Source organism: Dipteris shenzhenensis, chromosome 4 (assembly GCF_047967505.1).
Source record: "Dipteris shenzhenensis isolate YYH24624 ecotype China chromosome 4, Dip_SZ_1.0, whole genome shotgun sequence".
NCBI classification, from domain to species: domain Eukaryota; kingdom Viridiplantae; phylum Streptophyta; class Polypodiopsida; order Gleicheniales; family Dipteridaceae; genus Dipteris; species Dipteris shenzhenensis.
In genome coordinates this window covers 25,256,087-25,328,175 of record NC_141599.1, presented here as the reverse complement: position 1 = coordinate 25,328,175, position 72,089 = coordinate 25,256,087, and the positions used below count along the sequence as shown (strand labels likewise).

Here is a 72,089-nt window from a genome sequence, read left to right as displayed (position 1 = left end):
AAAGAATAGCAACTTAGTGAGGCATGCCATCACTACTACAGCAGAACATATGCAAGGCTTTGTTGGCCATTGTCGTGCTTGCTCAAACCTTGAGCACTTGAGATGAAGGATGACGCTTTCCCCAAACCATTGATTGTTTTATGACATGGTACTAGGCCCTAGATAGTGGTTCCTTTTGGTGCTCCACTCAGATTAGATACAATAATTTTAAGCCAAACATTTTGTCAAATCATATAAGAAATAATCCCAATTCCATTCGTGGTAATTTGCTCATGATGGTTACCTTATTTAAAATCCTTGAATAGCTTGTAGAATGGACATGTTGGTTTCATGTTATCTTGCTATGACACATAACTTAGCTATGATCACACAAAAGACATGTTTAGGGCCTTAATCCCACCCCTCATTCGGAAACATTATCAGGAAGGAAAGTTCTATCAAGAGATGCTTTGTAACTTTATAGATCTATGTTGAGCATTATGATGTATTTACATCACTCTCCTTTATAGTGTGCAATATCATGTCTTGCAAGGGAGAAGTGTTTGGGTAGGCTAACTAAGAAAGACACTCTCTAGCTCCATGTTTATTATTTATGTTGAAAAAACCTATGTAATGTATCCATTATGTTCTAGTTATTGGAAAAAAAATGAGAAGTACAAGTATGAACCAAAGAAATAAAGCATGAATCCAGAAGATTAGAACCACAAGAAACCTATTTGAGAGAAAAATGTTGAGAGTTGTGGTGCCATGAGCACATAATTAGAGGCAAAGGTATGTGCTAAGGAATGTATTAAAGTAACCACCATAGGATGTGGACTACAAGATGTGGAGATGTGGATCAAGGACATCCACAAAGAGAGATGTGGATCAAAGGATCCCACATGTGTTGACTATTCAAAGGGCACTCTATATAAGAGGCCTATCATGTATTGTTGAGAACACACATTGCAAGAGATATAGATTTGCTATCTCCCTCTTATGTCTTATTTAGTGTGCTTTGAGCCTCCTTAGTTCTTCTGCTGATCTTGTGTGCACTAGGCTTAATGGCGATCATATATTGGATCTTTCTCACGGTATCAGAGAATAGGTTCCCCACAAAGTCTAGGTAGATGAGTGTTGTATAACTTATTAAAGAGAGATTTTTGGATTGTTGTGAGAGAGTCCCATCTTTCTTATCTCTATGTGAGAGAGTTCTTATCTTTGTGTGAGAGAGTTTAGGAGAGTATAAGGAGTGATCTCTACTCCTTTGAAAGAGCCAATGCCCCAACCGTCCTAGCTCTTAGTCCAACTACAGCACCTGCTACAACTATCTGCAGTGCGACCAAGCACCTCTACAACAAAACCAGTGCCATGCTTAGCTGCCTCTATTGGAGTTCAAGCTCGGCCTCCATAGTACTTACTCCTGCAACAAACAATAGCCTTCAATGATCTCCATGGCTTCCCGAGAAGCAAAGAAGCAATGCTCCATAGCGCGAATGACCATGCAACTCCAACATCTTCAACGGCACAAGCACGAGTGACTTGATTAGCGCCTCTAATAAGCTCCTCCGCCCACTTCAGCGGCTACCATTAACTCACAAGGGCTCCAAGAATCTCTAGTAAGCTTCACGCTCGGCTCTCAACCTCTCTAGCACCAACTCGTGCCCCACGATCGACTAACTGCAAGACCACATGGGCTACAACAAATGAGCTCTCTACAACAAATGACGCTGCATATCTCAATAGCTACAGACGACTGCCGTCTCTTTGATAGTGCACTACCGACCAGCCATCCTCAACGCTCTCTAGCCAATTTGGTCAAGGATGACAACAGGCCTGCCAATCGCTTTGGCACTCCTCTAGTTGTTCGGGCTGCCGTCTCCCTGAAAAGCACCCAAGGATCTCTCATTGTCCTGCCGCTGCTTCTTTGATGCAGCAACCAAAATACGTGCGATAGGTTCCCTCTTCTTGTAACAATCCTCCCACTATTAGATGCATTGGTGACCTCGTTCGCACTTCCCAGTAGAGCGGAATTATCTACAGATAAATTGGATGTCAAAGAATTTTGGCGTCCCTCCATGTTTGCCAAGCCTCCAAAGGTGATGAAAGCAGGCAAACAATGGCAAGAGCTATGGAATGTAGATGTTCACCTCCGATTTCGAGCAAATGCATTCCTGAATCGGAGCTACGGGGCAAGAAACAAGCTTGTGAGAGAGAGCTTGCCTCTCCAATGACAGCTTGGCTACCAAAGACTCAAAAAGCTCACAGAGGTCCAACTAGCCGCTCCATCTCTACACAAGACAAAGGCGACACTTTTGGATCTCACATATGCTCCTGGCTCACAACTCCGGATCTGGAGACACGTTCAACAACTGCAGCTTCACCCACCTCAGCAACAATGACGACGATGTGCCATGAGCAAAAACTCCAAAGGTTCAAGCCAAGGTTCTCACTACCTCACATGTGGCAGATTAGATTTAGATAGGGTTAGTCAAGTAAATCCCCCTAGGTAAGGTTAGGTATGGGCTTTGTCAAATTTTTGCCATGTCGTAGATCAAAAGAAACCATGGTTAAGTGAACCAAGTCTGGTCAACTCAACCCACACTAAACCATGGTTAGATTTAACTTCAGGGTTAGTTAAGTGCCTCCTAAGCACACAGTCTACCAAGCACAATTTGTATACTGCATATGAACCCTTGTGCCACATCATTAAAGGCCTCTTCTTCACATAAATTTTGACAAGCCGTAACTCGCAATCCAAGAAGAATTTGGACATGCTCCAAAAAGGAAAAGTGATTGCCTTTTTGAGCTCTACGCGCTTGTCAAATCAAAATCATTGTTAGCAATTAGACACTGACAATATTGAAAGAAATCAATTGATAAGAACTTTGCGACAAATGTTAAAGCAAAGCATGAATGCAAACATTGCTATCATAAGCATGCCAAAAGCATAAGTGCATGAGATGACCATAGCAAAAAGCATGGCATCCACACAGAAAGCATTAAGGCACATAGAAGAACAAAGCATCATGCGTCAAGCTACATCAAGCAAAGAAGACAACGCCATCGACATCAAGCATTGAGAAGCAACAACCTTGCCACCTTCAACCCATATGTTTGTAAATCAAACTTGACCACCTGAGAATAGCCATGTAAGCATCTAGGGGAGGATTTGATCTTGTAACTCACATCTGACTACCTTGCAGTAGCCAAAGGATTATGGCACCAAGGGGAGGTGTTGAGAGTTGTGGTGCCATGAGCACATAATTAGAGGCAAATATATGTGCTAAGGAATGTATTAAAGTAGCCACCATAGGATGTGGACTACAAGATGTGGAGATGTGGATCAAGGACATCCACAAAGAGAGATGTGGATCAAAGGATCCCACGTGTTAACTATTCAAAGGGCACTCTCTATAAGAGGCCTATCATGTATTGTTGAGAACACACATTGCAAGAGATATAGATTTGCTATCTCCCTCTTATGTCTTATTTAGTGTGCTTTGAGCCTTCTTAGTTCTTCTGCTGATCTTGTGTGCACTAGGCTTAGTGGCGATCATATATTGGATCTTTCTCAAAAAATTGTTTAAAAGCCCCAAATCAATTAATTAGACTCCTCTGCATCCACCATGAATAGAAAATTAAGGTTAAGTTAAAGGTGCCCTCCCTGAGTTGAAGAAATTATGCCACCTTCATGCCCATTTCTTTGGCTCTCCTTCCTACACCATGCCACTCTTACGTGCCTCCCTGCCTCCTCTCATTCCTACCTGACCTCTCTAGATGCTTGCTTCACTTTCCTTCTTGCCAACCAGCCCTTGGTATCCTTATTTGTCCTCTAGCGCACCCTCCCTAATTAGTGCTCTTCCCATGCTCATTCAAAAACCACGTCTTCTCAATCCAACCATCATTTGGCTCTCTCCAACAGAGACAAACTAATCTCCCACAAGGTTTCTCTCAATCTTACCACCACCAGTCACCTCCTTTGGATGTGTCTCTCAACCCAAATTAGATCTAGAGCACTAGCACCATCCAACAGAAGGACATGGTGAGAGCAGACCTCATAAACTCTAAGAATATGGTCTTGGATGATAGCATTGTTCATGCTTTACGATAGATCTTCGGGAGTTCCACTGATATCCTTTGCATGGCAATGTCTTAAAGGAATTGCATAGCTCTCTCGATTTTCCCCAAGCAAGGCTAAAGGATCAATGTACCAAGAATTGTTCTACTTTTGTCATTCACTGGTGCTTGCGACGAGCTGTTTTCTTTGGTCCACCTTGACTTACTGTAAATGCATATCTCATTTTTGTCTCAGTTGGTGGAAGGAGGTTATCATTTGGTTGTTGTCTCTAATCTTGTCCTTTCTGATTGCTTGTCATAAGTGGGGGAAGAACTATTGGCATGTGTCTTGTTCTGCTATTATAACGTCATAGTATGTGAAACAAAGGTGAGATTTGTCATTTTATGAATTGTTGTCTTGTACAAATGTACCGGAGTTGGGAAGTGACATCAATTTTTGCTTCGAGTTTTGAATGTGATGTGTCATAGGTTCACCCTAAAGAGTTTGGATTTATTACACAGTGCAATGAGAGAAGGCTTGTGAATGAGAATTAAACAGAGTTGTGTGAGACCAGGTCATTCAAGCATCAAACAGATTTCCATGAGAGATGTACCAAAGTTGGGAAGTGACATCAATTTTTTGCTTTGAGTCTTGAACGTGCTGTCATAGGTTCACCTCAAAGAGTTTGGATTTATTGCACAACTCAATGAGAGATGACAAGTGAAGAAGCATCAAACAAGCCAGGTCATTCAAGCATTCAACCCAAAGAAGTTTAATTTCACAGAAGTGTGCTAGGAAGAAGTCTTGTTTTGTTTTGAAGAGAGCAAAAATGGATTCCATGGCTATATGATCACAGGTTGCAGCCCAAATGTCACTGTAGCAAATGTGAGTTAATAATGATGTTCCTTTACTCCCCTTATAACATTTCATTTCAATGTTGATGTTTTGACTTTTTTGTCCAAGTCACCTGAATTTTGAAAGTATTGTGACATGAAGTTGGGAGTAATAAACTTCATGCACCTCTTCACTTCCTATTGCTTTCGAACTGAGTGACAAAGATATTTATCACTGGGAAAGAGACATTAAAAAGAAGCTTTAATGCCAAGAGACCACACCATACTTTCCTCCCTTAGATGAGAATGAAGATGGTAACATCCCAAGTGATGTTGTACTCAAGCATAGGGAGAAGGAAAGGATAAGAGGAGGCCATAATCTCAGCAAGCCGGTCTCCACCAAAGAGAAAAATTAAAATCCCAAGCCATGCAACTAACAACTCTTTACCTAGTCCTAATTGACAAGTCTTTCCAAAGAGTCTAGACAAGTTACAACCTAAATACTATTGAGATATCGAGCTCCACTCGTGATATGCCAAGGTGACTGTTGTGCATTTATGTCACCGACTTGTTAGAGCTGCAGATGCGGTTGGTACACCGCCCATGAATAATAGCTATCTTTATGTACTCTAGTTAGTGGCTCATTTAGTATGCCACCTAGGTTAGCTGAGTTTGGTTTGAGAACCACATATAGGGTTCATCTATTCCTTTTGTACTAAGAGAGAGAATTCTTTTGGCTTTCACAAGTAAGAAGAGGAAAACTGTTTTCAGCCTCCACCTTTGTGTGTATTCCCCCATTGTGTATGTGAGAAAGCTACAAGTGAGACTCCTTACTTCTCTCCCACTCTCTTCACATGGTATCAGAGCTCGATTCATGGTAAGGAGCTCAAGAAAGCAAACCAAGTTCACGGTGTCTTGGTAAGAGAATCAGTGTTGCTTTCTTTTTCGAGTTTGGGAGCAAATCTTTGCAGGTAGCACAGCCAAAAAGTGCAAGAGTGCACTGTCTCAAATTGGGATTCCCTTTGCGGTGTGGCGAGAGGGTAGTATATGCTATATTTCGGGGTCCATTTTGGTGGCGAAAGTTTTCTGCAGGCACTCAAAAAGGTGCCCTATTTTTGCTGTGCGACCACTGTTCTATAGGTCCGTGAAAAGTTGTCGCAGAAATTGTATCGTATGCCTATGCACAAAGATATTGGGAGTGACAAAATCATTCTTATTGCCTGTTGATGCAAAATCGTCACTAGGAAGTGACTATGTGTTCAAATATCACTTTCGTCAGTTTTGCAGATTTGCCCTTGTGAGACAGAAGTTGTGTTTTTTGCAGTGACAATATTTTTGCAGTGTTCTGTAATGGCATCTGATGCTCTTTCACAGATAGTCACTGAAAATCTTGACAAGAACAACTTCCCAGCATGGAAGTTTAGAATGACAAATTTCCTTAAGGGAAAAGGCTATTGGGAGTTCATTACTGGAGTTGAACAAGAACCTGTTATTCCTAATGTTCCCAATCAACAGGAGTTGCATGCATTTAAAGGCTGGCATGAGAGGGCCAGAAAAGTTATGTACTGGCTGTCTATCAGTATTTCAAATTCTATGATTGTGCATATTCAGGATGCAAGCATGCCGAAGGAGGCATGAAATACTTTGACAAAAATGTATAACACAAATACACAAGCCAGGAAAATGCAGCTCAAGCAGGAGTTGCATAATGTGCAGAGAGAAAATATGAGCATCAATGACTACCACATGAAGGTGAAGAAGATTGCAGATGCACTTGCTTCCATTGGGTTGCCAGTGGAAGATGATGATTTAGTTTCTGTGACCTTGAATGGTCTAGGAAAGGATTATGCACAGTTTCGGACATCCATTGCTATCCGTGAGAATTTTTCTAATTTTGGGGAGTTGATTGCTCTTCTAATTTCTGAAGAGCAGAGAAATGGTGGTGCATCTTCTTCAGGAGGAACATCAAAAGAAGCTGTCTTCTACTCAAATGCTAGAAGAGGTAGAGGCAGAGGTAGAGTAGGCTGATCTAGAGGTCGTGGTAAAAATGGCCTCCAGGTCTACAAGCAAGCCTACAATAATCCTTCATCGACTTTCTATCTGTAGCGCCATCCCATATGAAGAAAAGCTTCGATCTTCAACTCCAAGGACCTCCAAGTCCAACTCCAACTGCAAATAATGAGGCAGCTTTGCGGTGGTCGGTAGCTCCTCCAAATCCATAGATGAGCATTGCCTTCTACAGCCAAGCATTAAAAAAAAAAAACTACCATTGGCTCAGTAGCATTCTAGTTGGCTCTGGAGCTTCACCAAATGACACACGCAGCCCTATAGCAAGCGCATCACCAATGAGGCCGGATCTCCATTAGCCACCAAGCTACAATGACCACTACCTCCTAAACTCTAGCCGCCATTGCCAGCGACTTCCTTGAGGCATCAGCAAGCTAGCCGACAATCGTTTCACAAGCTCCACAGAGCTCCATCTGCAACCCAAGCTCTAAGGCTCCATACATAGCTTCTGCTCCAAGTGCAGCTCCACCAACGGACTCCACTATAAGCTCTCGACTGCTCTAGTGCTCATAGCTCACAGCCATCAATGGCTAAGCTCTTTCGTCCAGCAACCTTCAACGAGAAACTTTGTTCATAGCTTCTAGCCATCAGAAGACTTCGACGCCCTCTAATCTAGAGCCCACGACTGCAACACTGCTATCAGCCCTCAGCATGCTGGCTGCTTCAACACGCTCAGTGACCTTCAACGCTCAGAAGCTCCTTTAACGGGTGGCTCCTCCTCCTAAGCGCAACCACCCGAGGAGGAAATGGCCATCACGACAAGCCTCGCTGCAACAACTTCAGCAAGGCTCCAATGACATGACCCAAGCTAACATCTACGGAACCTCAGCCAGGTCTGCCAACTGACCTCCAACAACTAGCCGAAGCGTCTCCAACAACTATTGCTGCTGTCCACAGTAGCTATGGCATCCAGACCTCCAAGCTCGCATACCTGCCATAGCCAATAGCTCACCGGCCCCTGCACAGGTGACTCCTCCGGCTTTAGCATGCCTCTTCATCTCCCTCGAATGATCGGTCGACTCTCACGATCTAGCACGGGCAATGACCAACTCCCGACGGACCTCCAAGCTTCTGCAAGTAGATGGGAGAGACGACGACGAAGGACGGAATCCTGAGATTCCATCAGCATATTAAGAAGATTCTGTCAATCCTATCTCTACAAGACATGTGGCACCCATAGAAACCAAACACGTGGCACCTTATCTCCACTACCATGTCAGCAGTCTCCAGTGCATGCCACATGGCAACCTTATCTCTGAAGCTACCATGCCATCATCTTATCTCCAACTGCCATGTCAGTAGCCCAGCTCAACTGACACGTCATCATTGCCACATAAGCATGACACATCATCCAAGCCATGTCATCAGTGCCATGTCAGCATTGCCATGTCACCTTACTGACATCATCATCTATGCCACCTCAACAGTGCCACCTCAACAGTCCAGTCAGCATTGACCTCTGCAGACACACACAGTGCTTCATAGTCACTTCATGTGACCACTCCTGCCACCTCAGCAAAGAGCTTCACTGGCACACCTCTTGCTAGCTTAGTGCCACATCATCACTGCATGTGACTCACAGTGACACATCATCATTGAGCACCATTTGCACTCCTTTTGCCCCTCCACCTAGATCAAGTCGTATCTCTTGATCCAAGAAGAATTTGAGGGCACTCCAAAAAGGAAAGTCGCTCGTTTTTTTGTGCTGTATGCGCTCGTCACATCATAGACACATTTCAGTGCAAGTTACACTCACATTTGAGCCTCGCTGAGAAAACCACTTCCTTCATGCACATTCGCCTCTACATCGACGCATCTGACCCAGCACTTAAAAAGAACAAAAAAAAGGAATTATTTGTTGTTCTTTCATCGATCGACGGTTGGTTTAGATCTAGATCAGGGTAGACTAGATCGCCATAGAGGGGACGCTTTGAATTTCCCCAAGTTGCCAATCTAAGCCATGCCCAAAATTCCCGACTAGTACCTACTCGGAGTCAGTCCATACGCTCACATACGGTTTCACATCATTACATTACTTGAAACCTTATGTTCATCAGTTTAGTGAGCACACTTCAGAGTTCAGAGGCATTGCAGATTGTTTCAGTGGGCAGATAGCATTTGATTTCACACACACATGCCACCATTGTAAAGCCTATTCGGCTATCTCAGGGCATCGTGCACATCATTTCAGCCTTGTAAAGCCTCTTGGCTATTCCTGGCATCATTGCCACAAGCCTTGTAATACATATCAGATTTTATATACTGCAGTTCTATCTTCACCGACGATACAGAGATTTCATGGTTATCTAGATGAGGAAGTCTACATGCAACAACCTCCAGGTTATGTTGAACCAGGAAAGGAGAATAAGGTTTGCCATCTCAAGAAAAGTCTCTACGGTTTAAAGCAAGCACCCAGAAGTTGGTACATCAGAATTGACAAGTATTTTTCTGATCTGGGATACATGAAGTCCAATGCAGATCATACTCTCTACTACAAAGTTCAAGGGGAAGACATTACTATTGCACTTTTGTATGTAGATGATCTGATTGTGACAGGAAGCAAGGATAGCTTCATCAGAAAATTGAAACAAGACTTATCTGTAGAGTTTGACATGAAAGATCTTGGACTTATGCACTATTGTCTTGGAATTGAGTTTTGGAGAGATTCAAATAGCACATTCATGAGTCAGCTCAAGTATGTTGACAGTCTCCTGAAGAAGTTTCATATGGCAGATTGCAAGATTGCAGCCACTCCCATGGAACAGAGTTTGAAACTTACTAAAGATTTAGAAAAACCTACAGTCAATGACAAATACTACAGGCAGCTCATTGGATCTCTAATATATCTGACAATCACACGGCCAGATATTTGTTATGCAGTAAGCTCACTAGCACAGTTTATGGCAAATCCAAAACAGTCTCACTAGAATGCAGCCAAAAGAGTCTTGAGATACATAAGAGGTACAAGATAGTTTGGGATAGAATACAGAGGAAGTCATCCACGGTTGCATGGGATACCGTGACAGTGATTATGCCGGAGATCATGAGACCAGGAGATCGACACAGGGATATGCATTTTTCCTTGGTCAAGGTGCTATATCATGGTTATCAAACAAACATCTGACTGTATCTTTGTCTTCGACTGAAGAAGAATATAGAGCACTCACTATAGGTGCATGTGAGGCTATATGGCTCAAAAGACTATTGTCAGAAATAGTTTACTTTGATGAGTCAAAGCCAACAACAATATACTGTGATAATCAATCGGCTCAAGCATTGGCCAAAAATCCAATATATCACTCCGGGACAAAGCACGTTGATGTCAGAGAGCACTTCATCAGAGAAAGAGTGTTACTTGGTGACATCACATTGCAGCATTGTGATAGCAAAGAAAATGTTGCAAACATCTTTACCAAACCATTCAGTAAAGAGCTATTCGAGAAACACCGACTAGCTCTTGGTTTGATGCAAAGGAAGGACATTCCCATTAAAGGGGTGTGATAAAATGTAATGCTCAATCCTTCTTCGATTCCCTAGAATCATCATCTTGAGGGAAGGCCTACTTCATGATGTTGATCTTGAGGGAAGGTGTTAAGAGTTCACGCTCAACATCATGTGATCATGTGTGCATAGCACCATCACGTGATCATATGTGCATAGCACTAACCTTATAGAGTGCTATAAAGGAAAGGGTTAGATCCCCTAACCCTAACCCTAAAAGGTTTTGTATATATTCTATTTTTTCAACTAAATCTAGTGTACAGTTAATCATTTGTGGTGTGCTCTCTAGTTGTGCCCTCTCTCCTCATCTCCACTCTTCTCCTCTCCCCTCTTCATATTTTGTCATAAGGTGATTACGTTGCACTCTTTAGGACTGGAAATGCTAGCTCTTATGGAATCTCTTCATTCCCTTGGTCGATTCCACCCACATCTGTATGTCACAAGCTTGGATGGCATGCACACCTCTAGCATCTATATGGCTATGCTCTATGGATTCGAACTAGACGTTTACGAAGGGCTCATGATTTTCATAGCAGAGTACTCTCATCTTGTTGGGGGGGCTGTAATCTGAGTCCTAGCAATGTGCATAGTCTTCGGCCTCTCTCCAACCATCGTCTCCTCCATCATCTCAAAAAATTCAAATAATACAGCAAGATGGGCTGGTGGCAATACTGAGTTGTACAAATATTATTTTGGTATCAACAATCAGCATGTTGAGAGGTCACGCTCGACATCATGTGATCATGTGTGCATAGCACCATCATGTGATCATATGTGCATAGCACTAACCCAATAGAGTGCTATAAAGGAAAGGGTTAGATGCCCTAACCCTAACCCTAACCCTAAATAGGTTTGTATATACTCTACATTTTCAACTAAATATTGTGTACAGTTAGTCATTTGTGGTGTGCTCTCTCTCCTTATCTTCACTCTTCTCCTCTCCCCTCTTCATATTTTGTCATAGTATTAGAGCTCCCTTGTCTTCCGCTGAGACATTGCGATCCTTGAGAGTGTGAGAGAGATTGTGAGATTGAGAGTTCTCTTGAGTGATTCTGAGTTTCTTCCGTTCACTTCCGTTGAGAGAATTTCCATACACTTTGAGAGAATTTCCGATCATTGAGTGATAGAGAGATTTTCGTTAATCTCTTTAGATTTCTTGAGTGTTTTCTTCGATTTCTTTGATAGAATTCCAGTTGAGAAAGAGAGAATTCCATTCTTGAGAGAGTTTGAGATATTTCAATTTGTGGGATTTCCATCTTCCCATTCGGAGAGAGAAAGGTTCCTTTGTATGAGTTTTTTAAGCTTGAGAGGGAGAGAGAGCATCTTGAGTCTCCAAAGAGACACTTCTACTCCTCGAGAACTGGGAAGAGAGAGCTCTCATGCAAAGCAAAGCTAGAGCTGCAACAACACCTCATTCCATACCCTCGACCTTCAACAATAACTTAGCCACTTGCACCGTCTTTCCTGCAACAAAGCATCTCCAACCCCTAGACCCCAACACTAGTGAGCATCCATGCCCTTCATGCAACCTGGACTTGGCTTCTTGCAAGGGCAACATCCACCGATCGAGCAAACACGGCTCCTTGCAAGGCATCTCCAATATGCAAACGCGGCTCCTCATAGGCATTACCAATCTATCCCAAACTCAGCCTCCCAAAGCAACGTGCGACGGACTTGGATCTTACACACAGCTACGCGACTCAGTCCCGAATGACTGCCATCAGCTCCCATAGTGCAAACTCCTACACGTCAGCCATCTCCTTTAACGGACATCAATGCTAGATTATGACGTGAGCAGCTAGCTCTAAAGCTTCACTGGACGTTCATGTCCCTCGACTCTACGCCTCTCCCACCAACAGTCTCGCCATGGGCTGCTCCATACGTAACTCCTCCACACTCAACCCGACCATTTGCGGACTCTAGTGCCATCGACAAATAGCGTCGGGACTTCAGACTGACCCTACACTTGACAGACCTTGAAGCTTCTCCAATGAACAGCCTTACCATCCTCTCCATTGCTCGTGGATAGCTCACAAGCTCTTCCACCTACAACTCCATCTACGACTACAGTAGCATGCATCAAACGATGCCAACTCGGTGGCCAAAGGACCTGCAAGCTCCACCTCCTATGACACAGGACCTGCAGCGATGCTCTCCACTCCATTGCCCCACAACGAGTCTCTAGGCAAAGATGTCACCACCGACAACTCCCCAGCTAGCACCTTAGCTAGCCCAAGCTCCAACAGAATCTACAAAGATTTCGACAGATCTTTAGAAGATTTTGGCTCGGGGGGGTCACTATGTATAAACCCTCTATATCACGTGCGTTCAAGGCCTATTTATAAAATCCCTTATCTGTAATTTTTTCATTAATAAAATGTACCCCTTTTCTATACAAATCTGTAAATTTTTTTCAAAACTATTTTAAATAGTCCCTTATGTATATTTATTTCTGTAAATTTTGGAAATTAAAAAAATCCTTCTGTTGAACTCACGTAATAGGGTTACATATGATGAGTGACCCCCCCGAGGATTTTGGTATCCCAAGACTTGACACATGGCACATTGTTCACCACTCTAGGTCACCTCACCACAACTTGGTCAGGGTCTAGCCACATGGCACATTATCTACCATGTAGGGTATGTCTACCATGTCAACAGGATCCCACACAGTGCCACGTCATCTTATCTACCACATCACTACTTAGGTGGCACACATTATCCAAAGGCCACATCATCACCTATCTGCCAAATCAGTAGACCTTATCCTCTTGCCACATCACAAGGTCCACGTAGACTGCCACATCAGCAATCCAATCATAGGTGCCACATCAGCACTCTGCCATGTCATCCCTATGAGCTCAGCTCCACGTCAGCACAACCATGTCATCAAGTGACATCATCATCTGCCACATCATTTGTGCCACCTCCTCACTGCCACATGGCACTCTGATGCCCTTGCTAGGTTAGTCAAATAGACCCTAGGGTTAGTCAACCATACCATATGGGGTTAGGTCAACTTGACCCTAGGTTAGGTCAATCAGAGCCACATTAGTAGCACAGTCAACATTGACCTCTGGAAGCACAGACAGTGCTCCACAGTCACTGCATGTGACCACACCTGCCACCTCAGCACAAGGGTTCACAGGCACAGTCCCTGCTAGGCACACTCACTGCATGTGACTCACAGTGCCACATCATCACTGCACATTTCACTCTTTTTTGCCCCTCCACCTAGATCAAGCCGTATCTCTTGATCCAAGAGGAATTTGAGGGTGCTACAAAAAAGTGAAACGATCGATTTTTTGTGCTCTACATGCTCATCACATCACGCCCACATTTTGGTGCAAGTATCACTCACTTTTGAGCCTCGTAGAGACAAAACCACTTCCTACACACACATCAGCCTCTACATCAACGCATTTGAGATGTCACTTAAAAAGAACCAAAGAAAAGAAATTATTTTTTGTTCTTTCATTGATCGATGGTTGGCATAGATCTACATCACAGTAGACTAGATTGCCATAGAGGGGATGCTTTGAATCTCCCCAAGTTGCCAATCTAAGCCATGCCCAAAATTCCCTACTAGTACCTACTCGGAGTCAGTCCATACACTCACATACAGTTTCACATCATCACATTACCTAAAACATGATGTTCATCAGTTTAGTGAGCAGACTTCAAAGTGTTTAGAGGCATTACCGATTGTTCAGTTGGGCAGATAGCACATGATTTGATTTCACACACACATGCCACCATTGTAAAGCCTATTCGGCTATTTCACGGCATTGTGCACATCATTTCAGCCTTTTGGCTATTCCCGGCATCATTTGCCATAAGCCTTGTAATACAAATTGGATTTTATATATTGCATTTCTATCTTCACCAACAGTTCAGATTTCACTTGCTACAATCAATGTTTTGCAATTGATTCAGACAGTGATTTTCATGACACTTTGAGTACATTTCTTGCACCATGTCTATGACTAGCAACCTTAATCTGGAGGCCTTTGCTAAGCTAAACAACTCCAATTATGGCACATGGAAATACCAAATGTATTGTACTTCAAGACAAATGGGAGTATGTCGATGGATCTACACCTAGACCATTGGACGATCCAGCTAGCAGTAGCTCTACTCCACTTGTTGTCATAGCACCAGTAGTGGAATCTACAGCTGCACAAACAGCTTTTATTCCTGTAACAAATCGTGCCATTGCCTAAGCACAGACAGAATGGGATAAGAAAGATAAGTACGCATATCATCTGATAAAGTAGAATGTGCAAGATGTCATGCTAGGACAAGTCAACACCATCAAGACATCCACAAAAGTTTGGCTAAACTATTGACAAGTGCTATGCCTTATCTGCCACATCACAGGGCCAGCCCTATTGACACATCACCTTGATATGTGGCAAAGCTTATCCCACATCAGTAACCACAACACAATGCCACAACAGCAAGGCTAGGTGAGGTAACATGTCATCATTAACACATGGCAGTTGCCTGCCACATCATCTATTGACACAACAAAGACATGTCATTTGCCATGTTAGTAGTGACACATGTCAATAGCACATCATTAATCCCAAGCAACATTGCCACCTCAGTTGGCCAACTCAGCAAACAACTACCACGTGGCACTGACCCCCTTCCAGGAAAAGTCACCTCTTGCTAGGCTCACACATCACTTTGCATGTGCACTCATCTGCCACCTAAGCACATTGCTCCGCTAGCACACCTCTTGGTAGTCACACCCTTGCATGTGACTCTGAGTGCTACATCATCACTAGCACCCTTTTTACCCCTCCACCTTGATCAAGCAATATCTCTTGATCTAGGAAGAATTTGAGGGCACTCCAAAAAGAAAAAAAACTCAACTTTTCATTCTATACACGCTCATTATATCATGCTCACATTTTGACACAAGTATCATACACTATCTATATCGATGCATCTGACCCAACACCTAAAACGAGCAAAGAAAAGGTATTACTATTGATTGAACTGTAGAACATTGGGTTTTAGGAAAATGTGATGATGTGAAACTGCATGTGAGCAAAGGGACTGACTCCAAGTAGGAACTATTTAGGAATTTGTTTGCATGGCTTTGATTGGCTTCTTTGGAGATCTCTCCATTATGGATGATCTAATATACTCTAAACGAGATCTTGACCAACTGTTGAGCGATGAAAAAGCAACTAATAATTGTTGAATCACATGGACCGAGCTCTCCTATGGACCCTAATCTACTCTAATGACAATACTAATCTAAGGTGGATGAATCCTAAGAGTGATCATGATCTATAACTGAAGTCAATTAGGTTCCAAGATAGATTAGCTTGGACTCATAAAGAGAATCTTGAGATAGTGCAAAGTGCTTGATTGATATTACTTCAAATGAACCTCCCTTTTATAGGTGAGGGTACTTACATCCATTTCTTGCTCACATGTGGGATATCTCCTCCATGCCATGTGGCAGCTTGCCCTTTACTCATACCTTTGCTCTACATGTGCTCATGGCACCACAACTCTCAACACCTCCCCTTGGTGCCATGATCCTTTGGTTACTGCAAGGTGGTCAGATGTGAGTTACAGGATCAAATCCCCCCCTGGGTGCTTACATAGCTACTCTCAGGGTCAAGTTTGATTTACAAAATATAGGCAAGGTTGGCAAGGTTTTTGTTTCTTAATACATGTTGTTCCTGTCATTCTGCTCATGGCTTAATGATGACTCCACGTAGTTGACTTGCTGGTTCTTCAATTTGCAATCTTCTTCCTTGTGTCCCAGCTTCTTGCAGTGGTGACACTTTGGTTTGTTCTTCAGTCTGCAGTCACTTTGATAGTGACCCATCCTTCCGTAATGGTAGCACTTCATTGATGTTTTACTGAATAGTGCTTGTTCTTCATTATAGCTATTGCGTGTAGATGTTGATGTCGATGCCTTTAACTCTCTTTCTTTTTCAAGAAGAGAGGATACACATTCCTCAAACTTTGGATCTGGCAAATTCTTCAAAGTGGTTGTCAATGCACTATACTCTCCAGGCATGCTTTTAAGGAGAATTGCAAGTGCATCTTTCTCTCCTATTTTTGCATTTATGCCCTCTAGTTGGGTCATAATGGTTTTGATTTTGTTGACAAATTGTGCCATGGATTCATTGAAGCCCATGTGCATACCATAGAATTCAATCTTAAGATGGATATCTTAGTTTTTGGCTTTTGCACCAAACACTGTGTTCAACTCATCCCATGCATCCTTGGCATGATCCTTAGAGTCTATATGATGAATTATGTTTGGACCCAAGTGCAATCCAATGAGTGATAGTGCTGCTTCATCTTTTTCCTTCCAAGCATCATTTTGTGCAGTGGGTATGTCTTCTTTTATAGTCTTCCAAAGCTTTTGGTGCATCACGAGATATCTCATTTGTGTAGACCATGTGTGAAATCCTTCCTCGGTGAACTTCTCAACAGTTGGGGTGCAGATTGCCATTGCAAAGGTCTTACCAGTTGATGATACTTTCAAATCTAGCACTGTATAATTGCATACATAAAATTTAAGTTGACAGGTACGTAGAGCTCAAAAAACTGGTTATTTTTCCTTTTTGGAGCGTGTGCAAATTCCTCCTAGATTGTAAGTTACGCCTTGTCAAAGTTTCTGTGAAGAAGAGAAGGCCTTTGCTAATGTGGCATAGGGATTCACATGCAGAATTCCATACTATGCTTAGCAAGGGCCTCTATGCTTAGGTGGCACTATGGTGACCTTGTAACCCAGCTTAGTTAACCCAAGCTAGAAATTTTAACTATGGTTATCTTTTGACCTAACCATGGAGCTAACCTAAGGTCAATCTTGACCTAAGTTGAGTGGCTTATCTACCACGTGTCTTCTCCTTTGGCTACCACGTGTCACTTGTAGAAACCTTAGGAAAAATGAGAGAGAGAAACTTTGAATCTGCTATGACGCTCGATGCGGTGGAGATTCGGAGAAGGCGACGCTATTTCGTTGAGGGAGATGCAGTAGAGGCTACAACCCTTGGCTGTAGATAGTAGGAGAAGGCTGGTCTACAGAGGGAATGCCAGTGGGTTAGTTGCATGAGCTTTGGCGCAATGAAGTTGTAGGCAGTGAAGGAGATGCAGGCAACCATTAAGGCATTGAAGCTGAAGTCGCTGCTACTGGCTTTGGTGGATCTGCTAGTGCAGCTGAGGCTATAGAATTCATTTGATGGGCATGCTTCTTGTGACTTGAGAGCAGGAACAAGCATACTTTAAAGTGTTCAGAGGCATTGACCAATTGTTGTTAAGTGGGCATATAGCACAAGATTTGATTTCACACTTACATGCCATCATTGTAAATCCTATTTGGCTATTTTTCCAGCATTGGGCATTTTATTCAAGCCTTGTAAAGCCCCTTGGCTATTTCCAGTATCATTTTCCACAAGCCTTGTAATAGATTGGATTATATATTGCAGTTCTAGTTTTACCAATAGTTTAAATTTCACTTGATACAGTTAGTGTATTGCAGTTGATTTAGACATTGATTTCATAAACACTTTGAGTACATTTTCTTGCACCATGTCTATGACTAGCAACCTCAATTTGAAAGCATCTGCTAAGCTAGACAACTCCAATATTGGCACATGGAAATACTGAATGGAGGCCATTCTTGTACTTCAAAACAAATGGGAGTATGTCGATGGGTCTACACCCTAGGGTGCCAACTCCCTTTAGTAAGAAAACCTATCAAAATCTTGAGTATGAGATGAATTTAACAATATGCCATGTGTAGAAATTATTGAAATTAACATAGTTGTGATCTACACTAAAAGAGCTTCAAATATGTCTTTACACCTTGAAATTTGGGTAACACATGAAAAAGTTACATTCATTTGAAAGGAGATGGGTTTTCATATTTTAGTGTATTTTTTGTTATAACCCCCCTTATCCAAAAGCCCCCCCCCTTTGGGCCTCACATATTATCAAAAATCTATACAAATTTTAAAATCTTGCATATTTTTCAAGGTATATATCTTATATTTTGTGGGAGGGGGGACATGAAATTTTCATATTTTTCCCTTGCGTATTTGAAAATTTTTAAGAAAATCCATGCATATTATTTATGGATCTTGTCCCCCCATACCCTAGATTTTGGATGAGGGTAGCAGCATATTACATATTGAGTTGACACCCCAAGGTCTACACCTAGACCATTGGTCGATGGGAGTATGTCAATGGGTCAACACCTAGACCATTGGACAATCTAGCCAATAGTAGCTTTACTTAGCCTGTTGCGATAGCACCAGCAAAGCAGCAAGATCTACAGCTACACCAATAGTGATCGCACCTGTAGTAAATCTTGCCATTGCCAAGCACAAGAGAAAAATGGGACAAGAAAGACAAATATGCATATCATTTGATCAAGTAGAATGTGCAAGATGTCATGCTAGGATAGCTCAACATAGTCAAGACATCGAAGGAAGCATGGGATATGTTTGCAACTCTTTATTACTAGGAAAAAACAAGAAGAGAGATATAGGAAGCAACCAAGAGGGAGCAATAGTCTCCTCCACTATCAGCTCATATTCACCCCACACAATACAATTGAACACTACTAAGATCACACCCATACATAGTAAATAAGAACTAACTATGGTTGAGTCAGTGTGACTCACCTTATTCACCTACTCACACAACAGGAACAATAACAGAGAGCTTGATTCCCAACACTCCCCCTCAAGCTCAAGTAGGGAGCATAACACCAAGTAGCTCTCTAAAGCATGTAAACTTATCTCTACCCAATGACTTGGTAAAGATATATGCAACCTAATCTTTAGTCTTCACATGTATGAGATTAATCTTCTTTGATAACACCATCTCTCTGATGAAATGGTAGTGTACCTCAATATGCTTAGTTCTAGCATGATAAACCAGATTACTTGCCAACTGCACACTACTCATGTTATCAAAATAAAGTCTGACTGGTTTTTCCACATGCAACCTCAAATCTTGCAAAAGCTTCTGAAGCTAAGAAAACTCACATGTAGCCAATGCTGCACTTCTGTACTCTGCTTCTGTACTAGACAATGCCACTGTGGGTTGCTTTTTACTACTCCAACTCACCACTACACTACCAAGGCTAAATGCATAATCACTGGTGGATGTTTTCTCATAGGCACATCCTGCCCAATCTGCATATGTGTATCCAACTAGTTCTATATTCTTTCCATACTCATAAAAGAGTCCATACTGATATGTTGCCTTGACATAGCGCATAATCCTCCTCATTGCATCCAAGTGAGGCTTCCGTGGCTTCTACATAAACTGACTATAAGACCCACAACATATATTAAATCAAGCCTGGTAATAGTCAGATAAATCAAGCTTCCAACCATATGCCTATACATGGTAATGTCATCAATCTCAGCTCCAGAATCAGCCATCATCTGTTTTGATCCAAGGGGATATCCATTGGTTTGCAATCCTTCATGCCAAACCTCTCCAGCATATTCAAGGCATACTGCCTCTGCATAAGCCAAATGCCATCAGGTGTTCTCAACACCTCTATGCCAAGAAAGAACTTCAAGTCCCCTAGATCCTTCATATCAAACTCCATTTTCAGCTTGCTCTTAATTTTAGCAATGCCATCATCATCACTACTAGTCAAAATTAGATCATCAACATAAATCACAATCACAACATTTCTAGCAATCGTCTTCTTTGTGAAGAGTGAATGATCCGCCTTCCCAACTGCAAAACCAAGCTCCTGTAGGTATCTACTGATCCTTTTATTCCATGCTCTAGGGGCTTGCTTCAACCCATAGAGAGCTTTCTTCAACCTGCAAACATAGTTGGGATAGTCAGGGTGCACATAACCCTCGGGCTGAACCATATAGACTTCCTCCAACAAGTCACCATTTAGGAAATTATTATTGACATCCATTTGCTGCAATTTCCAACCATTTGCAGAAGCCAATGCTATGATAGCTCTCACAGTTGCCATCTTGGCAACATGGCTGAAAGTTTCCTCATAATCTAGCCCATACTACTGTGCATACCCTTTGGTAACCAGCCTTGCTTTATACCTTCCACTAATCCATCAGACTTGCATTTTACTTTGTAGACCCATTTGCAACCAATAGGATTCTTGCCTTCAGGCAACTCCACCAAATCCCAAGTCTGATTAGTGGCAAGGCCATCCATCTCCTCACCCATGGCATTTTACCAATGACAATGTTGCACAGCCTCACCAAAGATAGTTGGCTCAGTATGTCCCATAACTTTTGTCATATATGCAATAATGCCAAGTAGCATAACCACTATAAGTTAACCTGTCAATAGGATACCTGACTCTCTGTGACCTTCTCACTGGAGTGCCTGACTCTCCTCATTCATGAGGAGGTATGTACCTACTTCCCTTGACTCTAGGTGTAGACACAAATGGTATACCCAGCTCACTATCCAAACTGTCACTACATGACGAATCATAGCCACAATTTGATGGCCCAGGGACATCATTTTCAGCTTGCGAAAGCACCTCAACAACCTTGGCTTTCCCTTTATCTCTCCCCCTCACTGACATAGAAGTGTTAGTGGAATTGCATTACCTGCCAAACCAAGGATTCACTGTAGTAGAACCAGTAGATGTAGGCCCAAATATGGATGTACTAATTTGCTGATTTTTATCATATGCATGACTTGCAGATGTATCATTTGGAACAGCCACTTTCGACTTGCCATACCAAGATTCCAGCTCATCAAAAACAACATCCCGACTCACCATAGTCTTCTTGGTCCATGGGTTGTAGCATTTGTAACCCTTTTGGTTTTGTGCATAACCAATAAACACACATCTTTAAGCTTTGGGATCCAACTTCCATCTCTTTTCATCTGGTATATGCACATATGCCAAACTAACAAACACTTTTAAATTACTAGCATTAGGCTTTTGTCGATCCAACCTTTTCAACATGTTGCTTGAAAAGCTTGAAGGTAGGCAGGACCTCACTCTTATGTTTCAAAAAATATAGCCATATATACCGGCTAAAATCATCAATAAATGTGACATAATATGATGAACCTCCCATCGAGGTAGTGTGTGTGGGACCCTAGACATCAGAGTGAATCAACTGCAAAGGTCTACTACTCTCCCGCAGATGCTTAGTGAATGGCAGCCTTGATTGTTTTCCAAACTAGCATGCTGGACAAACATGCTCTACAGTAGTATACTTGAACTTTGGTAGGCCAACAACAATGTCTTTATGCATCATATTTTTAGCCTCTAAATATTAATATGACCAATGCATTTGTGACAAATTTTTAAATCAGAGACAACACTCGTACCATGGGTAAACATGGCAGCCTTTAGCTCTGGCATGCCTGCATCTAAAGTAAATATTCTTCCTTGCCTTTTTCCTTTCGCAATCAACTTGTAGCCATTACCAAACTCCTCAATGAAGCATCCATCCTTATTAAACTAGACTTGCAAGTTCTACTCAGCCATTTGTCCAACAGACAACAAGTTCTTGGTGATCAAAGGCACATGCAACACTTCACACAGCTTCTTGGTCTTACCATCATGCATCACCAAAGGCACAACACCCTTGTGTGTAATGTCATGCTATGTATCATCTCCTGTGCAAACATAACCATGCACACCACGAGTCATCTCATCAAACCACTCTCCATGTGGTGCCATGTGATTAGATGCTCCTGAATCAATATACCATATATCATCCAAGCCACCATCAATAGGCTTATGATCCTGCACATGCGTCATAGCAAATAGCTGATCTGAGGATGTCTCATGTGCATGACTAGAAGAGGCAAAATGACCAATATGGCCAACCTTGCCACAGTAATGACATGTCTTATCACTATTAGATTATGCACTATTTGTTGCGGTTGCTGCCAAGTACCTCTACCATGAGAAGCACCTCTCTCCCTACCTCTAAAGGCTCCACCTCCTCTCTAAGGTGACTAACTAGGAGTTTTAGGGACATTCCTGCCATCACCTCTACCACGAAATGAACCTCTGTGTCATCCACCACGGCCTCTCTAATCAGAGTAGAACACTGCATCACTATTACTTGAGCTACTGCCATTGATATTTAGCCCAAGCTTCACTTCCTCATGGATCAAAAGAGCAACCAGCTCATTGAAATCCAGCATATTCTGTCTCACAGAAATAGAAGTGCCAAATGACTTATATTCAGAACCAAGTCCATTCAGAGTGACTGCAACCATGTCATCATCATCCACAGGAGCATCAATAGAGGCCAATTGATCAGCTATAGTTTTGATGTCAGTCACATATTCTTGTATCGTTCTCCCCCTTCTTGACAAATTGTTAAAATTCTATTTCAACTGTATCTTTCTGGCACTTGTGGTGGTGCCATAATACCTCATCAAGATATCCTAGGCTTTCTTGGGGGATGTGCAACTCATAATCTACATGACCATGGCATTCAAAATACAAAGAGAAAGCCAGTGTAGCACCTTCCGTGGTCTCTCTAGTCAAGCTTTATGATTCTTAACTTGTTCTGCAGTAGCATTTCTTTCTTGCAAATTAGGCTCTTTCTCATCACCTGTAACCAAATCCCAATAGCCTTTTCCAGTCAGGAAATTTTCCATCCAAAACTTCCAAATGGCATAATTATTTTGATCCAACTTCTCTCCAACAATCTGTGTAATGTTGTCACTTCCACTAGCATTAGCCATGGTTTCCAACAGTAGATTTCTGCAACTTTTTGCTGTTTTGCACAGTCAATAACTTCTGCACGTTACCTTAGATGCAAAAACTATCAACTAACAAATTGTAGCCAATCCACAGGTCTACACCTTTTCAGTTTAATGCAGGTCCAAATTTTGTAAGGTTTCATTATTATTTGTTGCTAAATACAAGCACAACAAATTGTAGCCAATCCACAGGTCTACAACTTTTCAGTTTAGTGCAGGTCCAAATTTTGTAAGGTTTCATTGTTATTTGCTGCTAAATACAAGCACCTGCACACTTTTGACAGCAGTCCGAAAACTTCCAGTTACTAGTTCAATGGATCAACCGGACTCAAAATGCCACTTTGCTACTATTACTGGCAAGGCATAGCATCTGTCAAGCTACTTGCCATTAACATCCAACCACTGGGCATCCAAATACCATCACATATATCCATGAACATTGCAATATCATGCCTGCAATTACATTTGACAATTTGATAGTACGTTGTAAACTGTGACTTTTTCTGATTTTTCCAAGCTCATAATACACCGAATCCAGTTTAAGGGAAAGGCATTGTCCCTATGAACAATTTCATTGGTACAAAAGGATTGGTGAAAGATGTACTCTATATCCCGAAACTCAATAAGATCTTCTTATCAATTGGTCAAATGACAATAAAGAACTGTCAAGTCATCTTTGATGGAGATGAATGCACCATAAGAGACAAATCCAAAGGATATCAACTAGTAGGAAAAGCAGTCAAGGAAGGACTCTTATTCAGAATGCTAGCTTGAGTACAAGATTTGCATGCCATGTCAGCTCAACTGCAAGATGCCACTTTTCGCAAAATGGCACAAGAGATATGGACATGTCAATTTAAAAAGCTTGATAGAGCTTAGAAATCAAAATATGGCAATTAGAATCCCTAAGCTTCAATTTCTTGAAAATTTTTGCGAAGCATGCTGCTTTGGTAAACAAAAGTGAACCAATTTTAGCAGAAGCATCTCTCAAGCACATCGAGGTATCCTTGATTTTATTCACACAGATGTATTGCGTTATGCCCAGACCCACAGCATCAATGGTTCACTTTACTACTTGACTTTCACCGACAACTATAGCAGATATTGTTGGGTCTACTTTCTGAAAGAGAAATCTGAAGTATTTTCTAGATTTCAAGAATTGAAAGCCATAGTAGAAAACCAGACATGCAAAAAGATCATAGTCATGAGATTAGATAGAGGAGTTGAATACCTGTCTTCATCATTCTTGAACTTTTCCAGAAGTAATGGCATTCAAAGACAATTCACTTGTGCAGATACTCCTCAACAAAATGCAAAGCTGAAAGGAAGAATGGTATTTTAGAAGACAATGCTAGAGCAATGCTCAGTGAGAAGCATCCTCCGAATCAGTATTGGATAGAAGCAATAGCCACTGCAAACTACTTGCTTAATTGGCTTTCGACCGAATCGATAGAGGGTATGACACTTTATGAAGCATTCACTAGACATAAGCCACGCATTGGGCATCCCCGCATATTTGGTTGCATAGCATATGCCCACATACATGATAACCATCGCAGAAAATTGGATGTGAAGTCACATAAAAGCATCATGGTTGGCTACAGTGAAGAGAGAAAAGAGTACAAGTTGTATGATCTCATTAACTGCAAGGTCATTATCTCTAGAGTTTTAATCTTTGACGAGGAATCATAATGGAAAACCTCAAATAGACAGGAGATAGACACACTGATTACACAATCATCTACACAAAAAGTTGATGAAGAAGAGCAAGAATTTCCAGAAGCACCCCACGAAGAGCAACACAACTAAGATGGTCTACCATGGAACAAACCACCATCTAGATTGACATATGCTCAGAAAGGCAAAGCAATTCAGGTTGAAACTTGAAACCACCAATAACGCTCTTATGACTACCATCATGGCTACAGAAGAGCCAGTGTACTTTGAAGATGCAGTTGACAAGATAGAATGGCAAACTACTATGAATGAAGAAATGGAAGCCTTATACAAGAACAATACTTGGGAATTATGCGACCTTCCACCAACAAAGAAGTACAATCCAGATGGAAGCATTGAAAGATACAAAGTCAGACTAGTTTGAGTGAGTAAGGCCCTTATACTCACAAATTTTCATAAGTATCAGAAATCATTTTTATGGTGTTACATGCATATTTTCTCTTTTACAACCATGCATGGCTTAAAAATGCACATCCATATACTTATGCCATATCTATGTGTTAAATGTCCATGAAACTTTGTATAGTACATAAAAATGCACATCCATACACTTATGCCATATCTATGTGTCAAATGTCCATGAAAGTTTGTATAGTACTTATTTTAGGTAACGTGCATAGACCCAAATTTTTTGTATAGATCTGACATAGCTCATGTTGTGGGCCATGCATGTTTTATCATTTTTTAGATGCATGGTGCAAAAGTGTCAAAAGATTGTGCATCAATATGCATAGGTTGTCCTATCTTATGAAACTTTTAAGTATATAGGTTGTGCATCGGTATGATTATCCCATAGGTTGTCCTATACTTATCAATTTTAAGTATATATACCTCACTAAAATAGATGTATGTGCAATATTTTATGACCATCAAACACATGTGCAATACATGTGGTATAAGCAAGATGATGCATAAAATTATTGACACTTATATACTTCAAGTTGGGTGCCAAAAGAAATTGGAGTCACTAAAGTACATCCACGACACTTTGAGGAATAGATCTTGTATATATCATAGAATTTTATCTACCTTAGAAATGTGGGATAAGAGTACAAAGCTCAAAATGGAGATATGATGTTGTTCTCAATTCCACCCCTTGCAAAGAGGTTCCTCCCATCAGCGAAACTACCATTGCAGTCCAAACAAATGACGACGAGATCTCAAGGAAGAAGGTGATACTAGTGATGAAGACAATGAGGAAGAGAAGGATGAGGATGACATTATTGATCTTCCAAACCAGAATGATGGCAAGAAAGATAAGGAAAATGAATATAACTCTACCTTTTGTTATGCCCTTTTTGTTTCAAACCCATTGACATTACTTTTGTAAGAAACCTTCATAGAGCTATTTCATTGTTTTTCTTTTTTTGGGATACTTTTCAAAGACTTTTGTTTGCTCAGCTTCTTGTGCATTTGTCGTTGTATTTCAAACTAATGTAAATCCTCATGCCTTATCTCATTCTTCCCAAAAAGATTTGGAGTGTTCAATGCTCATTATATTATCTTTTGATAAGTGCCTCATTTGACTTGATTATCTCCAAATTCTTACCTGCCTGCTCAATATATTTTTGCATCATACTTTAACGATGTTTAATAAATGATTTCAAGCCTTTCATTTAATTTATGTTCTTTGCAAGAACAAATTGAGTTTCCTCCAATGAAGTTATTCAATTGTAGTAAAGCAAATGGATTACTCCATAAATGATCTCCATCCACTAAGTAGTGTTTCCATTACATCATTGGAGTCTTTTCATGAATCTAAACCAAAAGTTGTGCGCATTTATGTGTCTTATTAATGCATCATCTCCTTCTTTTTAATGCATCTCTATGAATTCTCTCCTATCTACCATCCCCTAAAATATAGCCACTCTACATCACATGATGGCATGTGCTAATCGGGAGAAAACAATGTTTAAGTGGCAATAGCCATTTGTATGGATGGAGGTGTACTTCTTTCATTTCTTACAATGGATGCATTATTAGTTTGTGAGGCTTTGGGTAGTGTTGTTTGTTGGAGATATTGGTCAATTAGTTTTGTGGATAATGTCTATGGAGTTGAAATATCAGTGAATGATATACCATTGAGGTCTAGCATGTGGGTGAATATGATCAGTTTACCGTTTCACAATCATGGAAGGATAAACAAGCTTTAATATGGGATGAGAAAAAAGTCTTGTGCATTGCTGAGGGATTTGTTTAGTAGGGGCACACATATATGAACTTGCTCATTTTAAATGCTTGTTGAAGATAGTCTAAGCATTAGCAATGAAAAGTACACAGCAGGCATCAACACCATCCATAAGAAATTAATGGACCATTGCACAAATAACCTTTTTAGATGTAAATACATCAAGAATCAAAGACACCATAACCTCTACAAGTGAATTTGTGCAAAAGAATATGGAAAATTAGGAACAAAATGATAAACTTAAAAAAATGAGGCATTACTACATGATAAACAAGAAAGCAAAAAAACATGGCATGTGGTTATCATCGTCTAGATTTGTGGGGGATGCAATCACATAAGTATCTACTATTGATCGTTGTAAATGGAAGTATTGTGAATTTTTTGATTGTTGAATGATATTCAATTTGCACAAAGTATTAGGTCTAAACTTTGACAAAATATGAAGAGGGGAGAGGAAAAGAGTGGAGATGAGGAGAGAGGGTATAGCTAGAGAGCACACCACAAATGACTAACTACACACTAGATTTAGTTGAAATTGTAGAATATATACAAAACATTTTAGGGTTAGGTTTAGGGCATCTAGCCCTTTCCTTTATACACTCTATTGGATTAGTGCTATACACATCAAATACATGATGTTGGGCATGGTTTCTCAACACCTTCCCTCAAGATCTAGCATGCATGGTAAAAAATGACCAATCAACTATGTAAGCCCCACCATAGAAACAATTTCAAAACCATAAGAAACTTTTTCACTATATGTACTTTACTAAAACAAGGCCTTTTCAAAGTTTTGGTTGAGAAATGCATTCTTGACATCGAGCTAATACACATTCCATTTGCTGAGTGTTGCTAGTGATATCAAGAACCGTATGAAATCCATCTTTGCTACTGGAGCATAAGTCTCATCATAGTCTTGACCATATTGTTGTGCAAATCCTTTTGTAACTAATCTGGCTTTATATCTTTGAATACTTCCATCTGGATTATACTTCACTTTGTATACCCATATGTTTGCTATGGCCTTTTTTCCTGGTGGAAGGTCGCATAATTCCCAAGTATTATTCTTATACAAAGCATCCATTTCTTCATTCATAGCAGTTTTCATTCTGGCTTGTCTACTACGTTTTCGAAGTACACTGGCTCTTCTGTAGCCATGATGGTAGTCATAAGAGCATAGTTGGTGGTTTCCACCTGAATTGCTTTGCCTTTTTGAGCATATGTCAATCTGGCTGGAGGTCTGCTTTCCCTGGGAGACCGTCTGAGCTATTGTGGCTCTGCTTGGGGTGTTGCTAGCAATTCTTGCTCTTCTTCATCAACCCGTTCTATAGATGACTGTGAAGTCGATGCTTCTATCTCTCGTGTAGGTGAGGTTTTCCATTCTGATTCCTCATCAAAGATTACATCTCTGGAGATAATGACTTTGCGGTTGATGGGATCATACAATTTGTATGCTTTGCTTTCTTCACTGTAGCCAACCATGATGCATTTGTGTGACTTTGCATCCAATTTTCTTCGATGATCATCATGTATGTGGGCATATGCTATGTAACCAAATATGCAGAGATGACCAATGTGTGGCTTGTGTCCACTGAATGCTTCATAAGGAGTCATACCCTATATCGAAGAGGTAGGAAGCCGATTAAGCAAGTAGTTTGCTGTAGCTACTGCTTCTGCCCAATACTGATTTGGAAGATGCTTTTCACTAAGCATTGCTCTAGCACTATCTGCTAAAGTCCCATTCTTCCTTTCAGCTCTTGCATTCTGCTAAGTATCTGCACATGTGAATTGGCTTCGAATACCGTGACTTTTGCAAAAGTTCATGAATGCTGAAGACATGTGTTCACCTCCTCTGTCTGATCTCATGACCTTGATCTTCCTGCCTGTCTGGTTTTCTACCATGGCTTTGAATTCTTGAAATCCGGAAAACACTTCAGATTTCTCTTTTAGAAAGTAGACCCAACAATATCTACTGTAGTCGTCGATGAAGGTCAAGTAGTAAAGTGAACCATTGATGCTGCGGGTCTGGGCATAACCCCATACATCTATATGAATCAAATCAAGAATACCTCGTGCATGAGAGGTACTTCTGACAAGTTGGTTCGCTTTTGTTTGCCGAAGCAGCATGCTTCACAAACTTTTCCAAGAAACTGTAGCTTCGGAATCCCAATTGCCATATTCTGATTCCTGAGATCTAACAAGTACTTGAAGTTGACATGACCATATCTCTTGTGCCATTTTGCAGATAGTGGCATCTGTTGCATTTGAGCTGACATGGCATGCTTATCTAGTACTGCAGCTAGCATTCTGTATAAGTGTCCTTCCTTGACACCTTTTGCTACTAGCTGACATCTTTTGGATTTGTCTCTGATAGTGCATTCATCACCATCAAAGATGACTTTGTAATTGTGTTCCGTCATTTGACCTACTGACAAAAGGTTCTTGTTGAGCTTCGGAACATAGAGCACATCTTTGACTAATCCTTTCATACCAGTGAAATTGTTCATAGGGATAACACCTGTCCCTTGAACTGGATTCGGTGTATTGTCTGCTGTGTAGATGACATTTTTATGTCCTTCTAATGGTTTCATTTCTGTGAACCATTCCTGATGATTTGTCATATGAGATGATGCACTGCTGTCGATGTACCAAGGATTCTATTCCACTTGGTCGACTTGATAGCTGAAATCCTCTTTGGGATTGAAATCAGTGTCTGAGTACACTGTGTCAGTTTGATGCAATTTCTCGCTTGTAAGAAACATATTTCCATGTTCATTTGCAAAATGACTGTGACTAGAATGTCCACCACGATGATTTCCTCTGCCTTAGGAATTCCCTCGATTACTGCTAGATTGATAGCCTTGGTCGTATTGCTTCTTGCGGCAATCTCTTTCATAGTGTCCAAACTTGTGACAATAGTTGCACTGAATGTTTGACACATTGGTGGATGCATTCCCTCGTCCATGGAATCTTCCTCGGTTGGATTGATTTCCTCTTTGCTGATTCTGATGTTGCTGAGGATGATGCTGATGCTAATTCTGACTTTGATTTTGTTGTTGATGATGATGACCACTTTTCTGGTATGATCTACCTCTGCCTCTGCCTTTGCCTCTGCTTCTATCTGAAGCTGTGAATGCCTGATCATTAGAATGACCTTTATGTGCTTGAATGGCCTGAGTCCTGAGTTCTTCACCAAGTAGAACTGACTGAAGTTCTTCCAATGTCGGAATTTGCCGTTGGATGGCAATACTCTCCTCTCCTAGTCCATTCAGGACTACTTGAACCATTTCTGCGGGGTTCATAGTCTCTCCTACTGCTACAAGTTGATTGTTGTAGTCTTTGATGTGGAGAACATAAGCATGACCAGTTTCATTGCTATTGCAGAAACTCTGGTTGATCTGGTTTCTCAAGGTGAGAATCCTGGATGTGTTCTTGGACTTGTAGAGAGCTGCGAACATATCCCATGCTTCTTTTGATGCCTTGACTATGTTGAGCTGTCCTAGCATGACATCTTGCACATTCTACTTGATCAGGTGATAGGCATACTTGTCTTTCTTATCTCATTCTGCTTGAGCTCAGGCAATGGCAGGATCTGCTGCTGGTGCAGAAACTGTTTGTGTAGATGTAAATCCCGATGTAGATCCCGTTGCTGGTGCTGTGATGACAGATGGAGTAGAGCTACTAGTAGCTGGATTGTCCAATGGTCTAGGTGTAGACCCATCGACATACCCCCATTTGTCCTGAAGCACAAGAATGGTCTCCATTTGGTATTTCCATGTACTATAATTGGAGTTATCTAACTTAGCAGATGCCTCCAGATTGAGGTTGCTAGTCGACATGGTGCAAGAAATGTACTCAAAAGTGTCATGAAGATCTCTGTATGAATCAACTGCAAATACACTGAATATGCCAAATCAAGCATATAAAACTATGGAGCATGCATACCAATGTATAATTTTGGGGAACCTATGCACCATACATGTCCAAAATGTGGATGACCCACCACACAAATGGTGCCTAAACAATAAAGAAATTTTGAATGTATGTGCCTTACCTAAAAGAGGGTCCCTACAAAGTTTCATGGTTGCATCACAGATACATGTGGGAGACACATATGATTTTAGCATGTCAATGCCCAATTTGTTTACTATAGTGCACCATGCATGGTTGAAAATGAGAAAATGTGCATGTACCAGCATAAAAGTGATGTCTCATCCTTATACATAATTGAAGGAATTTTCAACATTTCATGACTATGAAGCACATAGAGGCATGGTGTAAGCATAAAAATGCATTTTTAAAAGGATTTATGAACCATCTATGATCGAAAATGAGAAAATGTGCATGTTCTTCCATGCACGTGATGTTTGATCCTTGAGATTATATATACCTGTCTCATTCAAAGTTTTTGCAAACTTTTGTGACCATCTTACAGCTACACCTATTGTATGTGTCCCAAGCCACAATTTTTTGCACTTATGCATGGTTAAAAATGACCATGGCCGCATGACCCACCAAATAAAATATTTCAAACTCATAATAAACTTTGTAATTATATAGAGATTACTAAACCCAAGATACTTGCAAATGTTTTTGACTATCAAACAAAAACACCTATGGTACAAGCATACCAAATTTTGGCACATATGCACCATGCATGGTCAAATATGTGCATATCCCTCCACACAAACGGTGTTGGACTCATATGAAAATATTTGCCTTACATAAAATAAGTCCCCTACTAAGTTTCATAAAAATATTACATATCTATGTATGGTATAAGATTAGAATGTTCATTTAGAAACAATCATGCACTATGCATGGCTGAAAATGAGGAAATGTTTGTGTTTCACGAGTGGTCACAACAATTTTAAGGGGACATTTTGATTAAATTTCTATATGCTCACAAAGTTTCTTATGGGTCCAGCATAGTTACTATGATGGGGCGTGCATACTTGGTCATTATCAACCATGGATCATATGCACTTGGTCATTATCAACCATGGATCATATAAAAAATTGGTGTACGTGTCCAATGGTTATAAAATTTGGAAAACACATAATCCCTATACTCACTAATTTTCATAAGGATTAAACATCACTTGTGTTGTGGGCATGCACATGTTCTCATTTTCGACCATGAATGGTACATAGGTGCTCCATAACCCGAATTATGTGATCAAAAAGGCAAACTATATGTTTTAATAATCGGTCCGAATTGATGGATTTAAAATATTGTATCTAGATTGATGGTGGATAGGACGATGCTTCCATAATTATATTATGGATCTAGGTAGAATTGGTTGTCTGTATTCTTTTTTTATGTTTTCTATTTGTACTTTTGTTAAACATATGTTGAGCATTTATACATGTTTTAGGAGATCTTGGTACATATATTTGATTATACTAACCCTTTTTCATTGTCCTATAGTATAGTAGATTAAATTATAGGGATGTACTTTGTGGTCTATGTGAACAACTCTTCTCTAAATCATTTTTTCAATACTTTTGACCTAAGGGACACGAAATCTTGATCTTTAGAGCTTATGCAAAAGTTTGAATTTGAGATCTGTTATCGAAAAGATTTACCAAAAAGTTAGTTGATGCCTTGAGTAGAATGGGTAGTATGAGTCAACTTTGTTTCATAGAGATTCACTATAACCTATATGATTGTATAATAGACATTTACTAAAAATGACTTCTTCAAAGACGTATGGCATGAAGTGCAAGCTAGGAATCCCCCTCTTGGAAGAAAAATTAGAGTGTAGTCATTGGAATGGTTTTCTTTGAAAGGGTGGTATGAGATGTCAATAACTTATTTCAATGTCGTGATAGTCCTAGTGCAAATCACCCAAGGTTACAAAGAACTTTGGATTTAGTAAATAAAACTTTATTTTGGCCTAAGCTAAAGGGCAATGTTCAAATTTATGTTTGAAGCTGTTAACAGTGCCAACTCAAGTTGCACGTTGCACGTGCACGTGCACCTGCACCGCGCACGTGCGTGTGCATGTGCGGGGGGGGGTGTGTGTGTGAGAGAGAGAGAGAGAGAGAGAGAGAGAGAGAGAGTCTCCATGAAGATAACCTCACTGCGAAGATCCGATTCGATTTTCCATGACAAAATTTTAAATTAAGCTCAATTTCAGAAGAAGGTCGATGGCTTGTGACTAACGATCTCAAAGAAATGGATCTTCTGTAAGGACTTGAGTCTCATACAGACATTGTAACGTGCAGAGAGGTCTGTATTTTGTGGATTACATTGCAGATGATACTCCATTACCATGAATTGGACCACCATTGCATGATGAAAAATCATTTTTCACATTAGAGTAAACACTTGATAAAGCCCGGCAACCATTAATTGACCTTTTGATCTCTTTGATACCAGACGTGTTACACTGACTTTCCAAAGGCAAATCTCTGTGCACATATTTGATCCCACAGTCTCCATTGACGACTTGTCCGTTACCCCTCATCAACCTGCACAGAAATCAGATGATCACAATTGCAACCTTAAACATGAAACTTGTATGAAAGAATGTGTCTAATTCAATCTAATATACTGGAAGCCTCTGATATGCCAACTGAAGTACTTCCAAAAGTATCTTGAAACTGTTATACCATCGGGTCGTAAGGAGCCCTTCAACTCCAACTGGTCCGCGAGCATGAATTCTTCCTGTGCTTATGCCAACCTGACAACACAGAGCATTGCAAATACCTTTTATACAGTTCCGACACTGTCTGTCAAAACGTCAAACTAATAGATGAATTGTGTCACTTACCTCAGCTCCAAGCCCAAATCTTCCACCATCGCAGAATCTCGTGCTTGCATTGTGAAAAACTGCAGCACTAATTATTTAACAATGGATATGAGAGATCAGTTGCCTTTATCATATAAAATATCAGAAATGGATGCAGGGTAGTTTATTCTCCAACAGGTATCAACACTTAAAGCTACTGGATCTCTAATCAAGTTCAGAAATCATCGTACAAATGCATAGGGTGTCCATCAATGGAGTACAGTAAACAAAGTATGTCTAACTATTACTTATCTGTGCATGTCCTAGATCTTAAATTGTACAATTGATTTAAAAAACAGCAAATAGAGATATAAATTTGCTAAGAAATGTTGTGTCACCTGTCCACCTTCCGTAAGAATACATCCGCAGTCTGCATGTCTTCAGTAATAATGCAGTCTGTGTGAGCACTGCCAGGTAATATGCAATTCAAATTTGTATTCAATAATGATATAACAATATGTGTACTGCCACTTAATATGTATTATACATAAAATAATTCCTCCAGCATCTACAAGAAACTGTGGAAGAATGGATGGATCCAACCTGTGGCAGGCTTCAGGCACTCAATGTGTACACTTTAAGATGGCAATCAGAGCTGTGTATGAGCAATATGCAAACTTTATAGATCAACACATTTGAGTATGTGTGTTCTCGGGGCGTCTCCACCATGCACATGTGCAGGCATGGCTGTGTATGCATGGTCTTTACAAGTGAGTGTACATATCTATGGATGAGGTTGCATGCTTGTGGGTGTACTTGTGTGTGTATTAGGGGTTGGCAGGAGGCACTTGAATGCACACACATATGCATGCAATTGTTGTACTTTTGAGTTATAAATTTTTCAATCCATTAGGGACTATGTTCCAAGTACTAGTCGTAGCACATGCGCACACTACCATGTGCATATCAATTTTGTGTGTGTGTGTGTGTGGAGAGAGAGAGACAGCTGCTAAGAATATATTCAGATCCTTGTAACTAGAGTCCCGCCTTTCAGGACTGGTTCTTGTAATATAATCTTCAATGGATTTCACTACTAAAAGAAAAGTGTGTGGAGAGAGAGAGAGAGAGAACGGGAGGGGTGGAGGGCATTATGGAAGGGAATTACCTTCCATGCTCATTAATGTGACACACTGCATCATATACGTCTTTGACAATCTTTACTGCACATGATAATGAGCTGTATTCTTGGTGGAAGTTGACTGTCTTTGGTATTCCCAATAATTCTGCAGCCTGTGTATCACCGTACAATGTCACACCTACAACCAAAGAATACAGTTTTTACTTTTGTCAAAAGTAATGTCTCAATAGGCACAGATGGAAGCAATAAAACTCTGGGATACGGATGCTGTTCTCTTCCAAAATTTCCATGATTTTGCTAAGAATCTCAAGTTTTTGAAAAAAAATCAGTCCAAAAGATGGAAAAATATGTATGAAAAAAGAAGTGTCTTTCACCACCACAACCATCTGGTATAGAGTTATGAGTTGTTCCAGGTAATATATCTCTTGTTGAGGATTGGACTTGTTTTAAATCCAACCATCACATTAGAACTTCACAATCCTTGAAGTATCCAAAAAAGCAACAAAAATTGTCAAACGTCTTCAAGGCATTGATAATATGGGATTGAAAAATGTAGGAACTTGTGCATGACTTGTGGTGCTTCATGAGAAATATAATGGGCCAGAATGTGCTTTAAACTTTGCATTTTAAATTGTAGAAAATGAATTTTATGATGCTGATTATGCCTTTCTCACAGTGATAAAACTGAGCTTGAAAACTCCACCGTCCTTACGTAATGAACTGAAAATTCCAGAAAATACTCCCTACTGTATGCTCAATTGGAGGATGCAGTAGGTATCCCAAGACAGACTAATCCTGGAAAATAAAGTGTGAGATTTCCTAGATTTGAACGGTTGTTTGTGATGGAATGTTCAAACTTTTCAGTAGCCATGAATAGCAAAATTAATGGTCTTTAGGCACCCTTTTTAGAAAACGTTCACAGGCTACATGGTTTTGATTCTTGACCATATAGAAGAGAAAGTACACGTAACTATTGACATTATTTATGTAGTCTCAAATCAATACGCTAATGGGTAATGTAAAGCTTCATGAATGGAATTCCAAGGAATCTTTGCCACTATAGATCCATTTGAAGGTGGAGAGTAGCCTTATTCAGTAAACTAATAGCATGTCATGATTACTTTTAATAATTGAGGCCGCTCTGCTGAAGCCGAATGTTCCCCAGATCGACATCACATTACTAGTGATGCACACAAGTATACCTACAAATATTTATCGATCTGGAACACAATGTGCACTCAAGTAGACAGACAAAATACCATATACAAAGGCTGTTAGGAAATGGAGTCAAGATGAGTCAGTTTGGTGTGTTCTAGTGAGTTCTAGTCTAGTGTGTCCTATGGATGCCACGTGTCACATTGGGAGTTATCCCATATGCATTGCTGTTCATATGTGTGTGTGTGCGCTCTATATAAGAGCTATACTTGTCTAGTGTCAAATCAATCAAGTATCAAGCATACAAGCTCTTTGGTCTACATGTGAGTACTTTGGCTTTGTTCATTGCTCTTGCTATTTCATTTCCATTTCATTATGTCTCTCTTTGAGTATCATTATCTCTCTCCCTAGCCTACCCTCTCTCTCTCTCTCTCTCTCTCCACCATGCACCTTCAAAGGCACCCTCTGCCCATCACACCTGCAGCACATTGCTGCTCTGTCTGGTACCAAAATGAGGGCTCCGATTACTATAATTTTTGCCCTTTCTCTGCTACCGTGTGCCTCTCACAGCAGTTCACTGGCTCTCAGTAGGGGAGAATAAGGCCATATGCCTCCTTTTATAGAGGGTGGAGGGGCCAGCCTGTCCCCCCTGCACCTGCTAGCCAACCAATCAATAGATAGGGCCTACTAGTCTGTTTGTATGGCCAAATGGGCCCCTTTCCAACCCTGACAGGTATGTGGGCTGACCCACATGAAGGGACGTCCTTGTCAACCTTATCTGACCCTAAATCTGGGCCAAAGAAGACCTACATATAGGGACCAGGCTGCTTCCTGCAGACCTAGTTGGATATTGCCAAGTCCACTTGCTAGCCCTATAAATGGCCCTGAAACCCTGCCATACCATCCTTGCTGCTGCTGTTCATATATGTGTGTGTGTGTACATACACACACACACACACACTACATATTTATTGGTCAAATCATGTAACAAGGCTACTATATGAGCAAAGTGTCTGATGAAGCGTATGTAATAGGAGAAAATCCCAAGACGACTGTGTATTTCATGTACCGAGGTAAGATCTGGTCATTATTATATAGCTCTTATCAATCCTTCTTTAGAGAAAATGTGCCAGAGATGTGAATCTCATCAAGAAAAAACACACTCTTCTTGCCATTAATAAAAAGCTTGTAATTTTAAAGTTCTTGAAACACAGTGGCCAAGTGCTCCTTATGTTCTTTTTCCATCTTTGAAACGACCAAGATGTCATCAAAGAAAGTACCTTTGAAATGTCTATAAGAATCCTGTCCATCATGCGATTGAAAGTGGCTGGTGCATTGGTTAACCCGAAGGGCATCATCAAGAACTCATAATCGGAAGAGTCGGAAAATCGAGCTTATGAACATCCTGAAGATGGATCCTTATCTGATGATACCCGCTTTTCAAATCCATGTGACTCAAAATCGTAGCTTCTTTTATTCTGTCCAGTATATAGTGTATGCAAGGGATTGGAAACCTATTGTTGACCATCATTTTGTTGAGGGCTCTATGATCCACACACATACGATAGGATCCATCTTTCTTTTGACCTAAGAGCACGGGTGAATAGAAGGGTGAGGAGCTAGGTCTAATGATTCCTTTAGAAAGTAGATCATGTATTTGTGCCATGATTTCTTCGGTCTATGCTGCGCTCATGCGATAAGATGGCTGATTTGGAGGCTCACTTCCTGGAACGAGCTCTATGACATGATCTTCCAGCCGCTCAGGAAGAAGCTCTGCTAGAAGAGAATCTAGGAAACAATCTTTGAAAGAATCAAGAAACTGAAGTTTTTCTTTTTCAATAGGATTCACTTCCACTTGAGGTTCACCCTCTCTCTATCATACAAAAATAAAGTACGCAGAAATAGCTGATTTTATTGATTTATCAATAGAACTGTTAGATACAACTGGGATTGTCTTGCCTCTTCCTTTGGCCAAAATCTTGTGCTCCTTGTTTTTGTGCATGTAACTGAGAGTTCTTGTCTTCATATCAAGACATCATGATGTTTGAGGGGTGAGAGATAGATCTCCTCATGGCCCACATAGCCTTGGATATGAATTCTGAGCTTTCTAATCAATGGAGTAACTTTAACTAGATTTCCTTCAAAAACATGTTCCACATCTAGAGCTGGTCCCAACTCTTTAGTCTTGATTCCTAGCCTCAAAGCTACTTTGTTGAGATGAAATGGTCTGTAGCTCCTGGATCGAATAAGATAAAACAATTTTGGTCTCTTACTTTACCCAAAGTTCCTGAGCTTCTGAATTAGTTGCTCTTCCAAACATATCAGGGACTCCTCCCGCCAAAGTCTTTGAAGGTTCTTTTGGTGTTTTATGTTCCCTCAACCCTATAGGCTTTTTGGGGCATAAGGCTGTCAAATGTCATTTTAACACTTTCCCTCCTTTTGAAAGGCCTCTAGTTGCTCTGGTGAAAACTTTGAATTTCCTTTGTAGGGCTTCAATGGATCCCTCGGCTTCTAAAACTAGAGCTGATTTTGTCCCCAAACTATTAGGGTCATGTTCCTTTTGATGGTTTCTCCATGCTTTCCTTTCGAGGCAGCCATCATCCGTAGCAAACATTTCTTCATTTCTTCAGCCACTAGGGCTGAGTGCATCAGATCTCACAGCTTTGTCTTGTGTTCAATGTTGACTCAGGTACAAATACTTGGATGTAGACTAGCCTGGTACTTCCGCATCTTTGACTTTTCTGAAATTTCCTTTAAGGTGGTAATCTGGAGATACGTTGAAAAGAATTTATGATTATAATTCTTGATCATATCCGTGGCTGTCATGGATACACTCTCCCAAGTTGTATGAACATCATCATAAAAATTGTTTAGCAAGAATTTCTTGAAAAACTCATTCTTGAAACTTTTCCACTTCTTGGTTGCTTCATCCACCACTTAGAAGAGCTGCCCACCATGCCCTGGCATTTCTTGTAAGATGGAGGCATACAATCTTCAATTTTGTTTTCTATATTTTCCATCAAAAGTAGTACATTTGATGGACTTGCCTCCTCCTTTGAAGTCCTTTAGTCTTGTTCTGGTTGAGAAGAAAACTCTTGGAATGAAGAGGAGAAAGAAGAGAAAGAAGAAGAAGAAGAGGAACTGGAAGAAGATTGGGCTACAGCTAGGAAATCTCTATCGGTGCTTTTTGCTTAGTCTTCCATAAGGCTTCGGACTCCTTCCTCTTTTCTCCGAATGTGAATGTCTTTGAACCGAAGGAGAACTTTGGGAATGCTTTCCTGAGGCACGATTTTCCTAGGAGATTCTTTAGAAATTGAGGGAGATTTACAACCGATTCTCTCTTTGTGGGAAGAAGGAACGTGCTAAGGCATAATCTCCACGAACAAGTGCTGAAATCAAGTCAGAGATTGGAACTCCTGAATTCTTCCCTTTATGAATCCCTTATTGAGATCTTCATTAGGTGCAATAGGACGTCTCATACTGGGCTGCCTTGTGGCTGAACTACCTCATGAGGTGGGAAATGAAAAATCGAACACATTGAAGCAAGCTTGGTGGAGCCTAAAACGACTCCTTCCAAGGAGGTAAATGCTTATAGGTGAAGATGGGAGTGCGATGAAGTAAGGGTGGGAGTGGATTTTGGTTGTCTGATGCAACCACTATTCCGACATTTGGACCCAATAAAATAGAAAATTATAGTATATGCTAACCTGAACTGAATTGCGATGAGCTCAAGCGGAGGATCCTTCAAAATCCCAATTGCCCTAGCTTGAACAGAGGAGTCTTTGGATTGTTGCCACCAAGGAAAGTGGAAAAACTATGCTCTGATACCACTAAAATCGACTCCAGGCACAACAAAACCACCCTTGGTAAGAAAATCACAACAACTAGGAGCTCTGATAGGCTGCCCACAATCCAATCTAGCAGTTCTGGATCAAATCACAGCAGATAGTATCCTTTTGGAATAAATCGCAATTGAATCCAGTGTTTTCCTGGTATAAGTCAGAGCAAGTCTGGAACACAAGAAACCCTAATCGCAGCAGCAGGCTCTCTCTCGTATTAGAAGCACACGCACGCAAATTGGAAAGGAATCGCGCATTAGAACTAATCGCATCTAAGTGGGGAAGGCACGGAGAGAGAAGGAAAAGTGATTCACATCAAGAGAAGGCATCTAGGAGAGAGAGAAGACAGCACTAGGGCCTAGAAATAAGGGTTGGAACCCCCCAAAGTTCTTTATTGCAATAGAAATAAACTTTCTACAATTGACTCTAAGAAGAGCATGAAGCTGAGTACATCTCTTGAATGAATCTAGGAGCATGGAGACTCTTCTTTTTTAGACTTGGCCTAGCAAAAAGCTAGACTTGCTTTCCTAAAGCTACTTTTTACAAAATCTTAGCTTTCGTGCTTTTAGCCCCCCTTGGGGTAGCCTTTATACTCGTTTTAGAACCCCGTGGGGCCTTCTTTAATGGCCCCATCTTCCTGGTGCTTTTTGACTTGTCGGATCTGATTTTTCCCACTTACTCCATCATTTAGCACTCTTCCAAGTCCTACACAAACTCCAACACTTTACCCCATTAAAGGCTAGCAAAATACATGTCTTCTCTCCTCTGTCCCCACTCCCTATCTCAATTGCAATGGAGATTCTAGTTATTCCCTCCTTTGTTTTTCCATCTTCGCATGATTTCTGTGGTTTTCCATCAAGAATTTGGAGTTTCCACCCTGTTCGTGGAGAATTCTCCCTTCATCTAAAAAATCCTAGCTTCCCTTGAGCCCTTGGGCTTATGATTTGAAGGTGATGTACGTTGTTTATTGCTAATTTGAAGGAGTCTTTAAGGTTTTAGTGCTGTCTTTGTCACTTTCCTTGGTGACTATTGCTCACTCTGTGACAACAAGTGCTAGAAATAGAGTCTAGAGCAACAAAGATGAGGTCAGTGTGTGTGTGGAGTAGCGGCAAAGCTCCACTTGTAATATCATGAGCTTGAAAGATGGTTTGAGGAATCTAGTAGGATAAGATAGCTAGAACTCAAGATCCAATCATACTTGAAAAATCAAGATCTAGAGAGAGAGAGAATAAAACTAGAGAGAGAAGACTAAACGCCTTCACTTTTTAAGGTACCTTCACGAAGGAATACAAAAGGGTGAAGGGACTCCAAAAAAATACCTTTAAATGTGAAGGGACTCCAAAAGGTACCTTCACAAGTGAAGGGAATCACATGTAATGAAGCTCCCACTCTTTGGGGTTCAGTATTCAATCTCTCTCAATGTAATGAAGCTCCCACTCTTTGGGGCAATTCACTTTAGTGTTCATGTGCTTGTTCTCCTTGGGTCCATGCTCCCTTGATGTGATTGCATGCTCTACCCACCGTCCCCCCTTCCTCTCCTCTTCCTTCCTGCTCCTCCTCCTCCTCCTCCTTCCCTCTCCTCCTTCCTCCTCCTCCTCCTCCTCCTATCTTCTCCTCCCTCCTCCTCCACCTCCCTCCCCCTCCTCCTTCCTCCCTTGATCCTCTTTCTCAACCCTTTACCGCTTGAAGTCACGAAGGAGACTAGCTCTCCACTTCTCAACCCTGGCCTCCTCCTAAACCCTTTAACCCTCTCTGAACCCTGGAACTCCTAGTTAGCTCTCTCAACCTTATCCCCCTTCTGAACCCTGCAACATCCTTCTAAACCCTTGAACTCCCTTGGAGGCAAGAGCCTCCACCCATCATTGTGATCCAGCCCTCTTTCTTACCTACGTGAGTATGAGAGCTGCTTTCCACACTTCAACCTGCACCTCTCACCGGAATACGACCCGAGGACCTATTCTACACTTGTGAACACTTATGCTACAACAAGCAATGACACGACTGTAGGTGACCAACACCCTCGGACCTTGGAAATGAGAGAAAAAGTGACAACTATGATCCCTAGCCCTAGGAGATAGCAAAGAATTGGAGTAGACAAAATCAACCAAGTAAAAAGAGAAGTTTTAAATGCAAGCAATCCAGACATGTAGTTTCTAGCTTGATCGCAATTCTATGCATAGTCTTCTCAGCCCAATGAGCTTGTTTTAGTTTGTGAATTCCAGCAAGAAAGCAAGCAGATTTTGACCTGCAAACAACCTCAGAAATCAGCAAAACTTGGCATGGTGAATTCTGCCCTATTTGCAAAACAGCAAGTTTCAAGCTCCTATCAGTCTCAAATCTTGACGATTTGCTTCAGCCTTGTTTGCTGTCCCAAAATAGAAAGTTGTTTGACAATTTGCAGAAAGAGAGTATTTGTTTCAGTTCGAATTTCTGTTCGTGCCCCAAAGTGCAATCCACAATCGGTTGCTTCTTTATCAACAATCCAGTGCTTTTTGGACTAGCCAGGTTTTGAAATAGTTCAGCCTTAATTAGTATCGACTTTTCAACAAGAGGACTGATCCTTCAGAGTATGGAAGCTCAGCACCTGGATGACCAGTAAAAGAAAATCTGCAGAGTTAGATGATGAGCTTGACAAAGATTTTGTAAAAGCAAAAATCTAAGACCTTAAGACTTTAAAGATCCCTCAATTTCAGCATCGCTTTGAAGCTGGTTCTATGGATCTCGTGTCCAAATAGGTCACAGTTTCTTCCCCTAAGGAGGTGAGTTCAAAATGTTTTCCTAATGCATCACCATCTTGAAAGAGAAAAGTTCAACAAGGCGCTCTCTTAGTCCATACCACCCCAAAAACGCCATAAAGGGAAAGAAGTCCAAATCCAAGCAGAAGAAGAAGAAGATGAAGATCGCCCACTCTTCGGAGCAAAAAGCACAAAAGAAACCCTCCTAGTTCCAGCCCCTCTTCATCGTCCTCGTCCTTCTCTTCGTCCTACACTTCACGCAAAGGACATCAAGGAAAGAGATCCAATATCAAGGACAAAAGTTCAAAGGAGGAGACAAGTCAGTCCGCTTCGTCACATATGATGGAGCCTATGGACAAACAGAGAAGTTGTGCAGTTCATATGCCTATCTGACATGGCCTTTGGTACTGCAATGTTTCAAGAGTCCTCCAAGCTTTGGATGGTGAGTTAGCATCTCATAGGCATGATCAGTGCCAAATGGACTACACCTGGAACTACTTCTAAAACATGGAAAGCATTTAATAAGATATTATTATATCGATAGTTTCTTGATAGTGCCACTATTGGTCTCATATGTGCAAGACTTTAATCATAATTATCCTAAGCAAGAACTAAAATTTCCATAGGAACTCATGCTGTCCTTCACCTCCAAAAAGGAATTTGGATCCGTGGCCTGTTGCTAGAGTAGTATCCCGTCTTCTTCTTCTTGATCTCTCTATCAAAAGATCGCCATCTCTATCAACAACTCTTGTTGAGCCTCCTCTTGAAGCTTCTCAAAAATGAGTGGATGCAATTGTTCTCTAGCCATCAAAGTCGTCACTAATCCATTGTACTCCTTAGAAGTTTGTTGACCATGATTATAGTCAATTGGTTATTGATCTTTTCTTGACCAACCGCTGCCAATTGATTCGGCGACTTTGCCAAATTCTCCCTAATCAATCATAAGCATGAATAACCAATTACCACTATCTGTGCTGCATTATTGGTCTCGAATAGATCCTTTAAGATGGTCCAGGCCTCACATGCTATCACTAGTAACTGAGTCTGTGAAAGGACCAAATCTACAGTCATAGGAGTGATCGTGGAAAGAGACTCAGAATTTACAAAGCATATATATATACCTTTGTAAGACTAGAATAAGTCCAATCATACAAATTTAGAATTTTTGTTGTTCTAAAGATAAAAAATCTACAAAGAAAATAAAAGAGAAAATGAAAGAGAAGAAAAAAGAGGTAAACAAAAACTTTTATGAAAAACAAAAGGAAGACATACTTAGCAAGCAAAGCAACACTTATGTTGTCATCAGTGCCCAAGCATAAGCAGCTATACTAGGTTTCTAAAGACCTGCGGAGTCTCTTGGGCAAACCCAGTGCTTACTAAAATACGTCAAATAAAAAAAAGAGAATGAAAACAAGAAATAAAGAAGAAACGAAGCAGGTGACTTAAGAAAAAATAAACAAGCAAGTCTAGAAACAAAAACCTCCAAAAAACTAGAAACTCTCTCTCTCTCTCTTATTTAAAACATGAAAAGCTAAATGGCCCTTTACACTTATGTCTTGTTTCTACAAAGAGGCAAAAATACATTTCTAACTTAGAAAGCACAAGTATACTCAAACAAACTCTCTTTTGAAACTAAAAGAAAAACGGGCTTTTTGTTTTCAGCTTATGTTCAATCATTCTAAACAAACCTAAGGCCGAAACACCATAGATAAAAGACTTCATATCTAAGAATGTGCGAACTTTTTTCATTATTTTCCTTGGATTATACCTCTTGTGTAATAGTAAAGTGATCAAATTACTACATTGAGTGATAAAATACTCCTTAGTTGTACAAAGGCGGGAAAATCTATGGAATTGGGAAGAAATGACTCCATATTTTGCCAAATCAGAAATGTTTGAGTAAGATCTAAGAAAACACAAGAATCCCCTCTTGAAGTGCAGTTCAGTTCACAAGAGTCACGAGGATAGATTCCTTCTCCAAATGCTCTAGCATCTTTGTACATAAAGTCTTGAAAGTTAGGAACATCTGGTATAAATAAATCATCTATAAAATGCCTAACTTGACTAAGCTTATGTAAAATGATAGGGCAGGTATTGACAGAAATAAGACGTTGCATAAACTCAAATTCATAAGTGAAAAGATAAAAGTTTGCTAAAAAGACGGCACAATTAGTGCCCATGGGGATTCCTATAACTTGTTGAAACAAAGAATCACCTATTGTGATGTAAAGATTATCTAAAAGAAAAACCATCCAAGAGCAAACATCTTCTACACTTACTACCTGTGTGTATCTTTTCTTTTTAGAACCTATGTTATGATCTTTATTTTTTAGCCACAAAAAGTCAAAGCATAAGGCTGTTTTCTCAACTTTTAGCACTTTACATCTATCTTTGTCAAATCTCAGCTTGAAAACTTCAGCCACTAGCTTTTTAATTCTAAACTTCAGGTCTTCCAGCTCAATCTTTGTGTAAAGCGTGGTAAAATCATAGGTTTGAAGGAGAATAGGAGAGTCTTTTTCCTGAATGCTTCGAGAGGAATTAAAAAATTTTACAACAGGAATCATTCCTACAGAGTCATTTAAAATCCTGCTTAGTTCGAGGGGACATCTGTCTCTTTTAATAAGTCCCTCCAAAGTTCATGGACACTAGGCAACATGGCTTTGAAGCAGTAGCTTAGCCATTTAGAGACATTCGTCATAGTAGTCTCACAAGCAGCTGCAATAAATCTTGGGCTTTTTGGAGTTTTGTGAAACTTCCAAGCACCACAAAGAAAAGGTATGCTTGGATTGCAAACAAACCAAGAAGACTTGCAAAAACTCTGATGTTTTGAGATCAAATCCTTTTGAGAAACTAAGGCAGGGGCATAAGTTTTGGCAGACGAGTTCACTTCTCTCAAAAGACATTCTAAGTAAAACTTTTTGCAAATAAAAACAAAGTTATTGGAACATTTGTCCACATAAGAAATGATAAAATTCCTATGGAATTTTCAAAGAAGAGTTTCATCTTCTTTAGAAAGATGGTTACTTTTCTTTGAGCAAATAACCGAAGGGACTTCTTCTAGTTTCAAAGAAACTTTCTTCCCTTTCCATTCTGATAAGATATTTTTAACTCCTAAACATTCTTCTAATTGCAAAACAAACTTTGAGATTCCCTTATCGATAGCTTTTAAAAGGCAAGACTCTTTAAAAGAGTACAATCGAAATTTCGTGCCTTTCATGAAAAGGTCTCTTAGGTTACTAGAAAGCAAAATTGACGTATCACTTGTGACTACATGTCCTAAATCAGCATCAATAAAGCTTTGGAATCTCTTACATTTACAACAACAAGGTTCTTTAAGGATAGAAGATTTTGAATGCTCTGAAAGCCTTTTACCTATCTCTCCATAGTTGAAAGCCTTTTGTCCTAAAGTATTTACTTACTTCCAAGCTACTACTGGATGCTTCCAAATTCTTCTCACAAAATGAGGGAGAGATTCCATTACTTCAGGAGACTTCAAAATGGAGTTTAAGCCTATCTTGTCAAGTGAGGGAGAAGTAAAAATACAAATCAAGAGTTCCTTATTTAGATAGACTTCTTTGCTTTGAAAGGAAGCTTTTACTTTTAAGAAGCGATCCAAGAAGTTTTAAGTTGTATATAATGGAGCTTATTTAGATTCAAATCCTCAAAAGAGAAGTTTTCCAAGGTGTACTAAAGTTTAAAAAGAACTTTGACATTATATTTTTCAAAAACTTTTATTGAAAAAAGACCTAGTGACATTAATCTATCTAGGTAGAGTAGTCTTCTTTTATAGTGTTGAGAAGCAAAAACTCTTGGAGCTGAGGAAGTTAAAGGAACTAAAGGAGGAGGAAGTGGAGGAAGAGGAAGTGAGGGAGGCAACTCACGAACTACATGTGAGATTGCAGGAGAGCTAGGACAACCTCGTAACATAACTCTAGGTTTCCATACGATGTTAGGTGTATGACTATGTTGATAATGATGAATGTTAAAGGGCTTGATATGAGTTTTCCACATCAAAGGGTTCTTTTATTTTTACGAAGAGTTGATTTTCCTTCCAAATTAAAACCTCTTGGGAAGAAAGTGTGTAAAGTTCTCATCCAAAACAATTCACGAGGACGAGCAGCCTTGTAAAAGTCCTTGGCATTATTAAAATGGCCCTCTATATGCTCAATGGGAAAGCAACGAAAAGATTCAAAACCAGACTTTGCCATTGCTGCATATAAGGGTTTTGAATTCTCAATTAAGGAATTCTTCCTATGAACTTTTCTAGCTTCCCTAACATGTTCTTGAAAACGAATAAAAGCTGTCCTATAGGTTTGTCCTACATAAAGCATATTACTACTATGTATGTTATAGGCAACATAAATTAATTGCGTGGCATGAATAGGACTAATAGAAATAGAAGTCTTAAGATGCTTGTTTCTAAGACGTCTTAGTTTATTAAGAATTCTTATGTTATTATTAGTATAATGAGTGCTAACTAACAAAGCCTTAAAGTTAGACCAATTAATGTTACCTTCCCCAAATTATTCATGTTTGACCTAGCTAAAAAGTTATACCTTTCTCTATATATGTTTCTTCTAACTTTTTTGTTTTGATTTACCGAGCTAGACCCAACTAAATCAACCAAAGAGACAAGACCATCACTAGAATTTCCAATGTTGTTCGGTGAGGTCAAATGATCCAACATTGGGGAACTTGCTTGCACTCTCCCTGCCCATCCCAAGCAGTTTCTCCCTTGCTATATCCCCTAACTCTAGCAGGAGCGAGACTAGTATTTAGGGGGGGGCTTGCTTGCACAGTCGTTACTCGTCCCAAGGTAACTCCTCCCTTACTACTACAAGGGAATGTCACAGGAGCTAGATGACATCCCAGGAAATTGCCCTGTTGGTTTCCAAAAGGCGAATTCATCATAGCATGTATCGCTAATGCCAATATACCCCCAAACTGGCGATTACGGTTAGGGTTAGCCAGGGCCCCAAGGCCATCATTTTCTAACATCTGTTAGATCTGCAGCCTTCATGACCTTGCCCGTTGCATCCACTTGATCCTTGGACTTAGTTTCCACACTTTCAGTAATCTCCTCTTGCAACCAGGTGGTTCCAAATCTATATTTTCAAATAAGAGAGTCAGTCCCTCCTACCTCACCAAAATTTGGAATCTGCATGTGGGATGCCATACCCTGAAAGAGATTTTAAAGCGCAACACACTCCAAGCAACTTGACAAATGGCCGTTTGACGGATTTAAAATCACCCTCTTCTCTTAAAGCAAAGGCCTTCTTCCCCAATTCTTGGAACACACACACTACTAATGACTTGTGTACACAAGTGTACCTGAATATATTTACAGATTTGGAAGAGAGTATACACTCAACATCCAAAATTTTAACAAATCTCAGTTCAAAAGGCAATGTACCTTACACCTGCAGCAGGCTGCTACGTTTTCTAATGCCAAAATAAGGGATTTGTGCTGCTCCTTTAAGTATCTCCCTCCAATTGCTACCACGTGGCTCTCATTGATTGGGGAGAACTAGGCAATAGACCTTGTTTTATCATGTGGAGAGGCCAAAAGGTCGAAAGATCATGCTGATTAGCCGGTCTGCAGGGTGCTGGGCCCGTTGGTCCAACCAACATGAAGGGCCAGGCCTGTCCCATCTGCCAAACTTGATAGCTCCCCTGGCCAACTGTCAGCACCATCTAGGCCCTACATACAGCCCAACCTAGACTGCTTGCTGCACATGAAGTCCATTCTCTCCAGGGTCCCTTGCTGGCCCCATAAATGACCCTGAACCCCTGCCATACCAGCCTTGCTTGCCACGTATGCAGGCCAAAGTGGCTGCTGATTGTGCTTCCCACCTGGCAGCCACCCGGCTGCCTATGTGGCAGCCCATGCATCACCCAGATCTGCCGTAAGGAAGCCTGATCTGCTGCTCTTGGATCTTCCCATGAAGCAGCTTTATGTCCTGCCACGTGGAAATCCTCTCAACGCCATACCTATAACAGGTGACACTCCACCGTGTCCTCCTCATTTTGGGGTTTACACGTGAGGAGTTGACCCATGTATCCCAACAAATTACCCGTGAGATAAAATTCACACATTCCAAAGTTCTGAAAGTAGAAAATCAAACAAAACCATGGTTTCCGTTCTCTTACCTGATGTATTTTATTGATTTTTTTCCATTTTCAAGTTCAAGTTAAGCAGCTAGTCCCACTTCTAATTTTGACACAAAGGTTAGGTATCTCTATTTGTCACAAGAAAAACTGAGCACAGATTTGAATCATACTCGGAATTAGGCATAATTTTGTTTTGTCTACTGCATTAAACACTTAGAATTTATAGAGAGCTTGAAGAAAACCTGCCAGTTGCAGTTCAGATGAAAGTTTCTTCAGAACTCCATTTCTTGTCGATTCCTCGTGCACCAATAATGTTTCCTGTTTGTTATTGTGAGAAAGAGAGTGGAAACAAATACAACTTTCCTTTAACATCTTGTCATATAAACCGTACAGTTAATCTCACTTGAAGTTGAAAAAAGTACAGAATTTTGCATACCATGGCATTACATGCGGCAGGGTAATCAATTTTGGAGTCCAAAACAATGCGCATCGCTCTTTCCAGATTGGCTGCCTTATCAACATACACATGGCATACTCCATCTGCATTCGAACGTAGAGTAAACCGTTTTGATAAAATTGAGCTAAATCTCTAGATTCTGTTTCATGAGGTGCAACCATTGAAACATTACATTGGTAGCATCATGTCCTCAAACATTTTCTGATGATAGAGAACTTACCGGCATGACACAGTACTGGGATCTTGGTTGCTTGTTTAATGTGAGCAACCAGATCATTACTGCCCCTTGGAATCACAAGGTCAATCACATCATCTAGCTGCACATAAACATATTCACGATTATTTAATATCCTTCATCATCGAAGAGAAATGGACACCATGAGCTTGATTTTATGAAATGATAATCATAACCATACCTTGAGTAGGTCCGGGATTTCATCTTTTGATGTAATCAGCCCAATCAACTCCTTACCGACAGAAGTAGGTAATGCTGTGGTAATAACCTGCATACATGTAGTTCTGTGAGGCATCTTAAAAGTTACCTGAAGCACTCCAAAAGTACTTCATGCAAACAATTTCCAGGAAAATCAAATATCAAGAGCAACAAAATTCCGAAATGTCATATTCAAAAGTCTTGAAACTTTTCTTAAGCTTCAACGTGAAACAAGAATCCTAGGACCCAGATTCAGTGCCTTGCATAAAATTGTAGAATAAATATACCTTGTGAAGAATTGCATTTGATCTTGATGCTTCCTTCCCACCTTTCAACAGGAGGCCATTTCCACTTCGAATTGCCAATGCTGCTATCTGCCAATAAAGAAGATATCTGTATACATCCTTGCTTTTCTCTATTTTCTCAAGATGTTCACAGCTATCATAACAAGAAAGTAAAATGAAGTGCTCCCTGGTAAGCATAGCACCATTAAGTTTCACCTGAATTAATGCATCTGGTCGGGACTCAAAAATCACAAGAATAACTCCTAGGGAACATGAGACTTTCTCCAGAATAAGTCCCTCCATAATCTGCAAGAATGGTTTTTACTAAGGGGAAAGAAATAATTGGAATAGTCTGAAAGTACCTGAATAATTGAAGATTTTAAAGTTTGACCACCAGTCTAAAGATGCCCAACCTTACCTCATAAAATGGAGTGGCAAGTTTATAAATTTCAAAAAACATTTTTTTTCCCCTCTCCAGAAAGACTGCTGCTTAGTAGACCAAGCTTCCTGACTATTTTAGTAGAGCTTGCATACAGACACAACATCCAGAACAGAATGATCCCATGGTGAAGAAACAAACCTCCGTTCTCCTCAGTATATTGCCAATTGGCTCTTTGATGTCAGCAAGCATTCGTACAGAGTGGGACAAGCTTTCTATCTGAAATTTGCAAGATAGTAATGAGTTTTGAAATTTCCAGCATAAAGGTTATGTTGCACTAAAACACAGGGCCTCTCAACTCTGCCATAGACCTTGCAGAAATCAGATCTGGAAAATACTTCATTTTTCAGAAGCAGAGATTAAAGCAGCTTTTTCCATAGAATTTCCACAAGATTATGTCTAGAAACCATGGCATACCCTATGCTGGTCTCTAGTCCTCACCTTCCCAGGTTGCAATCTCAATCTACTGATCAAAGCATCTGAAAGACCCTGTTGTTTTGCAGCATATATGTCCAACTCATTTTCCGATCTGATAATTTCTTGATTGTTCTCCAAAGCATCTGCAATATCAGTGAGAATTTTCTGCCGCTCTAAAGAGGACTGTCCCTGCATTGATTGAGCAAAGAACTTTCAATCTTCTGAATGATGTTAAAATCCAAAACTAGAATTCAGTAAAATCAAAAGTAGTCCTATGCTGTAAGATCGTGGCATGTTTAAAGATTCAACAAGTAACCAGAACATTGGAGAGAGTATCACTGGAATATTTCCAAAGCCAGGCTTTACATCCTGGGGAGAATTTCATTTAAAAAATCAATATCCAAAAGATATTTAAATACATGTTCACGAATGTATTGCACTTCAAATTCTGTTTGTAAGGAAAACTTACCTGCAGACGCTTACTCGCATTTCTTGCAGCTGTTGCCATTTCCCGGGAATCACAAACAGCTTCTATAGTATCCCATTCGGATGCACACTTATGAAATAAAGTTCCTATCCGATCCCCTTGCATAACCCTCTTTAATGCATTTGCAGCACAGCCACTGCACAAAAACGAAAAGCAAAGTGACATCAACGTCTATTCAGGAAATATTATGACATCTGTTTTGAGGAAAGCTAAAATTAAATGACAATCAAAACCTGAAGTAAACTAAGCAAGATCTGATAAGGACAATCAATTTTAGGGGCTCTGAAAAGCCCTAACTTTGTTGTCTCTATAGAGTGAAAAATGACCTTCAAAAGACAGCTTTTAATTTGACTGGCAAGATAGCTTTGCGTGAATAATTCAAATCTACCTTGTGATAACAACTGGAATGCCAGCAGTTGCAGCTTTCCAGGCAGCATAAACTTTTGCCTTCATTCCGCCTCTTCCAACCCTGGACTTCTCACCAAATGTGACTAACTCATCATGTTTTTCTTTAATGTAAGTATGAATAAGCTTTGATCCAGGTTCTAAGGGAGGTTTGGTGTAAAGTCCATCCACATCCATCAGTAGTACAAGTAGATCTGCCTTCAGTTCCAATGCTAGAAGTGCTGCCAAGGTATCGTTATCCCAAAAAATGCCACCACAATCCTGCAATAGTTTTTCACACGCATGGACTCGTTAGTAAAGATGGAGACTACCAAATTTGGCATTGAAAGAAGTTAATCAAAAAAGTGTTCACGTAAACCACTGATACTGTATCAGAACCAGAGATTGCAGTTTTATGAATTAACAAATAACCTTGTAAGGATCCTTCCTTGTGCTAATGGCATCATTCTCATTGAAGATGGGCACCACTCGAAGCGCCAATAGAGCATTGACGGTGTCAACCAACTGCTTTCTGAAATTGATCTCACTAAAGTCACGGTCTGTTACTAGCAGTTGAGAAGATGCCACATCTAACTGCAAAACATGGTAAATAATGAATTGCGTTAAAACACATGTAGAAGAGGACTGTAGCAGTGAGCAATGATGAGGTTCTAGGTGAGGTGGACCTGGCTGAAAAGCATGTCGTATAGCGCCATAAGCCCGCTCTGTCCTACTGCCGCACATGCCTTCCCGTCCAGCTGTGCCTCTGGCTTCTCCAGATCCACAAAGCTATAAGGGCCATTTCCATTCAGCAAAAATACCATCCGTTAGCCAGCTCCACACGAAGTACTCACCACCCCTTAGGCTGAATGCCTCATCCACGCACGCGTACCACTATTCGTCTATTAAACATAAACACCCCCACTCCCCTTTCGCCAGATGCCCCTAGTAGATTTGGAGTCATGCATCTCGCCGTTACTCTCGTTTGACACGAAGGAATGGCAATACTCCCGGTCGAGGACCAACGGCATCGGAATAAAAATAATCGACGACCCATTTCTTTGGCAGTCGACTGCCTTCGCCGGCTTTTCAATTAGTCAATTAGGCCGGGTACAACAAGCGTTTCAACGTGGAGCTGAAATAACTGGATAGTTTTCGCAAGGCTTCACCTGGTGTTTAGAAGTCGGCGATGACGAAGACGCTGACATCCCATTCCCACTGCTCCTGAGGTAACGAGGATGATTTCGATGCCCGAATCTACTAACTCCTTCACCTGAAGCAAAACACATCGCTATGCAAAGTCTAGAAATGCCCAACAACACAGTTCTAAAGAATAGAGTTCTGTTTCAACAGAGTACTTGTTCGCACAAAGAGCCAAGGCGGCCCAATGCAAACTTTCCATCTTCGGCCCTTGTTACGACAGCCGTTCCAACCTGCCAAAAATTACAATACCAACGCTGATTAGACCACAAAACGTTCCCTCCAAATTGAATATTACTACTCCTTTCGGACTATTGCACGACCATTGTTCCCACTTGAAAAGCTGGCTACTTTTGTAAAGCTCTAAAGGTTACATAGAACACAAATCATAAGCTTGCGTAAACAGTTGTGACTGATTCGACAGTCACTTCCATTGCAGTTGAGCACCATCTGCAGGAATCTCAATCCGGCCAGACAAAGATGCAGGTTGATATATGACCTCTAAAAGACCACCATTAAGTACCTTCACGATCAAACGTTTGGCAGACTTGGTGAACTCCCTGGTGGGATCCATGGTATCGTATTTGTGCAGGTGTTGCGTACACACGTAAAACCATAAGCGGAAAGCCAAAGAACGTAATAGAAAGCTGAGACAATATAATTATGTCATTGGAAGGAAGCTACAGTGAAACGGGACATCGGAGCTGTGGTGGGTTGAGGTGTTGGAAGTAAAGGAAGGGGGAGTTGCAGAGAGCTAATCGAGCAAGAAGCAAGGATAGAATGAGAAGAGAATAGCATTTGTAAGGTGGTGGCAAAGGAGAGATCCAACGACGGAAAGTGTGAAAGGGAGTGATCCAACGACCGAAAAGGGGGGGTGTGGATGCGCGAATCACAAGAGGGATGCGAGAAAAGGTGCATGGATTGCGAGGCCAAAATGGCAATCTTTTGGAGAGCGCGCTGAAAATCGGCTGCATGGCGCCGCATCAAACTACGTGCATGCCGCTTTTCCTCGCCGTTACCACCAATATATATATATATATATATATATATAGTCCCACTAGACATATATATGAACGGTAGTTATAGTGTCAATCTCGGAGTAAGGAATAGCTTGATCTTCGATGGCAAATATGTTCTTGGAGAAAAGATATTAGAGTGCTGCAATTGCTTAAATATGTGATGCAAGATTTTAGTGTTATCACTTTGCCTAAAGACTCTCTCACGAGTTCCTGTCCTAGATCAACATTAGTCATTCTCTTTGATCTTACTACTGAGTAGTGTAGGCAACGGATAGTGTGCCACTCGTTAGCCACCTTTTTGTTTAATAAAGAGAAACATGACAGCTTAGACTAATAAGATAAAATATTTACAAAAGTTGGCCATATTATGGGGCAAGATTCCTGTGACCTAAGAAATTTATCACATCAAAAGTAACCTCAACTCAAGCCCCCATGAAGGAATCCTTTCTCCCCACAGAAACTCCCAGATCAGCAAGGGTACTCTTCACATATGTCCCCAACACCACTTACTCTCTAAAACCCACCCTAGCTCTCGAACCGAACACCTGATTATTCTTAGCACTCCAAATTTATAGTAAAACAGATGTGCGGATATGATGCAAGCATATTGCCTGCACATCATGGACAAAAACCTTGTGGTGTCCCCAAGTACTGCCAACTTCTAGTTAAACCTCAAAGAGAACTAGGTCATCAGACCTACCTTTCAGATAGCCCCAGCCACTACATTCCATACTCTTCTTGAGACTACCCAAGACATAACCAGGTGCAAAACATATTTTGTAGCTTTCCCACACAAGGGGCACAAGAGACTAGCCCTTAACCACTGAGCCATTCTTCCTCTAACCCGAATCCATTTATGTAGTATCTTCCACATTAAAAAGCTTGCTTTTCCTACCAGAATGTCCTTCCAAATCCAAATGAGTCTTTGCTTCCACGTTTTAATAGAACTCCTTAACTTCCACTTTTCATTAAGCTTAGCAAACAACAATTGACCCTCTATCGAATTCCTATAAACCACCTGAGCGATTATCTTCCTCACTGCAGTAGATCCCATGGACCACTGGTTCATCCTCCATGGCTCAGAGCTAAGACAATTGGTCGGCCACTACTCAGGCAGATTGGCCAACACTCCTTGCACCATTTTCTCTCTCAGAAAGATTATACTTAATCCTTATATGACAAAAATAGCCCTCCAATAAGCTCTCCTACTGTCCCACATGTGGAGCCAAGTCCTTACACCTTTCTTGTATAAAGCTAACAGACCTCAGATCATTCCATGCCAAGGCTTTATCCTATGCAGTCACTACTTAGCTCCACCATGGACATTCCAAAATACTAACATTACCCTTAGCCTAGATCTGCCTTTCCATATCATCAACTTACTGCACATCTTTCAAGCATCCACCAATCCAGAGGCCAAGTCAAACCCCCAGATCCTCAAAGGGAACCAGGAGCAAAGCTTGTGTACCAGTTCATCTCCTTCCATGAGCCAACCCCCTTGCCTTTCCCACTTTCAATCTCCTTTCAATAAACAACTTAACACATTCAATCCAAGGCACTTTGCACTCGAACATTCTTGGTAGTATTCAAGTGCACATGCACATATCCATTGGGCACCATACTTTGCACATGCATCAATCCCACCTACCTTGAGCATGAGTGTAACGTATCATGCCCATTGGATATGTTTTGCATGGTTCAAATCACATCACACCATCTTTTTCACCAAACGTCATGCAAAACACTAAAAAAACAAGCTCCAAGTGTCTTATTCAAATGTGCACCATTGATAGCTAAAGTGAGGGAGAGAGAGAAAGAGCACGATATACCTACCTATACATTTTGTTGTATTGAACATAAAAATGAATATATACATGTGAACCCCTTAGGGTTAGGGTTAGGGTTTGTTTGCCCCTAATGCTCTAGAGGTATGGTGCAATTTACACCATCCTCAGCAACCCCTCTTAAATTGCACTAAGTAAGTAGAGGGTTCATGTATAAGACCTTTTTGTGGATTTTGTTTGGTGTATATGATAGCATCCAAAATGGAAAGGAAAACTAAAAAGAATGAGAGTAGTATGTGCTTGTGAGCACAAAGACTATCTAAACACATTTCATTAATTTTGGACTTGTCAATGTAAAAAATCATTTTTACAAATACTTTTGGACTAGTTTTTGGCTAAAATTTAAGAAAAAACCCATTCTTCTAAGCACAGATGAAAACATAAAAACAAGCAAATTTTTAGAGATTTTCAAAGGAGATGAAATCAAAAGTATAAAATTTAACGTGGCATAGATAAGATTTAGAAGTTGTTAACTCTCGTAATAGGATTGGATGGTGTTAACAAACACCTTCAAAAGTTACAATATTAAGCAAACTATTGCAATATTAAATGTCTAATGAGAAGAACATAATAATTGTTCGTAATCTTTTACTTCCAAGTATCGATTCCCAATTCTCCACTCACTTAAAGTGGAGCATTCCCAATGCTCCACTGACTTTATTCTAAACCTTTCATTTGACACTATCAATTGAAGTGTCAGTTGGACCGTTCACCCATACTCATCTGTGCAAACACACTACGGCACTCACCCATCCTTATCATAGCGAACACACCTTTCTCTCATTCTTTCTCTATTTATTTTCTTCACTGCTCACCCTCGACATTGTGTTACTGAACTTGTACTCTTCCATCCTAGTCCTTCTTCGAATACTCTCTTCTTTCTTGCATCCTGGTCCTTCCACTAACACTCTCTTCTTTCTTCCATCCTAGTCCTTCTGCAAGCACTTTCTTCTTCTATCTCTCTTAATTTATCATCTCCCCACCCATGGATGTCTTGGCATCGTCGTAGACATATAGTCTAGAATTAACAGTCTCAAAATGGATTGCTGACCAAGGAGTAAGTAGAGACGCAAAAATTTGACAAGGCTCTCCATTGACATGGATGGAGAGAGAGGAATTCAATGCACAGAGGCGGGCAGAGAGGGAGGAGAATTAGAAGATAGCAGAGAGAGAAAGACTTTTATGAAATATTATAAAAGCACAACAAGATCTCTTAGACTTCTTAAGCAACTTACATTATCGCAGCACTCGGTATGGCCGATTTGATGCGGATGCTGAAAGAACAATAAGGGCTTACAAAGAGATTATAAAGAAACAATCTGTGACTGCTTGAATTTCTTCCATCATTGTAATTATGTTGAGGATACAAATGTGGAGTCAGTGGAAGCTTGGGTTTTGCAACTAAAAAACAATCTGTATTAGCAATTCTAATATGATCTGCTCAGCCCTACCAGGCTTGTTGTAGAGAATACAAAATAAGATTAATGACTATTATAGGGCACATAGGCCAAGACCACACTAGAAGATCTCATCATTAGTTTGTTTTATCTTCCCGGGAAAAAAAAAGGATTTACAATGAGCTTGTGGATAGTATAAAATGAAATAAAATACAATCGGATACAAATCTGAAGTCCTTCTAATATAAGTGTAATATGCTCTATCCACTCTCATGACAACTGGTACAAATGAAATCTGCTTTGTCCACTCCCACAACTGATACAATTGTTATCTGCTTTGTGCACTGATACAACTTCCAATCATCTTGAAACTTTTAAAAACTTGATTGTTGCTTAAATGGTAGGGTTGTTGTGAGTGTGAAACTGCATGTGAGCGAATAGATTGACTCTGATTAGGAACTAGTCGAGAATTTTGAGCATGGCTTTGATTGGTTTTTTTGGAGTTCTCCCCTCTAAGCATAAACTAATCTATGCTAATCTAGACTACACCAACTGTCGAAGCGAATAAAAGCAAGAAATAATTTATTTTCCATTGTTCTTGTTAATATGCTTAGGTAGCGAGTTTTAAAAAGACAATTACAATTGAGGCAATTTTTTTAAAAAATGAGGCAATATTTTTATTTACAAAAAACAATTTACTTACAACTCATAGGAATTTAACATTCACATTAATAAGAAGTTAAAATCTTAATAAATTTAAATTTGACTTTATGAAAAATAATAAAATCTACAAATTGAAATTGACTGCAAACCCTAAACTCTAAACCCCAACCCCTAAACCCGGACCCCAAACCCTATATCCTAAAACCTAAACACTAATCCTAGCCTTCTAAACCCAAAACCCAAAACCCTAAACCCAAAATCATATAAACCCCCAAACCCTAAACCCTAACCACAGAACCCTAAACCCTAACCTTTAAACCCTAGAACCTAAACCCTAAACCCTAACCCCTTATCCATAAACCTTAAACCCTAATCTTGGCCTTCTAAATCCAAAACCCAAAACCCAAAACCCAAACCCCTTATTCCCAAACCCTAAACCCTAATCTTGTCCCTCTAAACCTAAAACCCAAAACCCAAAACACTAAACCCTAAACCCTAACCCCCAAACCCTAAGCCCTAAACCCAAAACCCAAACCCCCAAACCCTAAACCCTAAACCAAGACCCCCAAACCCTAATACCTAACCCCCAAACCCTAAAGCCTAAACCCTAAACCCTAAAACCTAATCCCTAATCTTGGCCTTCTAAACCCTGAACCCTAAATCCTAAACCTAAAACCCAAACCCCTAAACCATAAATCCTAAACCCAAACCTCCAAACCCCCAAACACCCTAAACCCTAACTCCCAAACACTAAACCCTAAACCCTAAACCTTAATGCCCAAACCCTAAACCCTAAACCCTAAACCCAAATCCTAAACCCTAAACCCTAAACCCCCAAATCCCCAAACCCTAAACCTAAACCCCCAAACCCTAAACCCTAAACCCTAAACCCTTTTTTAATTCAAATTAATTTCACTTAAAACTAATAAGAATTTAAAATTCACATTAATAAGAAGTTTAAATTTTGACAAAGTAAATTCTTATTAATCTAAACTCTAAATTCTTATTAGTTTCAATCACAAAATTCAAAATGTAAATAAATTAAAATTTAACTTTATGAAAAATGTGAAAATTTAAATGTAAAATTTAGAAAATAAAGCTTAAAATAAAAAATGTTAAATTTAAGTAGAAGCAAATTTTAATTCTCCCTAAAAGGAGAGAAATTAAACTAATATATTGAAAATGTAAGCTAAACTAATTTAAAATTTTTAAAAAGGTGAGAAATATTCTACTCTCTATATTCCAACACAAAGTACATTTTTTTTCTACTATAATATTCCATAAGTTTCAATTGAAAAATTAAACTAGTAAATTGAAAATGTAAGGAAACTCATTTAAAAGTTTTAAAAAGGCAAAAAATTTAAAATTCAAGTTTCCACACGTTTTTCTTTTCATGCAAGAGCATGGCATAAAGCAGCAATATTCATGCAGTCATACCCCACAGCAAAATGGACTTGCAGAAAGGAAAAATAGGCATATTGGAGAGGTATCTCGTGCCATGCTCAACGAAAAAAACCTGCCAGATTATTATTGGGCTGAAGTAGTTGCTACAGCAGTCTACAAAATGAACAGGACTCCCACTGCAACAATACATGGCATGACACCAGAGGAGAGGTATACTGGTAGGAAACCATATATTTCTCATTTGAAAATTTTTGGTTGCATTGCCTATGTTCATGTGCCAGATGAGTTGAGATCCAAGTTGGATCCAAAAGCTCAGAAGTGCATCTTTATTGGTTATTCTTTGCAACAGAAAGGGTATAGATGCTATAACCCTTCTACTCATAAGTTTATAGTGAGTAGAGATCTTGTTTTTTATGAGATGAGCAGCTGGTATAAACCAATAAATGTGATTGATGATGTAGATGCACAAAATGGTAATGCTGCACAAAATTCACAGCCGCAATCACAAAATATTAGTGGACCTGTAGTGTCCTCTAGCAATGGTTCACATACTTCGCCATGGATAGGTAGATTGAGATTAGGAGGATCTCCTCAAAGCAATGCAGATAGTGGTATGCAAGAATCACGAAATGGAAAAGAGAAAGTAGATCAGCCCATGGTGATGTGAATGTAGGTCACTCTTATGTGGATGGTGAATCCAGTGGCTCAGAATAGAGCCTTGATGATGAGTTGGGTATTCCTTCTGTTGTTACACCTGGAGTAAGGAAGATAAGGGATGTTTTGAGAGCACCTGGTAGTGAGCCTATTTTGCACAGGTTTGCCAGAGCTAGGTATCTTGTGGATAGGCTGAAATATGATGGATTTACAGCCATTCACTATACCTATATGGTCAAAGTGATACATGAATCAGAACCCACTTCTTTGTAATGATAAGTTTCCATATGCCAATTGCCCATGTCCATGAGTGAGCATCCCTATTAAGGCTATAGGAAGTCGCATGATACGATTCAATGATTTTGGTATAGAGGTTGTAGCCTTGGTATGCAAGTCTTCATTTGATCCATCTTGTCATGAATGATGCAGAGTTATTGACAACTATATGGAAGGTATCCCATAAGGATGGCAATGAACATAAGAGAAATATTGCCTTAGTCTCCACATCAAAATTCATCTTCTGAGTTTGAAGCTGGCTGAAAATAATATTGAAGTCATTCAAGTGAGAAGAAATGGAGACCCCTTCCTTCATTTGCAGCTCAAACAACCTCTTCATGAGGTAAACTTTATTAGAGGCAGTTTCCTTCTCATAAGTGGCACACAATTTCTTCCACAAATCTTCTGTAGTCTACTCATTTACTACTATGAAATAAACTGACTCTACAAGATGAAGTCTAATAGTAGACTTTGCTAATGCATCCAACTCATTCCAATCATCCTCAAACATATCTACAGGCTTAGCTTCAATCCCTGCCAAGGGTATAATCTGCTTCTTTTGAATAAGCACATCCCTTATCTATTCTTTCCACAAAGAAAAGTTTGTCCCATCAAACTTTTTAATGCTGAAAAACTCATTTTCAGACGTGGAAGAGGATGCCATGATGCAAATGAAGCAAAATCCCAAATGCTAGTGCCTGCAAGAGAGAATCACACCAAATACCAGGTGCACCCAAATGTGTATGCCACAATAGAGTGAAATATCACCAAAACTCAAAGCTCAAAGCATTAAAAGATGCAAATGACTCATATGCATGTACTATGCATCCATATGAGCAAATCTGGCCCAAAAGAAAATGCCAATTGCAATGGAAATTCAAAATGCCAATAAGTGCCAAATGGCTCAAGCATAAACACCGTCCATGGGCATATGCATCATCAATATCTCATCCAAGAGAGCATAACACTATCAGTGCATCACCTGCAATGTGTCAAAGCTATCCCTTAGCATAAAATAGCATCCAGGTGCAAAGCGTCCATAAAAATAGCATCCCACAAGGCAAATTATGCCTATCAGTGCATCCAATAAGGATCGCAATGCATCCAAATGGCCTATAAATCATCCACTACAACCCAATGCACACCATAAATGAGTGCACATGGCTCAAAATGCAACCAGAGTGATCTGCATAAGGTATGCTCAAGAAATCATGGTCCCACGGCAATGACCGCTACTGAAAATAGAACCTGAGATGCCTCAAAATATGGGTGCCATTCATAATTGGACTCAACAAGACAATCTAAAAATATCTCTCTTCTACTGGAACTCCAAGATCCCAACCGATGAGTGAGAAATGGGAGTCAACACTTATCCACTACCATGTGGCATAAATCTAAGGTTTCAAAACCTTAGAATGAAAAATGCATAACAGAGAGACGAAATCCAATACACAGAGATCTATAACTCTGAAAATACTCCATCGAATCGCAAAAGAATTGACAAGTAGGGGTTTTTAGGCGTCCGGAATGCAATGGGACAGACGGTTTTAGAAACTGTGGTCTCAATCACTGGGTCCAACACATGGATTGAAAAAAGTTTTTGGAAATAGAATTGTTTGTAAACTCCACTAGAGTGCGAATGATGAGCAACATAGAAGTTTTAGGACCTCCTCAGTCCATCGAAATTGACAGATCTGCAAATGGTTGCTCCAAACTTGAGTTCCAACACCCAAGCAGAAAAACGTAGAAACTGACATAGTGAGTCAGAAATCCAATGAAATGATCCCAAATTCAAGAATGAAGGTGTTTCCAAGCTCCTGAAGTGAAATGGACACCAAAACTAAGCAATAGTTGCCTCTACAAGTCAATACGGAGTCTCTATCGTTGGACGGAATAGGGAAAAGCGTAAAAAATGACTTTTTCTTTGAAAACACTTAATAGGCTCTCAAAACCACTTCGCAAAACCAAAGTGACTTTCCAAAGGTTCCTTCAAGGTCTCTGTGCACTTGGATGCAAGTAAAATCACCCACAAACCTTCCCACAAAGCTTCTCCTTCCTCCCACAGAGCTACCGAGCTTCCAGGCATTCACGTATGCTCAGCTAGATCACCAGGGCTCTGATACCAGTTGAGAGTGCTCTCAATGGAAGCAAGAATAGAAGAGGGAGAGAGAGAAACACAGAGCCACATAAGTTTTGGTGGGTGCAGAATACCCTAATCTTCCTTTTATTCATTTATATATGTGTTTGAGTATTGTACGTAACTAGGGTAAAGGCACAGTGACCTTTAACCCCCACAATTTCTATGCCGACTACTTTTTAGGTGATCCCTACCAAGCCAGATGCATGTGCCTATCCATTGATTTTGGGAACGCCTTCGCTATGCAAGGTGAAGGCTGTTCAAAAGTGGGATACTGGAGAATTGATTTTGTAGGGAAATGATAAGAAGGTGCGCTACAACATCAGAAGTCACAAAAAGGAAGTTGTCAAGGAGGAGTCTTCAACATCAGAGAGTTTGAGCTCTGACTTAACCGATGAAGAAGAAGAGATAGGGTGTAGCTTCAAGGAGTCCAGCTCAGAGGGTGAGGTGGAAGGAGTGGCCTTTGGTCTTTGTCTTGGTGCTGATCGGGATGAGTCAGGAAGGAACAAGGTGGTGGTATAAGAAGATCCTATAGAGACACTTCATGTGGAGGATGTGGAGCACACTAAATGATGCCAATGCAATGAAGAGCTTCTTGGTGGTTCTCTATCAAGTAGTGAGAAGCTCCAGTACTTGGATATGTTAGATGATTTTCCATGTCTCTTTGCAACAAGCTATTCACAGGTTCAACTAGTCTCTCTTGTGGAGCACAAGATTGAGTTGAAGCCAGAAAGCAAGCCAGTTGTGCAACGCTTAAGGCGATTGGGGGTGATCCAAGCTGAGCCACTAAAGAAAGAGGTAACACAACTACTTGAGGCAGGATTCATCTTCCTATTGATGATTCAGAATGGATATCTCGTGTAGTTGTCACACCAAAGAAAGGAAATAACTGATGGGTTTGTGTGGACTTTCGTCCTTTGAATGCATGCACTAAGAGGGATCATTTTCCTTTGCCATTCGAAGATGAAATACTAGACCAAGTAGTAGGGCATGAGATGTATTCTGTATGTGATGGGTATTCTTGGTACTTTCCAATTCGTATTCAGGAGGAAGATCAAAAGAAAGCATCATTTGTCACATCTTGGGGAGTTTTTTCTTACAGAGTCATGCCTTTTGGGTTAACCAATCCACCAGCTACATTTCAAAGGTTCATGAGTCAAGTGCTTGAGCCTTACTTGGGAAAGTTCATAAGGGTGTTTTTGGATGATTTTTGCATTTATTCTAGGTGCATAGATCACATGGAGAAGTTAACGATGGCCTTAGCTAGGATTGATGAACCAAAAGGGTGTCTAAATCCTAGCAAGTGTAATTTGGCTCAAACAAAAGTAGTCTTGTTGGGGCATATTGTGTCTGAAGAAGGCCTGCAAATGGATCCTGACAAGATTCAAGCAATCATGGCATTGGCAAGTCTTGAGAGTGTCACTAGTGTTCGTAGAATTTTAGGAAAGAGGAAGTATTATCAACGCTTTTGTGATGATTTCATAGAGATAGTGCATCCATGAACTTGTTGACAAGAAGAAAAGGAGTTTCTTTCCAATTGGGTGTGGAGCAACAAGAGTCTTTTCAGCAACTTGAAGAGGCCATGAGTAAGGGCCCAATATTGAAGCCCCCTAATTGGTCTCAAGACTTTTATGTAAATCCAAGTGTCTCTTTGCATTCAATTGGTGCTGTATTGCTACAAAAAGGAGAGGCATGTAGAATGCAACCATCTATTATGCCATTTGATAGCTTACAGAGGTGGAAACAAGGTATGAAGAAATGGAGCAGCAAGCCCTCTCTTTGGTGTTTTCAGTGAGAAAGTTTCACTCCTATTTATTACCTCAACTAGTAAATTTCTTTCTTACCTCTCAGTCTATATTAGCATATCTAGTTCACAAGCCTAATCCTAGGGGGAGATTTGAAAAATGGTTGTCAGAGCTTCAAGAGTTCTCTTTCTCTTTTGTCTCACTGAAAATACCACTAGGTCCACTATGGTAGATTTGCTCACAGGATGGCAGGACCTAAGAGAAGAAAAGAATTATAAGGAGGACATTAATGATGAAAGGGAGAACCACCAACAGCTTTTGTCTTGTATTTTGATGGGGATTTTAGTCCTTCATGCCAAACAAGGAGCCGGGGGGATAGTCTTGTTGATGAAGGTGCACTACAACATCAGAAGCCGCAAAAAGGAAGTTGTCGAGGAGTCGTCTTCAACATCAAAGAGTTCGAGCTATGACTTAACCGATGAAGAAGAAGAGACAGGGTGTATCTCCGAGGAGTCCAACTGAGAGGGTGAGGTGGAAAAAGTGGCCTTTGCTCTTTGTCTTGGTGTTGATCGGGATGAGAATAAGGTGGTGGTACAAGAAGATCCCGTAGAGACACTTCATGTGGAGGATGTGGAGCACACTAAACGACACCAACACAATGAAGAGCTTCTTGGTGATTCTCTATCATAGGTAGTGAGAAGCTCCCGTACTTGGATATGTTAGATAATTTTCCATGTCTCTTTGCAACAAGCTATTCACAGGTTCGACCAGTCTCTCTTATGGAGCACAAGATTGAGTTGCAGCCAAAATGCAAGCCAGTTGTGCAATGCTCAAGGTGATTAGTGGTGATCCAAGTTGAGGCACTAAAGAAAGAGGTAACACAACTACTTGAGGTGGGATTCATCTTTCCTATTGATAATTCAGAATGGATATCTCCTATAGTTGTCACTGCAATCAAAGGAAATAAGTAGCGAGTTTGTGTGGACTTTCATCCTTTGAATGCATGCACTAAGAGGGATCATTTTCCTTTGCCATTCCAAGATGAAATACTAGACCAAGTAGTAGGGCATGAGATATATTCTATATGTGATGGGTATTCTGGGTACTTTCAAATTCGTATTCGTGAGGAAGATCAAAAGAAAACATCATTTGTCACACCTTGAGGAGATTTTGCTTACAGAGTCATGCCTTTTGGGTTGACCAATGCACTAGCTACATTTCAAAGGTTCATGAGTCAAGTGCTTGAGCCTTACTTGGAAAAGTTCATAAGGGTGTTTTCGAATGATTTTTTGCATTTATTCTTGGTACATAGATCAGATGGAGAAGTTAAAGATGGCCTTAGCTAGGATTGATGAAGCAAAATGGTGTCTAAATCCTAGAAAGTGTCATTTGGCTCAAACAAAAGTAGTCTTATTGGGGCATATTGTGTCTGAAGAAGGCCTGCAAATGAATCCTGACAAGGTTCAAGCAATCATGGCATTGCCAAGTCCTGAGAGTGTCACTGGTGTTTGCAGAATTCTAAGAAAAATCAAGTATTATCAATGCTTTTGTGATGATTTCACAAAGATAGTGCATCCCATGAACTTGTTGACAAGAAAAGGAGTTTCTTTCCAATGGGGTATGGAGAAACAGGACTCTTTTCACCAACGTAAGGAGGCCATGAGTAAGGGCCCAATATTGAAGCCCCCTGATTGGTCTCAAGACTTTTATGTAAATCCAAGTGTATCTTTGCATTTAGTTGGTGCTGTACTGCTAAAAAAAGGAGAGGCAGGTAGAATGCAACCCATCTATTATGCCAGCCCAATAGCTTATAGAGGTGGAAACAAGGTATGAAGAAATGGAGCAGCAAGCCCTCTCTTTGTTGTTTTCAGTCAAAAAGTTTCGCTCTTATTTATTACCTTGGCCATTTTTCTTCCTTACCTCTCAGTTTGTATTAGCATATCTAGTTCGCAAGCCTAATCCTGGAGGGAGATTTGCAAAATGGTTGTCAGAGCTTCAAGAGTTCTCTTTCTCTTTTGTCACTAAAAATACCACTAGGTCCACTATGGCAGATTTGCTCATAGGACGGGAGGATCTAGGAGAAGAAAAGAAATGTAAGGAGAACATTAAAGATGAAATGGATACACCACCAACAGCTCTTGTTTTGTATTTTGATGGGGCTTTTAGTCCTTCATGCAACAAGGAGCTAGGGGTATAGTCTTGATGAATTTTGAAGGTCAAAAGGTGTGGGCAAGAGGACAAGAGCTTCAAGGTATCACAAGTAACAATGCAACTGAGTATAATGCTTTGATTCTTGGTTTGGAGGGTTGTCTTCAAAGTCATAGCATGTCCACGCCATACTATCCCTAATGTAATGGCTTGGTTGAGAAAACAAATGGATTGTTGTGCAATTCAATGGAAAAGCATGTAGACACCAAGGAAAGGCATTGGGATAGGCACTTGGCAGAAGTTTTATGGGCTTATAGAACCACACACAAGCTAGCTACACCATTCCAACTAGTGTATGGAATAGAAGCCATTTGCCCATTGAATTGGAGATACATAGTCTTTGCAGTGTTGTTGCAAGAAAAGAAGGACAGGAGGATGCCTATGCTCAATGCTTGGTATAGCTAGAAGCCTTGGATGAATGCAAATTACAGGCCTTACAAAACTTGGAAGCTTCTCAAAAAAGGCGCAAGGCCTGTTTTGACACCAAATTACGTAAGAAGAAAGGTATTGCAGAAGGAGATTTGGTCATGAGATTTAATAGCCATTTGAACAAGCGGCTAGACAAAAAGTTTATTGGCCGATGGGACGGACCATATCAAGTCAAAAAGAAGTTCACGAATGGAACCTATCAGCTTGAGGATGTTGATGGCATGGTGATATTCGGATGCACCAATGAGTATCGCCTTAAATTCATCTATGCTCAACCACCTTGAGGGCCAACAGACCCTCTCTGTCACTAGAGAGGATCTACTGGTGGGGGGGAAAGATGTGACGCCAAAAATTGATATTTTCTATTTGGCATTGATATTGTTTTTTTGTATAATTGATAAGAGTTTGAGTATCAAGTGATAGCCCAACGGCTCTCACTTATCTCTATTTTCTAAGATATTGTATGGGATTGAGAGGATGAGTGGAATGGATCATTGTAAATACCATGTGTATGAATTATAAATACCTTGGTACTATGGAATGAGAGTTATTTGTGTAAATTATGGGATTTTTAGAAAATAGGAAGAGAGTCATATAAAGAGGTGGGCTCATGTCCATGTGTTCCAATAATGTAAGAGAGGCCACATGCCAAGCGTGTGGAAGGCATGTGGAGGAGTGTGGAGTCAAGAGGAATCCTTCTAGAATTCCTATGTGGAATAAGGAGGATGTGGACATATGGAAAAGAGAGGGTCCCAATGGGCTCCATGTGGAGAGACTCTTGACTTTCTTAATATTTTAAGAGTCTTGAGCATCTTTTGATGGGACACATGGCAAGAGTAGCCAAAAAGGACATGTATGGTGACATACGGGCTTATGTGATTGATGGGGGAAGGAATCTATAGGCATCAATTGTCAATGGATGAAGGAGGGTGAAAAAATCTCTATAAAAGGAGCCCTCCTCTCCCTTGTTCATCATCTCTTCCACAATTAGGCCTCATGTTGCTGTAGCTCTAGTCTCGTCAAGCCTCTTCCATGAGCCTTCTCTCCCTCTTGTAGATATTCTCTTATGTAGACTCCTGAGTCCATCTCTCTCTAGTTCATTCTCTCTCTATGAGTAGTCTTGGAGCTTCTGCTCCCTCTTGTACGTATGAAACCTCTTCTTCTCCCTTGTGTTTGTAGTATTTTGAGTTGCATTGGAGTGGAGTCTCACTGTATTGGTAAAATGAAGGTCACTTCAAGTTCTCTCTCTTGAGTGTCTCTTCCCTTTTTCCATTGTTTTCACTTCCAAAGTGCTCAAAAGTGTTGCCCATTCGGTCACTCATTGCACATACATGGTTTATCTATTTCCCAAGCCACAAAGGGAGCTCTTCCTTCCCTCCTAGGCAACCTCTATGGGACTTGGATCGTTGATGAAGTCTAAGCATGGAGGTTTAGTCGGCACTAGTAGAAGGAGTAGGTGTTTTTCATGATAGTTTGACCCCCTGTTAGTATTTTGCTCATAACTTTTAGCTCGTTGGTCCTATTTGGACGAAACTTATATTACGCGAAGCTCTCTTCAACGAGCATCATCCTATGTCTTTAGTTATTGTATTATATGTCAAACCAAAAATCTATGACTCTCTGTGTGTGACGATTTCTTTTTCATATAGTTTTTACCCCCGCCTAGTAAACTGCCCATATCTTTCCGACCGCTTCTCTATTTCTTATGAAACTTATATAAGAGCGAAGCCCATTTCAAGGCACAGATGGATATATATTTGAATATTTTATATCATGTATTTGTTGAAAGTTATGGGTCTTTGTGTCTTATGATAGTTTAGAGAGTGTTTTGAGCTAAGTGTAAAGGTGTCTATGAAGGAGGTGCAATGTTTCCTCGAAATCTACCCATCCGACCCAATCAGCCCCTTCAAACTCCTCGATATATATCAGTTCATGTCATGTTGAGCCACACGATCTTCTTTCAATAACGTATCGCTCTTCTCTTTGGCGCAAACCGGCTTGCTGAGATTATGGCCTTTGCTGATCCTTTCCTTCTCCCTATGCTTGAGTACAACATCACTTGGGATGTTACCATCTTCATTCTCATCTAAGGGAAGAAAGTATGGTGTGGTCTCTTGGTATAAAAGCTTCTTTTTAATGTCCCTTTCCCAGTGATAACTATCTTTATCACTCAATTCGAAAGGAGCAGGAAGTGAAGAGGTGCGTGAAGTTTATTACCCCCAACTTCATGTCACAATGTTTTTTAACAGTTGTGCATAAGACTTGTTAGTATAAAACAAGCTTTAATGCAATTTTTACCATGCAAAACATATTTGATGGGCATGATACTTTGCACGTGCCTCAAAATAGTTTATATTGACATGTGTGAAGAGTATCATGCCTCAAAATAGTTTTTATTGACATGCATGCAAAGTATCGTGCCTCAAAATACAAATGATGAATATGTGTGCATTCGAATAACACAGCTCAGAGCGTGTTTTTTAACAGTTGTGCATAAGATTTGTTGAAAAACATGCTTTACTGCTGCGACTTTGAGCATGCAAATCATATCCAATGGACACAATACTTTGCACGCACCTCAAAATAGATTGTATTGATATGTGTGAAAAGTATCATGCTCGTCGAATATGTGTGGGTTCGAATAACACACCTTAGAGATTTGTACATAGCATGTGATATAGAGGGTTTATACATAGTGACCCCCCCAAGGTTTTTTAATAGTTGTGCAACTTTGAGCATGCAGATCATATCCAATGGACAAATACTTTTCATCTACCTAAAAATAGATATATTGACATGTGCACAAAGTATTTTTCCCATTGTATATGTGTAGGTTTTAATAACACATGTGATAGTATATTTTTTGATGGTTGTGGAGAAGACTTGGTGAAAAACATGGTGTAATGCGACTTCGACATGCTAACCATATCCAATGGGCATGATATTTTTCAAACACATCACCATAGGTGAGATTAATGTATGTGCAAGATATCATGTCTATCAGATATATACGCATTCAAATGACACACCTCAGAGCATGTTTTTTGATGGTTGTGCAAAAGACTTGGTGAAAAACGCACTTTAATGCGGCTTTTTGACCATGAAAACCATATCTAATGGAGACAATTATTTGTATGCACCTCAAAATAGGTGGTATTAATTTATTACAAATTGTTTTTCCTATTGAATATATGCGCATTTGAATAACACACCTCTAAGCATGTTTTTCGACGGTGTGCATAAGACTTGGTCAAAAACATGCTTTAATGCGACTTCGACCATGCAAACTATATCCGATGGACAAGATAATTTGCATGTGGCTCAAAATAATTAGTATTGATGCACATGAAAACTGTTTGTCCCATTGAATATGTGCGCATTTGTATAACACACCTTAGAGCGTGTTTTTTGAGAATTGTGCATGAGACGGTGAAAAACACACTTTAATGGGACTTCAATCATGCAAACCATATCGGATGGACACAATATTTTGCATCCACCTCATAGTAGGTTATATTTATGTGTGCACAAAGTATCATGTCCATCGGATATGTGCACATTAGAATAACATACGTCACAGGGTGTATTTTGACGGTTGTGAATAAGACTTGGTGAAAAGCATGGTCTAATGTGACTTCAACAATGCAAACCATATCCGATGGGAATGATACTTTTCACTTTCCATAAATTAGTTGGTATTTACATGAATTCAATCTATCTTTCCCATCAAGTATGTTCTCATTCAAAGAAAGAACCCTTAGAGCGTGTTTTTTTACGGTTGTGCATAGGACTTGGTGAAAAACATGCTTTAATGTGACTTCGATCATGCAAACCATATCTGACAGACATAATAATTTTCACATGCATAAAAATAGATGGTATTAATGCATATGAAAAGTATTGTGTCTAGCAGACAAGTGCACATTTGAATAACACACCTAAGAGCGTGTTTTTTGATGGTTGTGCATAAGACTGAGTGAAAAACATGCGTTAACACGACTTTGACCATGCAAACCCTATATGATGGGCACCAAACTTTAAAATATACCTCAAAATATTTGGAATTGATATTATTGCAATGTATTGTGCCCATCAGATATGTGCACATTCGAACAACACAGCTCAGAGTGTGTTTTTTGAGATGATTATGCATGACTTGGTGAAAAACACGCTTTAATGCAACTTCAACCACACAAAACATATCCAATGAGCATGATATTTTACATCCACATAAAAATAGTTGGAATAATGCATATGTGTAGTATTGTGCCCATTGGAAATGTGCACATTCAAATAACACACCTGAGAGCATGGTTTTTTATGGTGTGCATGACACTTGGTGAAAAACATGGTGTAATGCGATGTCGACCATGAAAACCATATCCAATGGAAATGACAATTTGAAATAATCTCAATATAGGTGGTATTGATGAGTCTACCAAGTATCGTATCTAGATGACATGTGCATATTTGAATAACACACCTTAGAGTGTATTTTTAATTTACCAAAAGCTTGAGCCTTTTCGCGAAGAAACTACACCCACATCTTCCTACTACAGTCATCGACAATCAATAAAAAATAGGAAGATCCCTCCAAGGCCTATGTAGGCATCTTACCGCACAAGTCAACATGCACCAACTCTAGATAAGCGTTCGCTCTATTCTTGCTTTCTTGTGGGAATGTCTTTCTCTGTTGCTTGCCCATCATGCAAGCTTCACACGGTTCTTTGATTTTTGTGACTACACGTAAGTGAGCAACCATACCGAGACCATACCTTGCTTCTGCATCTCCTTTAGCACTACAAATCCGATGTGGCCGAATATTTCATGCCAAAGGCTGCTTGTGCCCACTCTAGGGGTGGTTGTAAGAGCACTTAGATCATACAGGTTGTTCCTCCTTACTCCTGTGCCAACAAGATTGCCTGCACTATCCAAAATTTTTGCTCCTGTCTTGTTGAACCTCACCTCATGGTCAAGGTCAATTTTGGAAGCAACTGATAGCAAATTTCTCTTGATTTGTGGAACATACAGCACATTAGATAGTTTCTTAACATCTCCATTTATAAAAACAAATGAACCCGTACTTGTATCCTCAATAGGGCATTTTGTGTTATTACCAACCGTCATGGTGATGGGTTCCTATAGAGGCTGCATGGAACAATACAGACCCTTCTTGCAGGTCATGTGACGGGAGGCACCACTATCCAACACCCATGAATCAGTGGTTGAAGCTTCTTGAACTAAGGAACACTCTTTCTCAATGGCTAGAAGTAGGATCCAACTCTGCTTCCACTGTGTTAGCTGTCTCTTTCCTTATCTGTCTTCTTCAGGATACCATTCTTTTCATTTGCTTTCTTGACCCGGCAATCTGCAATCATATGGCCCTTCTTTTTGTAGTAGAAG

At 40.2% G+C, this 72,089-nt stretch overlaps 1 protein-coding gene across 1 annotated transcript; it reads right to left on the bottom strand.

The window, feature by feature from the left end:
* Positions 1 to 34,992: 34,992 nt before the first annotated feature.
* Positions 34,993 to 53,484, bottom strand: LOC147902633 (delta-1-pyrroline-5-carboxylate synthase-like). Its single transcript, XM_087373149.1, has 16 exons — positions 53,434 to 53,484; positions 53,069 to 53,143; positions 52,880 to 52,983; positions 52,397 to 52,499; positions 52,143 to 52,304; positions 51,715 to 51,992; positions 51,309 to 51,462; positions 50,864 to 51,028; positions 50,564 to 50,641; positions 50,200 to 50,289; positions 49,987 to 50,073; positions 49,683 to 49,769; positions 49,487 to 49,583; positions 49,246 to 49,349; positions 49,052 to 49,127; positions 34,993 to 35,147 (listed from the first exon to the last, which is right to left on the bottom strand). Exons 1-16 carry the CDS (start codon positions 53,482 to 53,484, stop codon positions 34,993 to 34,995), a joined length of 1,866 nt encoding a protein of 621 aa, XP_087229275.1.
* Positions 53,485 to 72,089: the final 18,605 nt, after the last annotated feature.

What these genes read in the sequence shown, in the direction of transcription:
- LOC147902633 (XM_087373149.1), bottom strand. Translation starts at nt 53,484, where the DNA reads ATGGATCCCACCAGGGAGTTCACCAAGTCTGCCAAACGTTTGATCGTG. An exon ending in CAAGGAAGGATCCTTACAAG is followed by an intron (nt 51,993 to 52,142) that starts GTTATTTGTTAA and finishes AAACTATTGCAG; the next exon opens with GATTGTGGTGGCATTTTTTG. An exon ending in CAAATGCAATTCTTCACAAG is followed by an intron (nt 49,770 to 49,986) that starts GTATATTTATTC and finishes ACATGTATGCAG; the next exon opens with GTTATTACCACAGCATTACC.